Here is a 72,089-nt window from a genome sequence, read left to right on the forward strand (position 1 = left end):
GATTTCCCAAATGCCATATTTGCTGGGAGTTCACTCATCATGTACTCCATCCTAATTAAGTTTACTTTTTCACTGTCTGTAATAAATACTATATTCTTTCTTCTCAGCTGTAAGTTCTATACCACTAATATCTACCCTATTTTCATCTTTAACTCTATGATAAATCTTCCTGTTCTTTACTCCAACATATTCTGGCACATTCTTCCCTACAACCTTATCACTGGTTATCTCTGTATGCTCGTCATGACTTGATAAAGTCCCATATTTTTCTCAAGATGGATCACCCAGTCCTGACCAGCTCTTCACTTGATCTGAGAAGTCCCAAATCCAGCAAGCAGCTGCATGCACACAGCCACAGCCAAGCACACAGCCACAGGTGGGCTTGGCACAAAACTTCCCCAGCTAGACTTCAGACCACACATCATGGTTCATAGCACAGGCTGTTTCCCACAATCACACAGAGCAGATGAGACATTCACAGAGAAGAATCACCTTTCAGCCCTAGAAAATGAGGCAAATGAAGTTGGTATGGGTGCAAGAACAGAGGGACAGAAAGGCAATAGTCAGCAGACAGCAGGCAGGAGGGCACACCTTTGAGCCTCTGTGCTGGAAGCAGTACATCACAAACGTAGAGTTGTAGGGGGTGGAAGAGACCTCTAGAGATCATCTAGCCTAACCCCTCTGCTAAAGCTAGTTTCCTACAGCAGGTCATGCAGGTAGACATCCAGGCAGGTCTTGAATATCTCCATATTCTATATGAATAGACTGCGCAACCTCTATGGGCAGCTTGTTCCAGTGCTCTTTCACTCTCACAGTAATGATCAAAGTTGTAATCCCTTGGCAAGAAGGCAAAAGGGCTGAGAATTGGTTCCTAGAAAAGTATCCTAGTAGCACATCCCGTACCACCTCAGAAAACAGGAAGGCTTGGATATCACAGCCTATTTTGGTCAGAATAATTTGTGCTGTTTTCCTGATCTGCTACCACAACCTCTCCAAATTTAGAGCATGAATCAAAAGATATCAAAAAATTATCAAAGCAAATACCTGTGGTAAGCTATGACAAGAACCTACAAGTACATCTTTCACTTGGCAGCAATGTCCTGTCTACACAGAGGAGCCTGATCCTAGTGCAGGTCACTGCACCAACTGAGCTCTGCTGCTGCCACGAAACATCTTTGGAATAACAGCAGAACTATACAAGTGCCTTATGCTTATTCATTTGTCTTGTGGATGCTCAAACTGTGGCACCCTGTAATATCCCAGCAGTACAAAACTCAGGACAGAGCAGCCAAGCCTTCTTCATCCCAAGTGTTGACCCATAAAGGGCACAAAGAGAAGCAGTAGCATGTTCATGGGCTAGAGAGAGTGAGATGTATATGTTGTTTCCACCTGCTCAAACTTGGAAGACATCACCTCTCTTTAGCAGCTCATCTGGCTGCTTCAGGCTCTGGCTTCAGGCCACTTCATGACGGTACATGAGCACAATTATGTTATCATTTCAAATGACAATTCATGACAAGCTGCTAGTAGGGTGATAGTCCTTCTTGCATGGTCCACGTCTGCAGATTATTATAAACACTGACTGTGAGACAGGGCTTAATGCTTCCCTCAATCTTATCCATCCAAATATACTGACTTCACTGGTCTTTATTGGTTTAACTACCAGTATTTGACCAGTTGTTTTGAGCCATAAGAAATAAGATGATATGGGAGAATGTGTTTCAGTTAACATAAGCCTGTATGCTGCCTCATTCTAAACTGAATTAACTGAGCCAAGTGACTCTGGAAGAGCTATTTGCGAAATGTCTTCTAGCTTGTCATCCTATATAGACTAATTGAGCAATAGTGTTGCCAGTCATCACTACTTAATTGCGTGATCACTGAAGAGCACACAGCCCAACAGCACGCTCACCTCCAGGCATGCAGCCTGCACTAAAGAGGTTACAATGCCAGCCAGTGACACGGGATACCCCACACCTCCATAATGTCATCCTATCACAAATGAAGCGATCATTTTTAAACTGTTTTCATTCTGATTAATGTCTGTTGGTATAGCAACTCAAAGCAATTATTCACAGAAGAAATATATAAGATGAACTATATGGATTTTTAGTACAATTTCTGAAGCAAATTTTAACAGGCAAGGAGGACAAATTCCCTCCGTGTGACCAATATTTGAATGACACTGTTTGGAAAGAGCTGATCTGAGAAACGTGAAGAATCTTTCCATCAAAACCTTCAGTCCTCTGCTTTGTAGGCGCTCCTGTGGATTTGGCTCTCACACAGGTCAGATTCATTGGAAACAGAGCTGAGCCACATACAAACAGCAGTGGAGGATCCACAGAGGAGCACGACAAACAGAGCTCTGAAAAAATAAGTGTACATTATGTAATAAACATCAACATTTTCATTTTAAGTTCATTTCAGCAAGATCAGTAAGGGAAAAGGGTTTTCCAAAAGGATTTGCCAGGGGGAACACAAAGTAAGGGTAAATAGTTTATAGTATTATATGCAGTTATGTTTTGTTAAAGTTGATGGTGTTGCAGACGTTCCTTAATAACAGACATTTAAAATAATACATTTCCACGCAGCCCAGACATTCAGCCACAAACTCTGTGCTGGGAGTTGGTCATCCTAACTTTGTAGGCACAAAAAGCTAAGACATGGTTCTTTGGCTAGGGAAAATTCCATGAGAGTCAATAAAGGGAATAATAGCTTAACTGTTATCATTTTAGAGATAAAGACTCTCATCTTGGACCTCTAAGAGGCTATAACGTGCAGAAACTCCTCCGCTAGCATTCCTTTTTGAGGAGGAATAACACCGGGCTGTGACGCAAGACACTCTTTCCAGCAGCACGCTGCAAGCTCGATCAGTGCTAGGTACAGAAATTTTATTTCTCCGAAAATACCTCTCGCTCACTATTTTTGTTAACTCACGGGAAACAGCGGCTTTGCGGCACCTGCTCTCGCGGTGGGGCTGAAGGCTGGGAGGCGGCCGGCTCCCGGCCGGTCCCTGGTGCCACCTGGTGTCTGGAGCGCGCTGCTCGCGGCCCGCACCGCCTCGGGACGACGCAGGGCTCCATCCTCCCCATCCGGCACTCACCGGCTGCTGCGGGGCAGCTCTACACCACGGCCGCATTCTGTCCAGGGCTTCTAAAAGATGTATTTATTTCTTGATATCTTGTGCGAACTGACTAAAGAGGTATTTGTTTTGACCAAATTACCCTGAATCCCTTTCAACTCGGCACCGGTCAGCTGAATTCCTTGCATTGCCTTTTGAGGCTGTCTAGATGGAAAGATCGGAGAACTCGTCACTATTTAGTGAGACGACAACGGAGAAATACGTATCCCTTCAGTAACAAAAATGAACCACAGAATAAAGATCCAGGGCACACGCCTGCCACTCACTTGAAATTTGATGTATTTAAGCCAGCCACCTAATTTGCTTGCTTTTCAGAGGTGCTGAGCATTCAGCACGAGTGTTCTAAGTGCCTCAATGTTGAAAAAATAAATCCCAAGAACCTCATTTGAATATTGTTAATTTAGGTACCTAATTTTGGCCGCATGCTTTTTTAGGCATGGAGCTTTCCATGAAAAGGAGCCTCTGCCTGACCCATATAGGGAACAGGGAAAAGATAAAAGAATGTGTCTGGGTTTTCTTTGTGTACATGGGGTGAGTGTACCATACGCAGCACTGTTCTAAAGCATGAAAAGAAATGTGGCTTTATGTGATTATTTTATTTCTATATATTTTTGAAATCTGTATACTTTCTAGCTCTAACTAGGCTAGCAGGCAGCAATACTGTAGTGCCAGCAGAGCTGTTCTTCTTGTCCTTTAATCTGACCCAGACGAGAAACTACTAAAGATCTCACAAGGAAATCCAATCTTTGGAAATTACCAGCATGAATTCTCAATCAAATAGACCGAGGTAACTTCTGATAAGCTTCTGAACCCAGCCTTCAAGGCTTTTGATGTTCATTCCTAGTATATAGTACCATCTATAACATTTGCTACTTCTACTCCCTGCAAGCATGCTTCACCTCTCTCCCTGCATCAGTTATTAATCCTATTTTTCCTCTTTTTGAGCATGTAACCATGGTTCACCTCTAATTTTGTTACATTCCTTCATTTTTAATCACATTTGACGTTCGTGTAAGGTGTTAGATTGGTAGCGTAGGAAACCAGAGTCCTCCCTTTATCCAAAGGAAGAGTGCAATATATGCATCAATGGAATAAATGAGTCCTTAGGCTACCTCATCTGTAGACAGGTTAGTGTGAACCAGAGAAAGTACCTGATCAGACATGGGTGCTTTCGGTATAGAAAAACAGAGTTAAATAATACACTGAAAACTGACTATTTACACAAAATGTAACAAAAATTATTCAGATCCTAACTGCATGTGTGTCTTCCTCTAAAGCTGGGAGGAAGGGCAGGTGTTTAGCATTGTTTTTTGCGTACTCTGTTTCCACCATAAGCACCCAGATAGAAGGCCCCCAGCCCCATGCTTTGCCTCCGCTGAAGCACGCGCTTGCTCACTCATTTCTAGTGGCTGAAGGGAATGACTATATACTGCATCTGTCTAACATTACACTTAGGTTTTCTAGTGTTTTATTTTTGTGAGTATGCATCTAGCGAGTTTTGGCATATTAACCTAGGGAAGTTTCTTGAATTATTCCTCAGCTTTCCTGATTCTTTGCTACACTTCTTCTGAAGCTGTTTTGTACACGTACACGCATAAGTGCGGCTTGGATTGAATGTAAAGAGTCATTATGGTATTCTTCACAATCCCACTGCAGTGTGAGGCACTAAGTACACTCTTGTGGCTAGTGCATTCCAGTGCCCTGATTCTTCACTGCCTTACATGTGCAGGAGTTATTTAAACCACTCAAAAATGGGTGCAAATCACTACTGAGCCTGAATGGCAGAATTTCACACTCTACAGAGGCAATAATGATGAGATAAAAGGGCAAAGAGGTGGAAATATCAGAGTGGGCTTTTTCCTCCCTTCTGTTCCTGTCATTCAAATGCCCAATTCAGTGGAATTGCCCTGGTCTTCTGAAATACATGAGTGCACAGCCCCAAACCACCATGCAGACATGCACACGAAGTCATACACAGGTCCTGACACAATCGGCACCACAAACTTTTGGGAAAGCTCAACCATCATAGTGAAATATGTGTTATAGCAACACAGTGCTCTTGTTCCTGAGGAGCCTTTTAGGGACTGATCCAAAACAAACTGAAATCATTGTAATCAGTCTCTGAGGCTGTTAAGCAATAATTAACCTTTAGGTGAATCTTCTATATAATATGAAAGAACATTAGGGTTTATGTATAGGCAGATCTCTTGCTTTGTTCATAAACACATGCTCCTTTCCTTTATCCAAGCTAAGGAAACTTGACGTTTGGATCTTGTGAATAATAATGAGCATTTCATACTCTTAAGATGAATGGAAAGAATGCTTAATTATAATCAGCTATAAGATGTAACTCACCAAGTGTTTCTGTGTTTTTATTCATCTTTCATGCATGGCAAATAAGAAATTAATTACTAAAACTCTTTCACATATTCCAAGCTATACCTTAAATAAATTACTTTAAAGAATATAGCATCCATCTGATTTCAAATATATAATTTCTAGTGAAATACTGGAATAAGGACTGTGCTGGCCAGCGATGGAAGTCCTTCACTCTAAGCCAGCCACATCTAATTATAAAAGATGAAGGCTTTGAAAATTTACATAATTGCTGGCTCTGGTAGGGGTCGGTAACATATTTGCATTAGCTACTTATGCTTCATACCAACACTTTTAAGCACCACTTATCAAAAATAAGTCTACCAAGTCAGAGGTGCGTAGGTGGCTAAATAAAGCCTGCTAAATATGGGTTGCACCACCTCTTTACGTCATGAAGAGATATATGGGACACATGGGGTATTTTGTCCTGTTTGTCACTTACACATTAGAGTAATAGGTACATTAGAAATGCTCTTGATAGGAATTAATACCTTCTGCTCTCTTAGCATGCATCTGTTACAGCTATTTACCATGTTTTTATACATAACATTTGTTTGGTTTGATTTGCACTCAGAGTTATTCTCTTCTCTCCTGTCAGGCTCATTTCTCAAACGCTCACTCCAGACAGGAGGACTGCTCCTCAGTGCAACAGAGAAAAACTCTCTGGTCCAAATATTTCTCCCTAATCCATTCATGATTCTTCCAGTCTTCTTAACATGGTGTAAAAATTCTGCTGGATCCAAAGGTATATGAAGGGAGAACTGTGCAACAAAATGACAGTCCACTGTACACATTTCCAAAGACTCTGATTAGAAAAGAGTCGCATTATGTTACAACAGGTCTTATTCTTATGTTTGATGTCAGCAAGTGAGCTTTAAGGAGGCCGACACTGTTTGAACTTTTTTATATATATAATTTATTTTATTGTATACGGTGATTTAACGGTTTTTGAACTCTGGATCAATTTGATGACATTGTGGCTGATCCATTTTATCCTTGCTTTGCTGGGCCACTTTCGTTCTGAGGCTCCTGTCTCCCATGTTTCTTGAAAGGCTCATTAGGCCTGATCTCTTTTAGCCTTTTTGCTTTTTCTCCTTTCTTCCCCACACTGGACTCTGGTTTGCTTTATTCCTTAGGTCCCCCTACAGGTTAAGCCTAAGCTCTTACCCCCGTTCTCTTTAGCTCACAGCCAGCATTTGCTCCTGTTTTTTTAACCCTCTCCATGAATTACTAGGCCTGGGCACAACCCTATCATGCCAAAAGATCTGTCTAGGAGAGTCACAGTTTAATTTGCACAATGAAGTGTAAGGATTCTATCCAGAGATGCATGACACACAAAAAATTGAGCAACTTCCAGAGAGTCTGTTGAACAAAAAATAATCATCTGGGCTGATGCAGACTTCTGCACAGTGAATAAAATGCTTAAGGTCAAGAGTTTAAGTAGTTAAGTATTTTAAAGAATTATTTGTAGAAAGACTACAAATAAATCTCTCCTGCATGAATCTGGTAATGTAGATTTGGCTATTTGTTCTAGCATGTTGTCTTGTTTTCTAACTACATCTCACATGCAGAAGATGAGGTTCCTGCATCTTTTGTGCTCTATTGATGAATATACAGAAATAAGGCAATGCCTTTTAAAGCACATAGATGAAATAGAATCAATCACATGCTGTTCCTCAAGCACTGCCAAAAGACACATGGAAAGAGATCAATCCACTTACCTGATTCCATAGCAAAACAAAGCATTTTAAACTTCATTACTGCTTTGATGCAAAGACTAATACAAATTTAAATTTCAGGCCACCTGGTGTTCTGCTGTGTTTCTCTGCTAAATCTGTTTTAGCTTCTTTGCCACCTTTCCATCACCTCTATCTTCTCTACTGTCTTAATACTGTGGCCATACCTAGATTGAACTCTCACAATGACAGTTAAAGAAAAAGCTTTAAAAAATAAAAATTAGGAAACCCTTCAAATGTTCGGAAAAAAATCTAAACCTGATTTATATATAGAAATCTGAGGTGGCCATATATGCATCCAAATATTGTTAGAAAAAGCATCTCTGAAGATGCCCTTAAAAATCTCTTATTCCACTACTGTTACAATGCATTTCTGGTCAGCATCCAACATCACAAAGTTTGTGAAATAAAATGTAGGCTTGGGGAGTTTGCATAGCGTTGTCTTCCTAGAATACAGAACAGATTTATAAAAGGTTATCACAACAAAACACCTCCAGGACATCATCTTCATGCTGACCTGATTTCAGTTAAGTGATACAAGTTCAGATGAGCATAGAAACCAGTCTGAGTGATTTGAATAACTAGTCATGGGGAACTCAAATTAACCTAGTTAACTGTCTTTACTCGCATTAATCTTTTCTTTGAAAGCTTATTCTGCTTTACATTCCCTGAGCAACCAAAATGTACCTATATTTTTTATAAATAGAAGGAATTAACACAGGCATCATAAACATGAAATTGATGCAACACTGTCAAGGGAATTTCCTTGAATATAAGACCTTTCTCTATACTTCTACCACTCCCCAGCATAAGATAGGAACTCTCCTATCTCATTGTCCCTACTGTGGCCAAGTAGCAACTACTGAAACTAATTAAGTTTCTATTAACCGGATCACAAGATGAACCACACTCAGACAATCAGACATTTTTAGTCTGATTTTCCTCTGTATCTGTGTAAGTATTTGGAGTTTAGTCACTCTTATTTTATGAGAACTCTTTATTCACAGTAGATTTTTCTTTTCCTTACTATTGCCATTATTTCTATCATTCCAACAGGAAGTGACTTACTCAACATAGTTTCACAAAAGCATTCTTAAGACTTAACTATTGTTCTAAATTTTTCTTTGCATGTATTTTTAATATTGCTATTTATTTTGACTGCAGTTTCATTTGTCATGGTAAGCTTCTTACATGGAGAAGAATTTACAAAAGCGGCACCAACAGTTCCTACAAATAACAATTTTTTTATTCTGAATGTCTTAAGATGGATGAACTTCAGTACTAGAAAGTAAAAGATTGAATTTCAGATCAAATAAACACATTTGTGACTGTATGTAGACTGCACAACAGTCATCATAGTAAAAAAGCACATACTTCCTTTGCTTAATCCCTCAGCCTGCATCAGGGCAATGGGAAAACCTTCCACTCCCCCATCCAAAGAATCATAGAACAGCCTAGGTTGAAAAGGACCTCAAAGATCATCTAGTTTCAACCCTTCTGCTGTGGACAGACCTCCCACTAGCAGTAGGTGGAACCTTGCCTTCATATAAACGAGAAGAAAGCTTTGCTCACTTGTCATGTGTATAGGATTCTCCCCACTCTGGCTAAGTAGCTACTACTGAACCCCATTAACTGTCTATTAGCTGGGCAACCACTTCATTTTCCAGTCTTGAGGCTATGATGGATGAACACCATGGGTTGCTTCTGAGTGGGATAAAGACAAAGGAAAGAGGGAAAAGAGAGAAGATAGACAAAGTGCATGAACATTACATATCTGTGGTTCCAACTGAAGATTTAAATTATAACAGTAGTAACATCAACCTCACTCAAGTCTTAATAAATTGTTTACAAAGCTAATGGTGATTTCTGGATGAAAGACTTTTCCAAATGTTGAGATATTTATATGGACCACAGTGAGACAATCTCTTATTTCTCTAATGCTTAGAGGTCAGACATTTTATCTGGAATAACTATTTTACATTCATAACTGAACAGGAATATGTACCTTGGCAGAAACACACAGCCCAGTTCCCATTCTGCTGCCACCCTCATTTCTCTGTTAGGTTGTTCAGTGGCCCCAGCAGAGTTTCTCTGATTGACACCACCTAGACTGGGGGAAAACCGAGCCCTACAGTCAGACTTCTTTTGTGTGGGTGTTTTGTTCATTGGTATCAGTCTTAACCTGCCATTCAGGGCCAGTTGTGAATTGCATCGATCAAAACACCATCTCCTCCCTCTCCAGTATCTATTTCCAGCTGCTGTTTTGCAGTACAGGACTAGACAAAGTCTCCGGTACTTTAAATCTCCTTTATTGAATAAGTCTATGTTGCTATAATTTAGAAATCAGTGCAGTTCAAGGCTGTATTATTGTGTGTGAATGATAAACTGTAGTTCATGACCTGGGTCTAATGGTTACTTTATCAGTTGCAGTGGACAATTAAATGACTGAGTACTGCAACTGACGGTGAAGAACAGATTTTGCCTCCAAGCAGCTTTCAGGAGTTAGATTTCGCTGTATCATGTTCAGAAAGGTCAGAGCTCTGGCCAGATGACCAGTATAGAAGTGCAGATGGCACTGTATGTCACCTGGCCGCTCTGGGCCTCTGCAACCTGCTGCAGGGGGCTTGAGTTCAGGGAAAGGTTATGGGCATATGCAACTGTAGCGTATTACAGGCTCATGAACAAAATGTTTCTCTTCACAGTGAGGATTAGAAAAAAAAGATCAGTAGTTATGTCCAAGATTCAAACAGAGATTGCAGCCATTTTGAGTTGCTATATAAGAAAAAGAAAATGCTTTGAATCTTTAATTCTGATCACCATCATCACAATATGATAATGTTATATATATATATAATATATATATTATATATATATAATATAATAATAATAATATATAATATATATATATAATATATATTATATATATATAATGTTATATATATATATATATAAACAGTATCCTTTGCTCCATCCTGATACCTATGTAGTACTTTTTTACTTCTCTAAGCTCAAAGAAATTAAAGCTGAATTTTGAACGATCAAGTGAGGAAGCACGATAAGAAAATTATTAATACACAGTATAGACTTGCAAGTATAAAGCAGGAAACTCCATTTGCTGTCAGAGAGTTAGAATGATGCAAGTCATAGAAAAGTCTTGTTCATAAAACCGCAGCGTTTCTTCCTTAGAAATAACCTAATTTGTATAAATTAATTCATCAGAACTATTAATTAAGACTCAATTAGGTATAAGATTTGGAAACAGAAGTGTGCATGCTGACACTGAAGACAGGAAGTCTTTTATTTCTTGGGCTCCTTAAGGAACTATTACAGTATAGCTTATTTAATTCTAAAAATGGATTCAGGTGATCTATAACCAAAGCAAAAACTTTTTGTCAGCTAGGTCTGTTGTGTTTTCTATGAGGAACCTGAAAAAGGGATAAGACCATCGTCCAGACAATTTCTAAGCAGCAACTACTTAGAATGCTCATTGGCTGATTCCATATTGACTGAAGTTTCAATGCTTCACTGTAGAAAGCAATACCAATTAATAAAAATAAAACAGACTGTTTCTGCCAAAATAGATGATTTGAAGACAAGCTCTTGCTGCCACAGGTGTGTGGAACCAGTAGCATTTAAAAGCTGGTGCACAGGTTGAGCAGCGAAAAAAAGTCCTCTGAGTTGAATGAAGCTGAATATGATTTCTAATAGCAAAACAAACTCTTCTGAACTGCAACTCAGATTGACTTAAAATGTTTATGTTAACTCAGTGTGAAAAACCCAATTCTAAACTGTTGTTTTTTACATTTCCTAAAGTTTTGAGTAAGTACATTTTGGGTGAAACAAGCAAACAAACAAACAAATAAAAACACACACACAAAAAAAAACCTCAGAGCTATGTGTAAAATAAAAGTTAAATTAAGTGTTCTGAAAATGTCAGCATTAAGTCCTCCTGTTTAAGATTAAAATATTTTTGTAGAACTTTAGTAAATTTTTAATTCCTTGAACTGTCTGTTTTTTATTGTTTAGTTTTAAAGATCAGAAGATTCTATTCATCAAAATTACTTCCTCCTCCTCCAGTGAATAGACTATTTTCACAAGATTTTAGATTGGATATCAAAGAAGAAATGCAAATTATTAATAAGCATTCAGTACTATGTTCAAGTCAAGCAAAAAACCTATTGAAGATGTCAGGAGCTTTTGCTCGTAAAAGCATAGCTGAAGACTCCCCAGGTAAACCTTAGGATTGCTAATCACCTATATTTACAATTGTTGGGCTTTTGCGTTACTAGGTGCCATGTTCTGGTCCTCCAATTTGTGATGAAGATTAGTTTGCTCAAGGGTGAAATCCTGGATTCAACAATACTGCTTGCTCTCGGAGATACTAGCCATTCTCACGTGTAAGAAAATCAAGATCTCATGGCCTTTGTGTAACAATTTGACAATTGAAAACTAATTTTACACTTTAGTAGGTTTTGCTTTCAATTAAATGCATGGAGTGCAGTGACATCTATAGGAGATTCTATGTCTCTACAGTGAAGTCAGTATTTCATGCTATCATGTATACACCTCAGAGATTATTCTGATATAATTTGTATGAAATATCAGAAGGTAAATTAATCATCAACATTTTAACTTAGTTTACATCCCTCTGGAGAGAGAAAGAGAACTAGAATGCATTCTGTAAGATAAATGCTCTCAAATGCAGCTGAGAAAGCTTAAGGGAAAAGGAACAATTGCTATGGTAACCATGTAATGGGATTAAAAAAAAATCATGGAAAGTGGAAAGAGAGAAAGAGAACAAGAATGCAGTACCAAATCTGTGATAGTAAATGAATGTTGTCATCATTGGGGAAACTTCTGTATTAAATATTTTAATACAGTAAATAAGAAAGCCACAGGCAGAAAACAAAACACAGTAACATATCTGACAGTGTTTCAGAGAGATGCTACATTGCTCTCTTCTTTATCAGCTCTGCACAAGGCCACATAACTTGTCATGGTAGCAAATGCATTCCTTGCACAACAGAAGCCAAACGAGGGTATGTTTCAACTGCTTCTCTTCCATATTTCCTACAAGCTATTTTTGAGAAGTTGGCGAGGGCTTCAGACCCTACAGAACAGGAGATAAACTGGGAGATCCTGGCTCATTAACCGCAGTAATGCTGAAATGCTTTCAGGGTTTCTGGGAGCTAAAAGGGCTCCTGCACATGGAGATTGCCTCAAGAAATACTGTGCAATGTTCACCTAATTTTTTTTCCTGTATTTTTGGACATGTATGTGAATACAGAAACAATCTCCAGTTTGTTCTGATATAGGCAGAAACTTATGTTTTGTTTTATTTTATTTATTTATTTAATTTTACTGAGAATTCCTTTCATTTATGATCACATCTGCTAATTTAGTTAACTCCCTTCAACTTTTCAAATTTATATGGAATGTTTCTAAACAGTTGTAAAAATGTTTTAGTTATTTTGACTGTAAAAATTAAACTTGATACAAAACGAAAACTATTGGCAATGCTTTGAAGATCTGTCTAAAACTGCTTCAAGCAAATAAGAATTTTCACCACTTTAGAAAACTTTTTTTTTTTCTGGGAGTTTGGGAAAAGAGGAGAGTATGAACAACAATGAAACACAGTGTACCTAAAACATAACATAACTAGGCTAGAGTTCAATTTATTTTTGTTAAAATTACTGAGCCAAAAATTGGTTTGGTCTGAAAATGTCATTCTGCTTTCCACCTCCAATGCTATTCCTACATTGTCTGCTCCACAAAAAAAAACTGCAACCATTAAAAGAAGCACCAGTAGCAAAGGTTATGAGTACTACAGTATATGTGATTAGAATTAAAAGTTATATTGAGAAATTGAAGACATTATTTGAAATCCATGAGATAATTCAGTCAAGAATGTTGCAAAATGGTGCACTGAAAAAAAGTAGATGGGATAACTATGACCGACCACAAGCTGAATAGAAGCCAAGAGAGAAAATGTCATTTGCAGAAGTATTAGGTAGACTGACAGAAGCAAGACAGAGGAGGTGATTATTCAAGTCTATTCAGCATTAGGAGGTCTCAGCTGGAATCCTGTATCCAGTTTTGGACACTGCACTCAAGGCTAGTAGTTAGATAGTACTTACAATCTAAAAGAAATCAATACAAATAAGTTGTTTAGAGGAATGTTGAAAGAGATTAGCTTTGTTTACTCAAGATGTAACACTCAACCTCAGGTAAACAAAGTACTATGAAGATGAGGACAGTGGCTTAATCTGCAGTTCTGCTAGTTACTAGGAAACAAATATTTAGTTATATTTATGCTGAAATGAGCAAATAGTTTTCAACATTCCAGATATAGGAAGTTTTTAAGAAAGCTAGAAAAGCACCTGTGAGCTCTGAACCACAAGTGCATAATCTTTTCTCAAGCACAACATTAGATCAGCTAATATCTATTGTTCACTCTAAGCCAACTTTCTTTGCTTTCTATTCTATTTCTTTTCTTTCTTTTCCTATTTTCAGCCTGTTGCATTTCACTGGTAATTGCGTGGAATACTACATGCAATTGTACTCATATTACAACAGAAAAAGCAACCTCACTTAGAGCTACTTGTATAAAGAGGACTAGCCACTATAACTTTCCTGTCTGCAGGAAGACTAAAATTTAAAGTAAGGCTACCTAGATGAGAATTGAAGAATCTGGTCACAATAACATTTTTTATCCTCACTGTCAATACTCAAGCAATTCCATAAAACAAGGGATAAGCTGTTAATAACAAAAACATTTTTGTTCTGCATCATCATATGTAGTCATATCAAAATGCTTAAATTACTTTTTAACTATTCAAAACTTCTAATTCTTAAGCAAAACAACTTATTGCAGAAAGCTTACAAAGTAATTAGCCATTTCTTCAGGCCTTCAAACTGTTTCATCTTACAACTTAAGTAGGAACCATTCTAAAAAACTTACTTATCAAGCCTATAACAAAAAGAGTGTCTTGTAGCTCCAATCATACTGGAGTCACATTATTGCCATCAAGGAAGCAAACAGGAGTGGAGAAGAGGCATCAGTGCCCAAGTACCTCATGATCATTATTCTAATGCATTTGCACCCCTTGGGCATCTGATTTTCTTTTGTCCATTACTCACATGAACTATTTTTTTTATCAGAGTAATTACATTGCATCCCATATCTATACTCTGTTGAGATCTCTTGGAAAATGTGATTTAAAATGAAGACAACAAAATAAGTTTTAAGATATGAACCAGCTACTTGAAGAAAAATATTAAGGTACATAGTTTTCAGCTACAAAGTAACATGCAAAAAAATTGCACAATGTGTTACTGTTTTAAGGTACTTGATATTAAAAGGAAATGTAACTAATTCCCACTGCAATAAGTACCTTTTGAGTGATAGTTGCTATGGTAACTTATTAAGTAGAATAAAAAAAAATATTAAATATACACTGTTGATACCTAAGATAAGGATGCCTAAGGGCAGCCTAAAGAATGTCAATGGGACAGCCAAAAAAAATAAAATATATCTATATATATTCAAAACACAGAAAACAGTTGAAATGTAATGATATTAAGAATCCAAACACGTATATTTTAGATAAGCACTTTCAAATAAGAGAAAGGGTTATGGGATACAGTCACTGCTTAGGCCACTGTGGGTTTCAGTTATTAGGAAAGAAATCTGGGTTTAAGTCTCTTTAGAAGAGTAGAGAATGAACAAACTACAATATCTTGTTCTTCCCTGAAGCTAAACTGGCATTTAGATACCAGTAAAGTGGAATTGACTTCCTTACTGTAGGGCCTCATTAAGGCATGGGGACCTTTCATGCCCAACCTCCATCCCTCAAGTGCTCCCACCCCAAAATCCCCGCAGGTAAGTTTGAGAGAAAGAACTCCCAGCTATCATAAAGAGAAGACTCCAGAGGAATCTTACCATTGCCTAATAAACCAGCAGCAGATATGTATGTATTATTAAAGTGGCTAGCCACTGGATGTCATTGTTATTCCACAGAAATATAACAAAGAATATCTCCTTAACTGAAAAAAATCTTTAAAGCCACCCAAAATGAATGGCAACATGCACCCTTGTTTCAAACACATACAGTGTTAATGTTAGTCCCAGCATCCCACTTCCTGAACACAATTAAATTATTTTTAAATGAACAACTAAGCTCTGCCCTATATATGGGATTTAAAATAGCTGATTAAACACCACATGAAACAGTATCCTCAGCTGTTCTTGCATATTATCAGTGGCAAAGACACAAAGATTTATTTATTTGTTTAAAGCACTCTGTTTTGATGTGAACTAATTGCCTCGATTGCTACATCTGGTGCATTTCCATCCCTGGACCCGAGTCTGACAATACACATTCTAACCCCCTTTTCAGCAAGAAACCTCAGCTTGATCATACTGATTATTTCTGCTCATATGTCTCTTGTTACTGAGTACAAACCAAAATTGCAGCCCTCTATATTTACAGCTCTGTGCAGACCTGTTGTATTCTTGTTCAGCGTACAGTACCAGGGGTTTGCAGCAAATGCCTTCCACACTACAAGGGAGAAAGGTTAAGAACTCCTTGCCCTGATGAACTGGGATGCAGCCAGCCTGATTTCTGCACCATAATCCATTACTTCCAGGGTATAGCAGTACAATCTGCATGTGGCTCAGGAAGCCATCAGGACCAGACACAGAAGCATTCTGTTGGAAGGAGGTCCAGATCTGGGAACCAATGCTTAACTCCAGTGACTAGCATGGCAAGGAATATTTCCCATCTTACAACAGTTCATCTTGTAACACCTCACACTGTAGTTTGTAGCTACACACTACACTGAGAAAGGCACTTCTAAGTCACAGCAGTTATAGAATTCCTGTCAGGCTATTTTCCTAGTAGACCTAAGCTTAATTGTGTCCCATGTCTTGTTGCCAAGTCTGATGCTGTCACTCTGTCCAACAGCTACACTGGCCTCAGTGATGTGCTAGCCTGCTTAGAGTTACATGTGTGCTCAATTTATTGGAAACTGTACTGGAGAGAAAGAGAATTATACTGAGACAAGTAACCTTTTACTTCTCTGTTGAAGTCGTACTATGGGATCTTTGGATTTTTGTTTTCAGTTGTGCTTAGCAGGTACCAAGCACCTGCCTGACGCTTCTTTTAGACAAATAGCATCTCCTGCAGTCAGCTGAGGGCTGGATATAAGGAATCACCAGCTCTATCAGCTAAATAGATACCACTTGATCTCTGTAGCTGGGAGTGTAATCTCCTGCAGTAGGTGCAAAGAGAACAGTTGCTCATTAATCCTTCCATTTCCCTGTTTGCCCCAGCAGTGAGAGGTGTAAATTAGTGGCAGATGTGGAAACTGGGAAGTTTTCCAGTTTCCTATTTTAGAAGAAGCATTTTGTGTTTTAGGCACTCAGATCTCAGTCTCTCACAGCCACAGGCGCCATAACCAGAGACTCTGTGTGGTTAAGTACCATGGTTTACCAGGGCTCCTATCTCAGTCAGATAAAATAGATGTAACAGATAGATGTTCAGTTAAGTCCACTCCAATATTCTTGCAATAAACGAAGAGTTGTATTGGAGAAAAGACTGAATGTTAAGATACATCCAGAAGCTGACAGAAATGGTAAATTCCTGTGTTACTACTCAGCTGCAGGAGTACAAACAGGGAATAAGAACAGGTTTCTGCTTGGTAGGTAGAAGAGGAAGGAATTATGTTTTCAGAAATCAGAAAGAAAAATCTGTACCAGAAAAAGAAAACATTATGTTTTTATACTCGTGAAAGCAAGTCATGGGTCACTAAGTCCTAGTAATTCAACCAAATACAATTCATCTGAAATCACATCCAAATAGTAGTAAATCAGTAAGTTCCTGGCTAGTGACTTAGATTCAGACGCAAGGGAAGCATAGCAGGTTAGCTGCCCTTAGAGTCAATATAAGTTACCCTCAGGTAACAGTTCATGTTAATCAGCAGTAGTTACCTTTGAACTCATGTATCCAATTCTGTTGCTGATCAAACTTTTTTCCACTATTCTTATTTGATGTCACTACAGATCTGACCTGCAATCTCTAGTATATGGAATAAAGGTTTTGTTTCCCCTGATATGTATCGAGGGGAAGAGGGTTGTCTGACTGAAAAACAAATAAATCGCCTGACATATCATAGGCAACTGGAATGGAATGTAGTTTCTCTTTCAATTAATAGAAAACAGCACCTTGGGGAATTTCTTATACCACAGGAAAAAAATAAAAAAATAAAAAGCTATCACTGAAAGCATTAAAACAACAAGCACTACAATGTTATTATACAAGATGCTTCTAGAGAAAGCGAGAGAAAAAGGAGCTACTTTCATGATTTAAGACCTTTTAATTTCAGCTGCATTTTAGAATGATCAAGTCATTAAGGTTGGAAAAGTCTTCTGAGAACATCTAGTCTGACTCTTAACCCATCACCACCATGACCACTAAACCATGTCCTTAACTGCCACATCTCTACATTTGTTGAACACCTCCAGGAATTATGACTTCACCACTTCCCTGGGCAACTCATTCCAGTGCCTGACTACCGTTTCAGAGAAAAAAAAAAATTCTTAGTATCCATCTTGAATGTCCCCATGGCACAGCTTGAGGCCATTCCCTCTAGTCCTATCACTGTTACGCAGAAGAAGAGGCCAAACTCACCGCACCACAACCTCCTTTCAGGGAGTTGTAGAGAACAGTAATGTCTCTCCTGAGCCTCATCTTCTCCAGACTAAACAATCTCAGTTCCCTCAGCCTCTCCCCATTAAGACTTGCTCTCCAGGCCCTTCACAGCTTTGTTGCTGTTCTCCAAAAGCACTCCAGTGCCTTAATGTCTTTCTTGTGGTGCAGGGCCCAAAACTGAACACAGTACTTCAAGTGCAGCATCACCAGAGCTAAGTACAGGGGAACAATCACCTCTGTGCTCCTGTTGGAAACACTACTTCTGATACAAGCCAGGCTGTCATTGGCCTTCTTGGCTACCTGGGCGCAGTGCTGGCTCATATTCAGCTGATGTTGACTAACCTCCCAGATCATTTTCTGTGTGCAGCTTGCCAGCTGCTCTGCCTCAAGCCTGTAGCATTGCATGGGGTTGTTGTAATCAAAGTGGAGAACCTGGCTCTTGGTTCTGTTGAAACTCATGCAATTGGCCTCAGCCTAGCAATCCAGCCTGCTCAGATCCCTCTGTGGGGCTTTTCTACAGCCTTAGATGAACACTTCCCCCAGCTTGGTGTCATCTGCAGACTTACTCATGGTGCACACAATCCCCTCATCCAGATCATTAATACATATATTAAATAGGACTGATCCCAGTACTGACCCCTGAGGGAACCACACATAACTAGTCAACTGCTGGATTTAACAACATGCACCACCGCTCCCTGAGCCCTCCTGGCTTTGTACCTGTCCAGTCCAGGCCACAGACTACCAGCTTCTCTGGAAGAATACTGTAGGAGAGTGTTGCAAACTAGGTTCTAGGTATTATATTCTAGATTAGGTAGACTACATCCACAGTCTTTCCCTCATCCACCAGGCTGGTCACCCAGTCACAAAAGGAGATGAGCTTGGTAAAAGTGGAACCTGCCTTTCATGAACCCATGTTAGCTCAGCCTCATCTCCATGTCCTGCACATGCCACATGATTGTGCTCAAGCTGATCTGCTCCATGACCTGCCTCATTACGAAAGACGGGCTGACAGGACTATAATTCCCTCATTCCTCCTAACAGGAGAATCTGGGAATCCAAACAAACCTGGTTTATGCAATGAATCTATGGATTTGTTATCTCAAAAACAGATATGAAATTGTTTTGTTTTGTTTTTTTCCAAAAAATACACATGGCAGAAAAAAATAAAGAGCAGTGTAGAGCTTTATAAAGTATTGAGATGACAGTCAGAATTGATAAATGAAAATAATGGACCATTTCAGATTCATAATGAAATCTTGATACTGTAACCCATTGCCATTTGTCCCCACCCCACCTCTGGTAATTCAGGATATCAGTGAAGAATATACTGACCACTGAAATCAAATCCTTGCTAGTGGGGGCTTCCATATCACACACTGATCCTCAAAAGCTTATAGATCTTCATCAGAAAACCTTTTTTGGTTTTGTCCCCACATATGCTACTGCATATCTACATGCAACATCTTTATTTCTCTTCCAAGGGAGAATCAATTTCTAATTTCCAGGTTATATATGTGCTTGATGTCCATATATCCTCATCAGAACACACAGACACAGAATTTATCCAAACTGTGAAGTAGTATTAACCTTCAATGATGACTAAAATCCTAGTGCTAAATTCTACTGTTCCAGTAGGAGTAGCAGTAAATTTCTGTAAACAAGCAATAGATTAAACATAAATAAATGTGCCAGAAGTACCTATGACTGGACAAAACACAGTAATGTAGTAGAGGCTTTCATCCCGTACTATAAAATTCCAGGGCCAGTTCTCAGTTTTATAAGAGTTTTCCTATGCTGTCTTGAACCAGTCATTCATCTTGTTTTAACTCAGTTCTTCACCTTGTGAGTAAGCAACAGCTGGTTACCTAGTTCACATCTGTGCGTTGTGAATGTTTCAGGGCAGTGATATTTCAAGAAAAAGACATTAAAGGGCCAAAAAAAGCCAGAAACATCTCTGTCACCTGATGAACAAATAGTCTGCTTTTGGTAGAGAAGACAAATTTAGGTCTTCCACCTCCCCACTAACTTTTCCTACTTGAAATTAGTTGCTTGAATAAGCACTATCACTAACAGTGCAACAGCTGGAGTTCTTTTGAAACTAGTCTGTGCCACCTCAAAAAGACATTTCCATGCAAAAGCCCCTAAAATACCACAAAACAAACTATAATAATACTTATCCCAATTCAGCCTCTCTTACACACTTCCTTCTTCCCCTCTCCCAAAACAAATATGAGTAGTTTCTCAGGCAGCAGCATTCAGTGGATTGCATATGGTGCACTCACATTTGGCTGCAGGACAACCTACTGTTTATTTGCACAAGAAATTATGAAATGGGATGTTAACTTTTTATCCCCTAAGGAACATACATGATTTATGAGCATAAATTGTCAATAGGCTCATGTCTTATATATATAGATATTATTGGAAATGCAATCTTCTAGAACTATTATTTTAATATTTTATCCCAAATAGGATAATAATATGTGTTCAATAATTAATGAGTTTAATTTGTTTAAATGTAGTAGATTTAATCTTTCAACAAGTAAGGTTAGGATTAGAGAAGACATTTGCTGCCTCAAGACCTTTACCTTTCTGAGACTTTTATTTAAAATATCTGGCATCAGCCTAGAAACCTGCCAAAATCCCCAATTTAGATGTTGGTTTGTGACATTGGAAGTATTTCTGTTTGCAGCAAACCTGCAGTAATATGGTCAAGGGAATATAGGTACTGAAAAAAAAAAAGATTACAGGAAACTAACTCACAAAATTTACTAAACAATATTGTTTTATTTAGAATTTCAACATCTGTACCTGTGTTGTACTGAAGGTCTGAAGACACAGTATATTCTTGCAGTTTTAAAGGAGAGATCCCAGAAATTTGGGTTACCAGCTCCTTTCTACAACTGCCACAAGATGGCATTAGATATCCTTTTTTGTTGTATAAATGCTACACGCTTCCTCTGTGGTTATATTGTTTGTCTTCCTGCAGCGACAGTTTAAAGTTGTTTAATTTTATTTCCCATGTAGGCTGAATGCATTAACTGTGAGAGTCAGTCCCAAAAGTCTCTAGAAAAAGCGATGCAATTAATTGTTCATATAACCGATGGAGTTAGCTACTCCTATAAATGAGGAAGTTATAAATAATAATATAAATATAATTTAGTATAAATATAAATGCTGTATATTTCATACCAAGGAACACATTTGATAAAAGGCTCCTTCCCATCTCTTTAATCTAGATAGATGTGACCCTTGCCATACGAGTACTTAAGTGCTTCCCAGAATAAATTTTTAACTTTTAGTGGCAAATATAATCTCTGTCTCTTTTCTATTTTGTCAGAAAAGAAATAGCTTGGCTATTTTATGGAGTTTGAGACTTGTCTGGAGACTTCTTGATTAAGCCATAGAAGTCAGTGTAGTTGAAGCTCATTGAATCTAATTGGACTCCTAAAGGATCATCTGCAGGATATCTTTCAGAGCGTCTATGGTTTGAAAGCTGGTATGATCTTAATGACCATCTCTTAATGCCAAATGGCTGTGAATGTTTGAGGCAGGAAAACATCTAAGAGAAAAAATGGTTTGATAGTCCTACACCTTCCGTGATTATCCTATCCAAAACATTTTAATTAGAAAATACCATAGAAATCCCAGATGGAGGTGATTGGATACTTTTGTTGTTATCTGAGCACTACTACCATAACAAACAGAAATATTTTCCCTCCATTTAAATTTAGCACAGTTAGGGAAGGAGGTTAGACCTTAACTCCATTCAGTATGTTCCTTTTTTGCCCCAAGTCATTCCATGATTCTGTTTTTGCATTCCTTCCAGCTTGAGTTCATTTCTCTTGAAGTACACATGAGCTATATCTAGAGTTTTCAATGAAGTCTGTATTTTTATTTTTACATTGGCATCCACCATTTCCTGATAACAGCTTCTAATAACCAAGTATGCCTAAGTAACAGTTGTTCTACCTGTTATTGTCATTCTGCTATTGAAAAAAACATCTACTGTAAGTTGGTTCATAAATCATTTTAGTTATTACAATTTAATGTTGCATCTTAGAAAACCTTCAGTAACCTTCTGTTTTTCTGTTCCCTTTATATAGTAGGGTAACAAATTGATACGTCTATTCCCTGAAGTTCACTCTAAATTAATGATAAAATCTAAGAAGCCAGTGGAATTAGTTATCTAGCAATATACATTTAACATTACACACCACTATATTTTAGATGTGGCGTTCCATAAAACATAAAACCTCTGTACATTAAGTCAACAGGGAAGAAAACATTTTTCAGAATAGGAAATTAATGATTGTCTTCCTTTTTCAGCTTTAAAATACTTCATCAAAATCAGCTGGCAAGCTTCATTCTCTGCCTTACTGTCCAGAAAAAAAGAAAAAAAAAAAGGTTGTCAAGTAAATGTTGTTATATATAGATGTACAAACACCTTTTTTTGTTGTCTCATTTGATCCAATGTATATGATGACTGCATGTCCTGGAAACACTTACACTCTTAAAATCTTATCATTTGAGTACTTGTTACTTAAAAAAAATGCATCCTCCCTCTCCTGACATTTACCAATTCAACCATATTTTTGGCTCAGCTCACCTGCCCCTAGTATCCGGCTCAGTTTCCAGAATTTATACTTTCTGCCTGGCCTCATTTATTTACTTTTGCAGTTTCCTCTTTCACACACAAATATCATTGCCTCTTGAGTTTTACAGTCACGTTTCATCTTTTTTTTGTTTTGTTTGTTTGTTTTTTGTGTGTGTTTTGTTGGTTTTTTGTTTTTTTTTAACTTATTTTGCATTTTATCTGCTCTTTCTAATCAGTTTTCTTTCTTTGGAAGAGTGAATTTATTGTTATCTGCCTTAGGCAATCTGAGTTAGCCCTATTGCATCCTTATTCTTTCACAATTACAAATGAATTCATTATTTCCACTACGCTTTTGAAAGCCACACCAAGCAAACACAGAAGTAAGCCACAGAAATGTCAGAGGGAAAGCATACCATAGTTCACAGAACTGCACCTTAAAAGCTGAAATCAGTGTAGTTAAGGTACAATTAGACCTCATTACAAACCAGAATCCTGTAACTGCAGAGCAACAAATGTAGAAAACAGTTTAGAGCTTTAGCTGGATTTTAGTTTCTTCTTGAAAAAGGCCAACTGAAAACCAAACAGCAAATTTAGATGAGGTTTTAATGTGATTTTCATCCTTTTACTTTTTGAACTTACTGTCCACTTTATAGCCTTGACCAATGCAAAAGGAACAGAATGAGCCACAAAAATTTGCATTACAGGAGAAATCTTGGTTTGTTAGTTTGGTTTACACTGCTCTTCCTTTTTTTTTTTTTTTTTTGGAATGTTTTCTTTGGAAATATATGTAATATACAAGGGCTTAAGTATGTATTGCCACTATTGCCTGACTTAGAACATATAGGCTCTCTATGCTCCTTACAACCATGGTTTCCTTCCATTTCAGTTCTATCAGGAAAGGATGCATTAGTTCTTTTCCAGCATAAGTTCTGCCTTCAATGAACTAAAGATTCACTGACATTTACTGACATGAGTACAATGCCAAGTACATGCTGATCTCACCTATGGCCTCTAGTTCACTTAATAATAGTAGCAGCTCTGACAAGGCTGACATGTCCAAGCACAAAAGTGACTCAAAATGTGTGAGCCAAACTGCGACAACATTCTAAAGAAAAGAAGTGAGCAGCTAACTCAGAGCCATTTCATTAATTTGTTTTTTTCATCCAGATATCTCCAAAAATCAATATTTGCCAAACATACTGCTACAATTTACCTAAGATAGAAATATGAGGTACAGTAGGAATTTGGATGACTCATATGCTATGATATGACTGCTTAACGTGCCTTATTAAATCAGCTCTACAGAGTGTCCAGTACAATGTCTATCAAATATCAAAGCAGAGAAAATAGGCTCCTATTGCATGCATAAACAGAAGGCAGTGTACTGTAATTACGGAAACTCGCCCAAGTCCTGTTGCTTAGGGAAGCTCTACAGAGGATAACATGAAGTACAGTCCTCGGTTCAGTAATAATTCATTGCTGTGACATATTACTGAACCACTACCAGAGTCCAGCAAAGAGGCGGAATCTTCAGGAACAAAAATAAAACACCCAGTATAAAGTATTTAAAATTTTATATCTGTCTATCCAGCAGGCAGACCGAAAGGATTCCAGTGATTTGGACAATAGAATCAGCAAGAGGGACACTTACTACTGCATAAAATTGAAGATCCTTCGGACTTTCAATTAAACTAATATAAAACAAGTCAGAAATAAACGTTCTCTTTCAATTTGCATCTATTGGTTAAAGCATTCATATCCTTCATTATCTCAGTTCTTGTACAGACTGCAAATAACTGTGAACTTTGCTTTACTTCTAGGTTAGAGAACTACTATAATTCAATTTTATACTTGAGTTATACTATAACTCAATTTTATACTATAATATTCAGAGAGACTGAATATCTTCACACAGTAGTCTAACCAAGGCCTCACTATTCTTTTTCACTAAATGGTAATAGAAAAACAAGACAAAAATAGGGTATGGTAAACTATAAGCCCTCAAAGGAACAACTAGAACAAGTGAGCATAATGACCCAGCTAGAGGATATAAAAAGAAAATTTGGTCTTGTACAGATTGCACCTTTGGCAAAACTACATCAGATCAAAACTTCAGCTGACAATTTTGAACAGCAGGTCTATATGGCACAAAGGAAAAAAACATGAAAAAACTTAAGTAAAGGAGTGGCAATACCAAACAACTTCTCCACATCTCTGTTAACATGTACAGAAATAGAGTAAAGTGAGAATGGCTCCACAGTTAAGCTGAAGCCTGCTGTTTTTTAAAGTCAAAGTCCCAGGTATATGGATAGAGACCCTTTTAGGTCAAGTTGTGTTCAAAATATGTATCATTCAAATGATTTATATATATATATAGATATATATATAAATCATCTCAAAATACATATTTAAATTGATCTCATCAAATACAGTTTTCAAGGTAAGACTTAGACTTGACCTTGCATTCTGTCTGTTGGATCCTCTAGAGAACTAACACAGACCTCTTACCAATACACGCATGAAAACAGGAAAGCTACTACTGTTACTAAGTGGTAGTTTGCCATCTCAATAACTTGCAGTGGCACCACATCCCAGAGTAAGTTGTATCAGAGAATGTACAGCAGAATCAAGACCAACTCACTCTTGTGATGATAGTTAGGACTGGTTAGATAACTGAACAGGTCTATCATATGTGTTTTTGTGGTAGAAAAGAAAAGTTACATATGTAAATTCAAAACTTATTTATATCATATTTAATATTTTGCCCATTGTGGAACCTCTACATGAGGAAGTTGCAACAATAGTACTGAGTTGTCATCTGTAGTTCTATTATTTGAAGAGCTCCCTTTAAAAACATACTCAACAGATCCCCACATACCAAACAAAATATATATAACTGCGAAGATTATTCCTTTATCACTGGTATTCCAACATTATTTTCACAGCTCTTTCTCCTTGAACCAACAGCATTTAATCTAATAACATTCAGGTATAATATTAGGAAGAATTTTGGTAGGATGAATAATTTGTGTCCTGAACAATGCAGGAGAAGAACCTATAAAGCAGGTGAATTCAAAGTCTCAATAATACATCTCTTTAAAACATAGAGATTAGAATGCAGCTAAGCACTAGCACAGAAAACTTAAGGGCTCAGTATAAGCTCCAACTTTAATAATTTATTAATTAATAACATAAATTTCATTCCAAACTACATTCTTCAGAAAAGACAGAGGTAGATCAAATTCTAAAAGAGGAAAATCCAGTAATGAACTGTAACATCCATCCAAAAACTGATGTTCACATTAAAATAGGAAATCCCACTTTCATTGAACAAATCCTTGATAAATGACTATACATAGTGAGAGGGGAGCACGGGAGGAGTCTAATGTGAATAACATCTATCATTACAGTCTTTTCCAGAAAAGTGACTCATCTACACTGCCAGTCGGGGGCAGTGGTGGTTTTGTCTCAGATCCTGTTGCCTTGCTTTCCGGAGTGTTTATATGTCAACAGGAATCATTTCAATGATTTCCTCTTGATTTAGTTTTGACCCATCATTCAAAACAGCAATGACATCACAAATCTGCACAAAGAAGGCAAAGGAAGATTTCAACTGACAAATATAACATGAAACCAACTTGAAGACAATATTAATGTGAAATTCATGGGATTTGGTTCTGCTGTCAGGGCACCTGTGCAAGTCTGAGGGAATGTAAACAAATTTCTGGATCAAAAGTGAGTCTTTTGTTTCCCAGTTCTGCTTTACTTGAAGTGGAAGACTGTTTCATTATTTCAGATACCCAAAATAAACTAATTTATTTCATAATTCCTTTGCAAAATATAATAATACAACAGATATACCTCATCTTAAGAGTCTGTTCCTGCACCTCCTTTATCCAGAAGGGAGAAAGGAAAGACTGAGAAGATGGAAGAAGTGTTCAAAGCAGATATTCCCAAGTTTAATGCATTGGACAGAGAAATAAAGTATTTTCAAGCAGTGAAGAAATAAAATGAGGCTTGGCACAATTCTGTCGCTTGAGACAAAGCTGTGAGCTGAATCTCTGCAGTTTAGGCACACCCTGCCAAACAGGTTTGCCTGAGGATTAAGAAATCAGTGATAACTGCAGGTACCTTCAAGCTTCATCAGACTCCTACAGACACCCCAGTAAGAATGGATAACAACAGACAGTGCTCTGCAGGGCAAAAACATTTCAAGAAATGACACTGAGGAATAAATTCTCCACATGCTGAAAGCTAGGAGAGAGCAAAGAGCAAAAGGGAAAACATGGTTTCAAACGGCCTGAGCCTGAAAATAAAGCAAATGTGTATAGGAACAATTAGCTTTCTGCGAGTTGTGCTGGAAGCACAGCTCAGGGACAGCGCATCTCTACTCACAGCTGGGCATCTGGCCAGGGACTGAAGAAGTGACTTTCCTCCCATTATTTTCTCATTTTCATTAAACTGTAGTTTAGGGCACCACAAAACAACTCTATTTTCTCAGGCACATACCCTTTGCTCCCAGCATTAGAAAATCTCTCCTGGCAAATATAGCAGGTCCCCATTAATTATCTCTCTCTCTCTCCCCTTTTTGCAGCTTTACTTGTAGGAATACTGCCATGACTATGGGCTGTTTGCCAAGGGGCCTTACACATGCTTTTTTCATTATTGGACTACTATAAAATTTAACCATATAAGTCTCCAGCACTGCACCCTCCTGACAACGCCAACTGTCATTCCAAAATAGACTACTTAGGAAAGCACAGAGACCAGGCCTTTTTGCAACTGATTAAGCCATGGTGTATTTTTGCCTTGTTAGTAGATATGTTCCTGATCCCTTTTATTGGCGGGGTAGCAAACTCAGTTCTTAACGCAAATGTTTTAAAAACCATCAGACCTACTGCTTCAATTCTCAGCCCCTACCTAAAAATTCATTTAACTATCTGGTAAGATTACATAGCAGCACTGGGAGGATCTGGCTCCAACACAGGTAGACCTGGATTTTGCCATTTGGCATTACAAGGCTTTGGTTCTAAATTACTGCCAATAGAATCATGTATACGCATAGAACTTTCTCTTCACTTTCTACACAAGCCAAGGAGCTTTCCTAGATTTAAAAATGCAAAATTGTAAGAAAAATATGAAATTGTAAATTTCATCAACATCAGAGTGCTTTGTAAGTGAGTGCTACACCATTTTCCCCTTGTAAAAATGGTCTCCTAACATAACCTAACATAAGAAGGAGCAACATTCTGGTGACCATCCCAGGGCTCACAGCAGACTACAAGTATAGGAGTAAGAAACACGTAGGCTTTGATCATTTTACTTAATTTTAATAACATTTATCTTGCTATCATTAATTTCCCATCAATGGTAAAGAATCTGCCTCAAGAATGCAGTCTCTTTTTCCAGTGTGCAAAGACAACACACAAAGTAAGGACGTCGGAATTTATTCTCTTGGTGCAGCAGAAGATAGAGTAAATAACACTGTCCCTAATTCAACTTTCAGGAATGTCAGCCAGAGCAGCCAGGGAAGGGCAGCAGCTGCCTGTCCTTTCAGCGTGATCTATTGCAGTAGAGAGGCAATAGGATCAGATGGAAAGGGAACACTCAAAGCTCTCCAGCATGACTAAATCATGTTCCTTTCAATGATGATGCTTTACAATTTAAAGTTAAGAAGAGTCATATCCACAGCTCTTTCCTCTTACAGCAGATGTAATACAGAGCAGAAAACTCCATCAGGATTTGGATTTGAGCTTTGCACCCACTGTTAAAAAGCAACAGTAATGTCATAAAGATGACAAGATCAGAAGAAGAATGATGTTTTACATATGTTTGCTAACATGTCACCTCATTTATTTCAACATGTCACTTAATAACGAGGATATACTGAATTTAGCAGAGTATACTGAATTTAACAGCTTTAAAAATATGATTAAGAGTCACTGTCCTTGGCTAATGTGTTTTTAAAAGCTTATGTCTGTAGTAAGCCCTCAGTGCTGTTAGTGTACACAGAGCCATAGCTGCTGGGGAAGTAACAAACACATGCTGTTGCCCACTTAGCAAACCATCAGTGTCTACATCGTCTTAAGCATCATGCAGAAGTTGCATACAGGATCTTTCATTGAAGAAAAATATTTTCTCGTGGAATGAAGTCAAAGACATAAATAGCAATTAGTTCACTACTTGGCAATTGTAGGGAAAACCCAGAAACTTTAGAATGGGGAGAGAATTAAAACAAACAGACCATAATTGCACAAGGACACAGACACTGTGTGTCCACTGCCTGTGCTTCCCCATCATGCTCACATTGCCTAGGGATGTACATCCCTGCACAGATGGTCTTGCATGATTGTCTGAATACGCTGATGGAGTCATTTGTTCAATGTCACTGAGATTTACTTTCCTCTTATATCTCTGCTGCTTTCCCTCTCCAGAGATTTCCTCCCATTTCCCACTATCAGGATGTTGCCCACTGCTTCCTGCAAACTGCAGCCTGGCTGAGCAGAGCAGGACACAGCTTGGTCCTTGGAGACTGAGCAAGAGAGACAGGCAACCTCAGATTTCATGGAAAATAATGGAAAACTATTAGCTAATTCCAAGATGATGGCATTATTCTTTCATCCCAAGGGTTTGTTTAGGATTGTGTTTTCAAGTGTTCCCTCTCACTGGGCCAGGACCCACATTTACCATCGCACTTTGCAGGAAGCTTCAGCCACATCCCAGTGCCAGGCCATCCCATCTGCCATGTGATAGCAGCAATGCAGAGAGCAGCTTTGTGCAGCTCCTCCTAAGGTGGAAGGGACGAACCCCCAGCTATGAGCAGCTCTGATCTCACTCAGTGCTGCCCAGGAGGACAGTGCAAATTGTTTACACAGTGAAGAGCTAGGAAGGCAGGGGTCTGACTGTGATCTGGTTTTCTCCTAGGCTGTGCAATATTTTTTGGAAGGGTGTGTGGGAAAGCAATGGTTATCACAACAGAATGAAGCATAACAAAAAAGATTGCTGACAAATCTCCCCTCGACAGTGCTTTGAAGCTCCTAAGCCACAGAGGTACAGCCACTGCCTCTCTTTATCTGGCCCAACAGCTGGATAGGTGTTGGACTGACCTCTTCAACAAAATTTTGCAGTGTTTCTTAGGTTTAATGGGATTAGCATAGTCTTGATTTCTATCAGGCTTGGGAAAATCTCTGCAAAAGAATTAACTTGCGCATTAGCTCACTGTTTCCCCTAAACATACAAAATAAGACAACATGTTGGTTCATCATCTACAGATACTCAATTTACAGGTATATTTTATTAATATTAATTCAGCCACTATATCATGAGGAACATCTTTCCATCAGAATTTACAGAAAAGCAATATTTTTAGTCATGCATCCCTTGAGCCAAATCTGTTATGTGAGTACAACCATTAATGTCAACAGGAACATAAAGTTAGCAGGATTTGCTCAGTAATAAAATCTTCTCAAGGAGATGAAATTAGACACAGCATAATGTAACAGGAGTGGCTGGAAACCATACACATTCCATATGATACTATAATTCAGGAACTATAGAGTAGGCAGCCTTACAGCTCTGAAGTAGTATTTTACTGAAGGTTATGTTAACAAGTAGTGACTGTCAGGTACTAAGGTTACTTCAAGCTGTTATTTAATACAGCTCATACCAACAGAGGCTGAATACTGAGGAAGAAAAATGCTTAGGGAAGAATTGGAACCATTTTAATCATTGCGCAGTGATTTAACTCCAGTGTGTGATATATGTATGCAAACTCTGCATGTGACAGCATGAATACAGAAATTAGAATTTTGTTTTCTTGATTTTTGTATAGCAATGACCTCAATACACGCCACAGCATAGGGAGATCACTGCCACAAATGAGTCCCTCTATATTTGCAGGGAGCATAGACTTGATTTTGAGCACAGCATTAATTCATCTCCTCTCCCTCCCAACCAGGTTCTCATTATGATGTCTAAAGCCTTGATTTAGCCAAGCACTGCTGTATGTGCTTTGTTGGAACATGTAATTACTTCCCATTAAAGTCAACAGGACTAAGTAGCATGGTTAAGTGCTTTGCTGAATCAAAGCCTAAGTGTCATCAGCTGTTCCAGTAAGTTCCAGGTGCAAAAAACAAAACAAACCAAAAATAATTATATTAAAAAAACTGCTTTAAAAAAATCTGACCTTTTTTCAAGCTAAGTTTCCTAATAGAACTGTTTTTGATTTTGTTGTGGATTTTACTTAGCTGACAGATGACATTATGAGAGTTAAATTAGTTTCCATCTTTCATTTTTCAAATGTTGCCATACTAGTCTTCACAGAGACTTTAGAAAACAGGGTAATCTTTAAGGAAGTGAAAAAATGTAATACTGAAATGACATAATTCTGGTTTGTCAAAAGAAAACAGGGAAATGCACACAGTAGTTTGCCTTTGAAATTTTGTAATGTGACAGACTTAGTCAAGGGAAAATGTGCATTAGCATTTCGAGGAACAAAAACCAAAATAAGTAAATCAGTCCTGAAAAACTTTGAGGGTTTGCAACTCTCATTTACCAGTAGCAGGCCTAAGTAGCAGGAAAGTACAGGAGCCAGCAGCACCTAAACATTCATGTGCCTCAGTCACACAATTCAGATGCCTCATAAGTATTCCTTAGAAACATCCACCCAAACGACTCTCTCCCAGAGACAGATTCACAATATTGTGCTAACTGATGCAAAATTACCTTAACCTGCAACAGACACACAAGTAACAATGCTTTATACTCAATTAAAAACTTTTGGGCATCTTGCCACAGTACATATTTGTATTTGCAGCAAGAGTCCTAAAGCACAGTGAAGATGCTGTTGTACATTAATTCAGTGGAACACATACCAGATATACTGCATGTTTAACTGGGATAAATCAGAGGCACACCTGAAAGAGTATGAGAAGCAGTGGGAAAAGTCAAAAAAATAAAAATAAAAAAAATCAAGCATTTTTAACAGTCACCAAATACTAGTTTACTTTGTTCTGTTCAAGTCCTGATGCTGTGAACACAGCCTTGGTAACTGAATATTCAGAAAGTATACTCAGGAGTATACCATGGAAAATCTTATCTGTGTGAAAGCAACGTCATGAGATCCACATGACACAAAACTGATGGATGCACCCATGTCAGAGGTGACACAGAGGGCAAACTGAAACACAAAGGAGTGGATCAATGGGATCAAAACATGTTTCAATGTAGACAAATAGCTGTTGGTAAATAGCTAATAATGGCAGAACAAATAGGAACACCAATAAGAAATTAACTATCATCCCAAAATTTCATCCACAAGCCACATAAGCACAATGAGGAGGACATAAAGCTGATGCTATGGGTATAAGTGACTTAAAAATATCTGACCAAACTCTAGAGTAGAATTACAAGAGCTTAACTTTTATATCACTATTTCCAAACAAAAAGGTTTGGTAGCTTTTCAAAACCCTCAAGTTGAAGAACTTGTTATATTATTTGTTTCTTCAAATTTTAAAATGTCTCTCTCCAAAGATCTAGGGAAAATATACAGATCATTTAAAATTGCAGGCAGAATTCCAGCTAATCCAATGGTCACAATATAAAGCCTTCCCAGAACCCTGACCCTCACCCTTTCCAGAAAAGAATTCCACCTTTTGAACCCAGTCACCATCACTCAGTCTGCTCCCTAAGAAAAAGCTTGGGAAAATAGTTGGGTTCTTCCAATACTAGTCAAGAGGTTAGTGATTGGCCTGTGTCGAACATCCAAAGGCACAGTGTGCAGTGATAAATTATTCTTGACACTCTCTTCCCTTCTCATCCTTTCTTTGAAATTCCTGCTTTATCTGCAAGTTCATTTCAAAAAAATGATTTTTATCTGCTGTTTGCCTTCACTTTTCAATGCTCTCTGGTATCCCTAAACTATATCCCTGGAGGTATGAGGACCACCTTACAGAAAAATAATCAAAATAAAAATCTCCAGGCTTTTTTTTAAATTCTTTAATTCCCAGAGATGGCCACTCAACATGATGTGCTGAGCAGAAGTATCAAATGTTGGCATGTCTCAAATTTGTAATTAAATTGCTCAATTCCTTGCAGGTAGTAGTATATCCATTTTGTGGGTGCATATAAACAGAAAAGAGTCAGACAAAAACAGAATCAGTAGAAAAACTGGAAACAATGCAGGGCTCATTTCCCTTCTCCTTGGCAAACAGCTGATCTAAGCATTAGGGACATTCTATTTCAACCTATTTTCAGGTACAGTGTCTCTGAAAGAGCTATTTTCAAACAAGGTAAAACCAGGTCTCCAGATCTCATGAGATTCCCCCTCCCCTCACTTCAGTGGAAAAGAAACAGGAATACGTAAGCCATAACATAAAAACGAAGAGGGAGGGTCAGTTTGCTTCCTATGCTGAGTAGCAGATACATTGCTTTTGTTCTAAGATGAATTATCATACAACTGTCTGGATGACAGATTACAGATAATTAAAAAAAGAACCCCCAAAATGAATGCTTATAATGCCATTACTGAGTTTTAATTCATAATCTGCACCTTATTGAACTGAGCAGCCATGCTATAAATTTAATATGCACTGCATGACAGTCTGCTCTTTCCAAAACTTCATTTGTAATGAGATCTGCAGATGCCAGCTTCAGAGTTTTATAATAATCAGTAAATATTACATATAACGTATGTTATCTGCTGTTTGTGAAACAGGAGGTCAGACATCTCACACTTTAGACCTGAATTATTCCCAGTTTTAACAGGGAAGTATTTTTCCACATAAAGAACATTTGATAGTCAGGGAGAGACAGCAGAGCCTAAACTCAAAAGGCAGCAGACAGTTCTGTGCATCCAGTCAAGCTTTACTTTACTCCAGACTGCAGTTCATGGTCTGAACATTCTCCTGAGGAGGCAAATAGTAATTCAAAGCTTCCCTACTCTGATCTCTGAGATTAGATGCTTTTTCTATTACAGCAGAATTACCAAAACAAATTGCTAGCTGTTTGCACTTCTATACACTTTGTAGTTTTAGTCCAGTGTTGGATTGACACTGAACTCCATGGTGTGATTGACTGCTTCCTTCCAGATATCTTCTCTCATTTCTTGTTACTTTTCCTTTTTTATTTTCTATGAAGGACCTTTCCTGAAGCCCTTGGGTTTTGCCTCTGCTCTACCTCATTCTCCTATTGCCTCTTTAAGGAACCTCTGATTCACTCTACAGTAAATAATTAAAAAAACATATGTATCTGTACAACATCAGTCTGTAGAATAACTATCCATCTCTAGACAGTTATATGCACTTTTCAAACCAAATCCATTACCATTTCTTCTAAAACATAAGTGATGCCGATATTTTGAGCAAGGATATTTCAGCTCTTCAAGGTGAGCATGGGAAAAAAAGGAGGTTTAGGCTTGGCTGATCATTATCTCATTTCTACAGTGGTCTCCTGGGACTGCTTCCCTCTGTGTGCTAAGATTCAAATTCCACTAGTCACAGTTTTGCATGGTGCAGAATTCAGGACAGCCTCAGGCAGGACATCCCTCTGCATTGTGGACAGTGCACTGAAACTCATCAGCCAAGATGTCTGAGGCAGATTTGTCTCTGACAGTACTTGCTCAGGACAAGAGCTCTAGGACTGGCTTTTACTTTTGTTCCTCAGAAGCTGAACTGCATTGAAGGCAACAAACATTTGGAAAACCAGTGAACCAGTACACATAAAAGCTGCAGACAAGAAAATAGCATCACAGGGGACAGACGTGACAGTGCGTTCCCCACCACACGGTACTGATAGAACTCTAAGGCAGTTTATCAACCACAAATCTGTTTCAAACTAGGCAGTTGAAAGAATTGATAGCAGACAGCCGGTTCAACAGCTGAAAGCCAGTTGAGCACATGCCTAAAAGAAAAAACAAAGTCTGAGTATGAATCAGTTATCTTACCCCATAAATAGCGAGAAACCCAAGAGCCCCTGGAGCTCTCCTGAATGGCAGGTGGCTGCACAACAGGACGTCCCTTCAAGTAGGGACACCTCCTATGGATACACCTGCACGCAGATCCCTTACACTTCGACATCAGAACATTTTGCTGATACAGACAACTCAGGAAGTGACTGATGGTTTTAAGCTTTGCTAGCTTTACTAAGATTAAATCTTCGGTTGTGCATACACAGTTCCTTCAGCGTAAATTATTAACTAAGTCTGGGACTAGGAGTAGGCTCATCTGCACCTAGACTCCTAAATTCCTTGAACCACAGAGGTAAGAAAGCAAGGGAATCCACTCTGAACCTCATGACTCAACAGAAGGGTCTCCCATATTTGTGTTTAACCCTACTCACTATGCAGTAAATAATCAAGCATTTAGCAATCTCAAATCTTACTAAATCATTGTTAAATCACTACAAGATATTTGACAGTCTAAAAATACACTCCTGCTTCTCTTTTACAAGAGAAGTATATAGTATAGTTGTTTCTATCTGTGACAAATGTGCTCTGCTTTGTGCACCCATACTTCCCATTTCAACCCCAGAAGAGGTGGAGAGAAGCTGGAAGTAGACTTGTTTGAACACAGATAATACCTCCTGAAAATAAAATGCAAATTTCTCCCTCACAGTTTTCATGTGTTACAAGAGATGCAATTCAGTTTCTTTTGATTTATTCGCAAGAAAAACTACAAATGGGAATAATGGCAGTAATCCCCAACTAACTACTGTAGGTTTTGTTTCTGTAACAAACAGTGGATCATCAAGGAGCCAACAGCTAAATATTCTAAAGAAGTTATGGGAATCTATTTGAGGATGAAGACCGATTTTTTTTATGCATAGTTTTTTATGCATATGCAATGTTCTTGGCCATAAATAAAAAGTCTCCTGTTTCAGAAACAGCACGTTAGAATTGTTGGCTTGAACACTTTAAACCATTCTCTAATGTTCAGATTACGATGATAATAACAGTTTGTACACTGGTATAGGAGAGAGGAATTCTTCAGCACTCAGCACACGTTTTTGCCACAGTCTACTGAAAGAAAGCATATAAACTTATGGTCAAGTAGAGTACTACTCTGGCAAGCTGATCAAGGCAATACTTAGGGCAAAGTCCATTTCCATAAAAACAAGGATAAAAGTATGTGTTAGTGGCTTTTCTGGACACTAAAACTGTATCTTCCTAGAAATGGACAAACAAATCATATATGAATGAAATATGTCTCACAAATTGATGTCTACCTAGAAATGCATCCAGTCAAAAATAGGTCTGCCACAGCTCAGCTAGGAAATAGCTTCACTGTGTTTCAGCAATTCTGGCAGACTACTTGGTGCAAATTATTAACTATAATGATAACAGTTACCTTTCCAGCCTGGGTGAAGCCAGCTAGCAACAGCCTATACAATGAGCTGTACCTGTCTGCTTTAAACTGTTTCAAAATACATCAAAAATCATGTAAAGTATGGACTATAAACCTAGTTAATCCATTTCCATCATTCCCAGTTTTGCCTAAATTTTAGGAAGGTACAGTATGTGCAGCCAGCGAACTAGTCAAGAAGTCTGTTACTAACTCTTGCTGAAGTCTACAGATCCCTTTCCTACCTGTAAATTTAGAATGAAGGTCTTAAATAATTACCTATAAGGTCACATGTGTGTAACCCTTTATCTCGCTTGCACTCTTTCTCCTCACTGATACACTCAGATCATTTTGGCTATGTGCAGATTTCTAATTCTTGTTTCCTAGAAGTCAAGGGGGTCTGAGCTCTGGAATTACAAGTTGAGCTGATGCAACAGCAGTGCCTTGCGCTGAGTGGACTCTATGGTCATGTCTTAGACAAAAAAAGCTGTAATAGCTTGATTTAAGATTCTCTGAAGCAATTGCCATTCATATCAATATGTTCAAAACAAAACAGGTATTATATTATTCTCTGCATATACCTGCAGCAAATTATTTACTTTCTAGGTCAGAGGCACAGCCTGTAAAAGCACATTGAGTTCCCACAATTAAAAGAGCTACGTAAACACAAGGAGTATTCTTTTGATATTAACTCATAGAGGTCAGCTCTTCACATATGGAAGGGCTCTTGAAGTTCACGATTTAGACGCTTTTCATGAAAGTGGTTAATGTGTTTAGTAGAGGTATCCCAAAGGCTTCCCTTCTAAATTAACTGTGCATTTAAAGCTTTGTTGGTAAAGCACTCACCTTCTATCTGCCTGGGAATTCAGATCTCCAGGTTTCATAATTGAGACTGTGGGCACTTCATCTGAAAACTGACATTAAAAGAAAGGTCCAAATATGATTTTGTGGATCTAAGGAACTTCAGTGCACCTCTTAAAAATTGCTACATAAAGCATATTCATCTGCAGAACTCAAATATGGGATACCAGCAGCTGTTGTGCATGACAATGGGATTGCATTCTGACATATTAAATTTGTTGCATGTATGCTTTCCAGGTGAGCTGTTAAGATAAAGTTAACCTGAAATATTCTAAGCAAGTTTAACCTACTCCTTGGTGTCATGAGAGTAGCCGATGAGCATTAATACTTTGTTGAGCTCAGCCATAGATTTCTTTATGGACTAGGAGTCCTTATGCCTTTTTTGGGTCTTCGAAAAGAGATAGGAGCTGCTGCTGCCATCCTGCCTTGTATCCTGAGTGGAAAGTAAAAAGATTCTTTCCAAGTTCATAGATAAAGGTAACTGTCATGGGATCCTTCCCTCTGGTCTTCAGAATGTTGTACCTCAGCTGGAAGGTACAGCTGGATCTCAGACTTCCACGTGTACACAAAGATTTATACAGGGTAGTAATTACTCCTTGCCTCCCATGGCAAGGATTTTTCAGGCTTCATTTCTAAGTGTAGACTGATCATAGACAAAGTACAGCCAGAAGGTTATCTGAAATTCCCTGTCCTTACTAATTGGATGAAAGGCAGATGTGGACTATGCTTGAGATAATATAATCTGTCAGCAACAATATGGCCATAACTTGGACACAAGGTAATGCTTGATTTAGGAGGAAGCACAGCAGGAGAATGCTGTCTGGGCCAGACTGAACAGTTGTATCCCACTTCTCTCTACAGTACTGAAGTCTGCTAGAGTATACATCTTCTGCATTTAAATACTTCACTACATTTCTTCCTGTAAAAGTTTTTTCCATAAATATTTCCTCTTTAATATTTTGTCATGGGAATACTCACACCAATGAATTACAAAGCTACTTAAATTACTAGGAAGAAAATAAGTCTCTTATTAGTCATGGATGACTTTACCTAATTGAGTAACAAGCACAGAGAAAAAGATGATCATACATTAAATATCTCAACTCCAACTACAGCATGGAGCTCAGGTGGCCAAGAAGTCTATTGCTTTCTGGGCCATGCCATTTAAATTTGCAACATCACTGTCTCTGCATCAGCTGAAAGACATTGCAGACATCACAGATTACAGAAATATAAAGCCTGAAAATATTTTTATTCCTGAAAAACACAAGGGACTCATTAGTGCAAATGTTTTTTCTTCCTTCCCCCAAAATTTACTACTGCTGAAGCCTTTCTGGCACCTGTTCAGTGGCTAGGAAAGCTTTCAAGTACCTATCACACAGTGGGTAGTCTCTAGGGGAAATACTAGAGATATCTTTACAGTATGGGAGCATGAGAAAAGTAAGCATTTATTTCTCTTCACTACAGATAGAAGAAAATACAGTGCTAGAAGAGTATTACCATAAAATGGTTTCCTAAGGTTTCTTGACTGGTATGCCAGTCAAAAGCAAAATACAACAGTTGTGCCTAAAAGAAGAGGTTTTTATTCTGCCACATGGATACAGTAGTCAGTATAAAGAAAAAAAGAAAAGAAAAAAACGGGACAATGCATTGTGTCTGCTCTTGTTGGAATAAAAATATATACTAATTAAAGATCTACACCCTGCTGTAGTAGAGACATCTCAAAATCAGTTTCATTCTCACCCCATCCTATTTTATCATGTTCAGTGATTGTTTATTGATTGATTTGCATGTTGTTTTATCTCCTTATCAAAGGGTAGTGAAGGTAAAGGAGTGAAAAGAAATCACATTTAAAGAATGGAGTCTTCCAAGATTTGGCATCCCTGATATAAGACTGCAGGCTTTGAGACAGTAATCAAGCACTTTCAGAATTTGGGTCCACCTAGCTAATAATTTAATTGCTTGTAGGGCCAGTAGCTGATGTCAAAGGAGTGAAAAGCATGGAATTAGTTATGTTTCCCTTACACAGTCTCCTTATTTCTGTCAAATTCTGTTTCCATACACAGAAAGAGTACTGTGCCTAAACCTGAGTATTAATAGCCACTGACAGATTTATCTTTCATTAATTTATCCTGATTATTTTTGAATCCATTTACACTTTTGACAAAACCTCCTGCTAATGGATATTTCAATTTAATTATGTTGCATGATTTTTATTTTTATTTTGTAAAACTGCTCCTAGACATTCTTAAGCAGCTTGTCAAGTAAGAAAAACCAAACATCTCTCCCTCTTCATCTTCAGTACAACATTCACTGTTTTATGCACAATTCTGATATCCTCCTCAACCACCTCTTATCAAAGCCAAAATCCTTCTTCTTAGGAATGAAACAGGTAAGGTGAACCTATCTTTTATTAACCTTATATTATCTTTTATCCAGCTCTATTACAGCCTGCTCAGATAAGATGATCAGAGCTGTTTTGACTTGTCAAGATGTGGGAGCACCATAGGTTTACTCTGTTTCATAAAAAACTTTTCTATTTTCTTATCATGTTTTGTAATAATTATTAGCATTGGTCTTTTTTCTTTTATCATACCCCTGCTGTATGCAATGATCTAATGCTTACAGAGAAATATCCACAATGACACTAAAATCTTTTCTGTAACACTAGGTTAAAGTCCAGCACTTACAAAAACATTTACAAATGTTGTTTTTCAAGTCTATTGTTTCACATTTTATCAAAATTGATCTCCACCCACTAGCTTATCATCCAGTTATGGGAACTTTCAGTAATTTTTTTTTTACAGTCAATATTAAACTCAACAACTCTGCCTATTATTTTTGTATTGCAAAGGGAACTTACGAAAATATTGAACAGAACATAATCTGACACCATCAAATACATAATCTCTCTTCTAGAGCAAGAACAAATCTTTTATGCTGAATCTTTAGGTTTTAACTGGGTATTAATCCACAAAAGGATTACCTGGATCCCCCTTCTTGCTCTTTTTGAAGACCAGAGCAACACTGGCTATCCTCCAGTCTTCAGCATCTCTCCCATTCTCTAAGACCTCTCAAAGATGATAGTGTGTCAGCAATCACCTCTGCCAACCGCATCAGCAGAGTGAGGAAAAGCAATTTATCATATAAAGATGTTGTTAAAGGTGCAGTATGGAAACACACATCAGCAAACTTACTAATTTTATTGCAAATAAATTCTCAAGTAAAATACCATTGGTTGAGTTGGTGATTAGACTATATACCTCTCTCCTATAGCCTTAGGTTTGAGTGCATTAACACAGCAGTCTGACTGTGTGTTAACCAAAGCATACATAAGAGAAATCATTATGATACAAAACTAATTTAAAATTTGATGATGTTCAAGTGCATGCCATCAGAAACTGAAAGACATTTTAGTCCTTGGCCCACTTCCGCTGCACAGTATGTTAAGAAGACTGCATATAAAAAGTTGCAGTGGTTCACTCAGTAAAGTGCATTGTTTACACTTCTGGGCCCTAGTATCTACCTTTATTCTTTTAGTGACACATTTTAAAAATGAAAATAAGGCAGAAATCCACCTCCGAATCTTTAACCTTCCTTAATTGTAACGAGCAAGTAGTATTTTTAGTGGCTTTTCCCTTCCCAGCCGTATTGAACAGAACTCTAGCTATATACCAGTGTGGTAAATATAAACTGTTCTGTCATCACTCTGCAGTTATCCTTTTAAATAAAGCTTACATAAAGTACTGCCACTTTATAATTTTGTCAGATCAATAAAGTCAAGAAAACATCAGCCACATCTTTCTGTTAGCCATTACCAAGATTACATTAGTGGTATTTAGTGCATTTAGGCTATTAGAAGAGCAGTGCTTATATTTTACATAGGTGGGGCAGGTAATACCGGCTATTAGTAAGATTGCTTAACAGTTCCTATTTCAGGGTTCTGTTTTTAATTTTTTAGTTGCTTATAACTTTGAGAACTTTTTTAGAGTTCAGACTGGAATTTTCCATCCTAGCTATTTTTGCAGAGCTATCACAACAATTTGACAGGCTCCAAATTGAGATAGGCTCTTTTGTTTCTGTATTTTATTTTTTTGGGGGGTGGGGGGATAAATAATAATAAAACCACAACCCTCTCCTCCTCCTCCAGCTTAGTACACTTGCCTTTTGAAGTGCTTTAGCATTCCTAGTATTTTGACTGAAAACTTAAAACTCCACAAAAAAAGGTCTCAACCAGTTCTGCTACTAACTGCTGCACAGATTTCAGTAGGAGGTCAGGAAACACATTTAGAACACCAAAGCCAAGTATAGGAATTTAATAGTCAGCATTAAAAAATAAAAATAAAAAGTAAAAATTAATTTCAACCGGAAGTTATGATTTAGACTGCCTGACTTTTCAAGATCAAGGACAATACATCTGCGTTTCAGCCCATCATACAAAAAAACTTGGGAAAACATCTGGTTCTACATTATTTAAATTAGGAGATTTAACTAACAAAATTTAAAAAATTAAAAGAAAACAAAAGAAATTAACAAAAACAAGTTAAGCAAGAGACATTCTTTTAAAGTACTAAATTCTTGCTTTCTGGAGATAAATCTGAAATCTAAAGTTACCAAAAGGATTTGAGTTTCTGTTCACCCTCAGTATAGTGCCACTTATGTTACTGTGCTGCACAGAGTTGCACTATCTACACATAGACAATAAATCCAGGCAACACAGAAGCACAATTCAATCACAAAGGCCAATTTTAGATGTAGATATTTGCCTTTATCATTCAGATTTTAGCAGGTGCCAAATTCTCTATTTTCTGCCTGGGCAAAACTTCTGGTAGGAACAAGTGTTGCAGTAGACAGGAACAACAGGGACAACAGAACAAGACCCAAAAAGACATACTAGATTTACATTGGCCCTTCTACTCAAAAAACAACAAGAATGAGGCATTGACATCTGTTTACTAAGGTTTCATTTACTTATTTTGAGCCAGAAAGGGATGGAATTGAGTTGGTTGTGGGTTTGTTTGTTTTTAATACTCTCATCCCTGCAGGCAACCACTTTATAGTATATTCAGAGTCTTAGCATTTGCTACACAGAGACATTCACTAGCTTTATTTGGAGCCACTTTTAAGGAGAAATTAGGTTGTGATGGGAGGCGGAATGTGGTGAATTCAGGAAGTTTTTAGAGCAAGAAAGCTAGTTAAAGTTATGAGTTTCCTCAACTTTTTAGGCACTTCAAGTCCACCTGCATTGTGTTTCAAAGGTATGCATCTTGTATAGGTTATTGTACCATTGGGTACATATCACAGAATTGTAGGGGTTGGAATGGACCTCTAGAGATCATCGAGTCCAAACCCCCTGCCAAAGCAGGCTCCCTAAACCAGGTTGCACAAGTAGGCATCCAGGTTGGTTCTTGAATGTCTCCAGAGAAGGAAACTCCACAACCTCTCTGGGCAGCCTATGCCAGTGCTCCGTCAACCTTACTGTGAAGAAGTTACCACACACATTTGTTTAGAACTTCCTATACTTCATTTTGTCAGCACTAATAAAAGCTACTTTCAACCCCATCCATGAAGTTGTTTTAATGAATCTCTTAATCCTAACATAGATTTGGAAAATCCTCCTTGACTTACATCTTGGTCATTCTTAACAAATTTGTAGTACAATCATGATCCTGACTAGAAGCAGGCTCTTTTTGCTTGTGAAGACCATCTGGCTTTCCAGCATATCACTATTCTTATCCCAGATGGCAACCTCCCAGTGAGGCTAAAAGGTGTCTTATATTCAATTGTTTTATAATCATACAAACTTCAATTATTTACTGGTAATTAAGGTCTAATATCTTAATACTCTCAGTAATCTTTTCAATTGTTGCAGCATTGAGAGCAAACAAGTTTACCATACTGACAAAACACTGTACGAACACAGCTCATATCAGCTCAGGAAATAAAACTACTTTGTCACCTGAACATTAAGTAGTTTCACTACAGCGTTAGATACTTGATTGTGTATAACTTGGAACATAGCCAGAATTCTGTTTGAAAGTAGAGTTGTTCTCAGGAAAGTTGCAATGAAGATTACCAGAAATTTCTGAGGCTCACACAGAAGATGACAAGAAGCAGATCCAGTTGGGATTTAGAAGCAGTAAAACTCACACTATTCCTTCTGCAGTTTTTAATCCATGCTAGCATTACTCTCACACAGTCAGAGTATGCAGCTGTCAAACTAATTAGAACAGGGTACATTTATCTTCCTCCTATGTGCCCTGCCCCAACCCTCCTACCCCCTCCCCCTTCACAGCCAGCCCCTGTTGCCATTTACTCTTAAGTGAAGTTGGAAGCAGCTGCCAAACCCTTACTCAGGCCCATGGCACAGGAGCATGCAGGAGGACTTTTGAATTGGCAAAAAATTAAATATTCACGAGGAAAAGAAAACCTACAGAAATGTGTTACACATTGTTACAAGTGTGTAGTTCAGATGTATTCGTGTACTCTGCAACACTGCTAAAACAGAAGAGCATAGAAATACTTGAGGTTTATGAGGTTACAAATCCAGTGGGGACAGACCACATAGCCCTGGAGGTAACTTGGGCACAGAGTTAGCACTTGAAGTCTTTCAAATTGAAGAAGAGTATCCCTGTACAACCTGTAGTACCCTGTATTATCCCTGGTTGAGGATTACAATTTGTGGGGTAAATAACTCCCAAGGATAGTATTTCACAAAGAAATAGTATAGATGATGGTATATTTTGAGTAGTTCTATATAGATAGTATACAAATAATAAAAGATGGCTCACCTTCAGGATGACAAGGCTCGCAGGGGACTCCACATAGGAGGGATCTCCAAGAAGAGATCCTTCCCTGGTGGTGGTCAGCCCTTAAATGGGGTCTAGGGGAGGTGGAGCCAGGCTCCACCCCTTCCAATCACACAGGTATATCACCTCCACCTGTGCCCCCATGGCTGACTCGGTGCTCACCTCAGGTGACCAATCAGTGGTTCAGGCCATGATTCAGCAGTTCCCATACACCATTACACCACTGCAATAACTGATGTTATTCCTATTTTGAGGCTGTATATGCCCATCTATTTAAGTTCTGTAGCATAACAAACACTTCAACCTTAAGTGACTAATTAGGGTTCTTAACCCATTCAGCCTGCTCTCAGACAGACCTGCAGAGCCATAATGGCTTTTACCAAGGACTGCCTGGACATAACTGAGTATAAAAGCAGGCCATAAGATCAACAGGAACAGTAGTCTAGTATCACCTCACATAGATTTGCTGAGAGATGGGAGCAAAGACAGCTGAGCTTCTCCTGTCCTCAGACAGGCAGTATGTGGCTGCAGCAGGTGGTACAGCAGTTACCTCCTTTGCTCAGCCTGCAGCCAAATTTTCCCTGACAACTATGGAAGCTGTAATCATTTAATTTAACAAGTATCAGCCTTTTAAAAATAAATCAGTAACAAAATTTTTACTATATATTTTGCTGAACATTGATTTATAGAAAACTACAGGTGAATTTATAACTACACAGGTAATTATTCAAATGCTATGTGTAAAGAATATCAAGATAAAAGCTTATTGAGACTGAATCCCCCAGAGGAGAGATTGGTAAATCCCAAGTAGCTAATGTAACTAATTCAGGCTTCTTGCACTATTCTTGATGACAGTCTTCAACTGAACGACTGCTGTTTTTACTACATGAGGTACTTCCAGGTCATTGCTAGTCAGCATTTCTTAGTTTCACCACTGGATTTATGTACTGCTTTGTCTATTCTATCTAAGTACCAATTTGATTATAGAAATTGGTATTTTCCCCTGGCTTTCCACAGAGGATCTTATGTAAAATAATCTTCCTTAGATTTAAATTAAAACAAACAAAAAGCAACAAAATTCACTGACTACAATTACAAATCACACTAAAATTATGATCTTAAGTTTAAGTTTAAATCTCCATGATTTCTTTAAAGGCAACTGGCATGTTATAAATAAAATGAACAGAAGTTTCATTCCACAAGAAGAAAAATAAGTTATTCAAACTACAGGCATCAATCTCTACCTCAAAGTGACACATGTACAAATAGTGCATCTAGATTCAAAGCAGTGACTTTGTCTCAAAAGTCTCTATAGAGATCCATGGGACATACATTATAAAACCCAAACAATATTCCTTAGTACAATCTCAGTGGCTTAAATCAATAAACATTATGACTATTCTAAGGAATATTAATTTATGATGTCTCCTGTCAGTCTGTGCTCTTTGTTGCTAGTAGACAAAACTGGCAGAAGTTGCAGTCAGCTAAAACAGGATTTCTTTTTTACTCTTTATTGATACTGGATTACTCACACTTAAACAGTTCCGTAATGCGCTTTTAGCTACCAGTTTTAGCTGTGATCTAGACAGTCATTGGGACTGGTGTCACTTGTTCATTACTTCCAGGTCAGCCATTATTGTTAACTTGCACTGTCCCTTTGTTCTTTCAGAGAGCTTTTCCTGATGACTGTCAGGAGACAAGGTCTCTTACATCCTGATGTATTATTTCTGGCACAGGGGATACATGAAGCTAGAGCTTTAGGGAAAATCACCAGGGAAACTGCAAGGACAATTCACTGAATCCAAATCCCTTATCTAGCTGTTCAGGCTTAAGAGTTTCTGTGACCTAACTGGCTCTCATTAGTTGAGTTCTAGATTCTCTAGCCTATTGTATCTATATGATTTTGTCTGTGTAAACATGGGTTTCAGTTTAGAGGTACCCACTACCACACACCACTTGATGTGGCTCAGTATCCAGTATAATCAAACATATGCCAAGGGGATTCACTATAGCACTCAGTTCTTTGAGCCAGGTCTTACAAAGACAAGAAATACTCATGTAACCCGATTCACTGATCTCCTGGAAGAAGAGAGTATAGGTAATTCACAATTATATTTCCTATACTCAGGACTCAGCTCCACAAAGCTATGATAGAAGGCATTTCATCCTTCTATAGGATATAATATCAGAGGTAGTTTTTAAGACATTCAGCAGTGCTTAGGAACATGACCCAACAGTGCTATTCAGACAACAGTAATGAGTAGTCTGAATCAATGGCTGTCTTTAAAAATTATCTCGGTATCTTGACAGTAGCATCTCTAATATCTGAAGGCTTCTGAGGGCCATGACAATAATAATAGTAATGCATTAGTAATGACAATGATGTCTCCAATACAGTCTAAAACATACCAGAAAACTAAGGACACAAGAAAATATTCAGTTTCCTGAAACAGAGCCCAGCAAAATGTAGGGACTTCCTGGTGTGCTAATGGGGAGGAAAGAGAAGGTATTACCTGCCCTGTAGGCTTGGAAGTTGAACTGTAGGGAGCTGCCCTCTTGCTGAGCTCAGCCATAGCAGCATGCAAAAGTTGTTCTAAACAGGGTGCACTCAATTTCTTCCCTGCTAAATGCATTACTTTTTTGCTCTTTCATTTCTCCTTTCCACTATTCTTTTTGGATATTGGCCTTCACTATACCTGTGTTCCTGTATGATCTTCCTCACTTCTGTAAAGTGAGTGAGAAGTGTTAATCTCTGAAAAAGGCAGCCCTTATTTCTATGCACTGGAATAACAGAGTGCCACATAAAAGTTTTAGGCTTTTTTTTTAATCACAAAGACAGCAAAATGCAAAATTGAAACACAGACCAACTCTCATCACTGCCATCACATTGTTACTTTCTACAGGAGGTTATGGCATTGAGCTTGTCAGGTGTGAGGTGCCTTATGTTTCTTTCCTCTGCCATCAATCTTTAACAACCTGCACTATCGGAGCTTCTCCTCTTATTAAAACCCATATTAGAACCCAGTAAACCAGAATTAAGCTCTTCCTTTTACCAATAACCAAGGACCCATGATCTAGAGCTGAGACATAACCAGATTTAGACACCTGTTAGCAACTCACTCTGCAGAGCCTTCTCCATCAAAAGATCCTAGTAGAAATAAAAGTTCTAGTTTAAATAACAATGTTTCTTGATTTGTTTCCCTGCATAATTTTTTTTTCTTATTTTTTTCTTTAATAGACACTCCCTGGGTTGCAGCAGATAACTGTGAGTCTGAATACATTGTCTTTTTCAAATGTGCTTACTTTGCAAGGAAGCTTATTAGCCAGGAAGAGCTGTACCTTGCCCACCTACACCAGTTCTGTGTATTTATTTATCAAACTTCTGCCAAGAGCTTGTCTCCATAAGAAGCCCTTTTTGTTCTATATTTGTCTGCACTGAACCATCATTGTCTTCATTGATTGTTAACTGATCTAAGCCTCTGATGAGCTGGCAGTAGTGTTTTTCATTATTTACAGTGTTATCTATTTATGGCATCACTGATACATGATTTTCTTATTCTACCTTTTTCTATTTTCTTTGACTTCGGCAAATCAATTTTCTTTTCGCTACGTGAACTTAAAGAACTCTCCTTAAGTGAGAACTTGAAGCTGGAGTAGCTCCATCAAATTTAAACTTAGCCTAATGTGGGGTAAATGACACCAAAGGACGGTACTCCACAAAGAAACAGTAAAGGTGATATTTTGAGTAGTTCTATATAGATAGGATACAAATAATACAAAAGATGGCTCACCTTCAGGATGACAAGGCTCACAGGGGGCTCCACGTAGGAGGGATCTCCAAGAAGAGATCCTTCCCTTGTGGTGGTCAGCCCTTAAATGGGGTTTGGGAGAGGTGGAGCCAGGCTCCACCCCTTCCAATCACACAGGTATATCACCTTCACCTGTGGCCCCATGGCTGACTCAGTGCTCACCTCAGGTGACCAATCAGTGGTTCAGGCCGTGATTCAGCAGTTCCCATACACCTGTAAAGAATTCCTCGTACGTGCCACACTTACTAGAGCCTCAGAAAATGTGAAAGAAATTCCTCCAGTACGCACACAGTATTTGCTACTAAGCTGATTGGAGTAGCACATACAGTTCCCTTTAGCTCAAGCTACAAAACTGTAATCATCTGAAACAGGAAACAGAGTAGTTTATCTGAAGAATAGATTTAAACCTCAACTCCTACCTCATGCTGTTGTACAATGCAGTAAGTACTCAAAAGGAGGGAAAAAACAGCATCCAGCAGCAGCTTTTCACCTGTAAAACGTTAAAAAAAATTGGAATTTCAGCAGCTTTTAAAGCAAAAAATATATATACTTTCCAGTTACAGCTATACAAGAACCATACTTACTCCAAGATAAATTTTGTAGGCACACAAGAGGACCACAAACTGATTGCAAACATTATAGGGATCTGTCTTTGCCTCCTCTTTATGGACATCTCTAAACAAGGCCAACAGACTTAAATAAATCAAAATAAAATCAGGCCCTGCAGCTATTGAGCAATCAGCATTTGACCAACACCTGTCTCCCACTGCCCCACCAACAGCCCCATCTTGCTCCAGGAGTTCCTGGCAAAGGAGAGTTTGTTTCCTCCCTGAATTACTACCTTAAAGGCTCTCAGAAGGAAACCTAAACTAGGAGGGTGCAGAACGACTGATCTATCTGTTGATTACTCGACTGACAGAATAGAAATCCTGGCCCATGCTTTCTTTGGAGGTTGCCTTCTTCCTGAGGCCTTCTGCCTGAGATGCACACAGAAATACCTTCCCGTGGGGATGCAGCTAATAAGACTCATGTTCTTCACCTCCAATTCAATCCAGGTTGGCCTCATAGACCAACTTTTCACCTCCCTGCAATGTCTGGTACCTGAGCAGTAATAGAGCACTGAGCACAGCCCAGACCAGTTGACTAGAGGAGATAATCTGGTTTCAAAATCATGCAAAGAACAAGAGCTCAGACATGGTGCATGTGGTTTTTAGAAAAAAGATTTTCATTTTCAGGCACAGAAAATGCTAAAAAATGCTTATGTAGACTTGTTAAAAAGGTGCAGGTATGGATACCGAAGAAAGTAGTATGCTTTAGTAGAATATATTCCTTACGATAACAGAAAGTAGAGATACAGTAAATAAACCAATGCTTCTCACAGGATTAGTAAAAATGGAGAACAATGCCCACCAACTTCATGTCTCAGAATTACTTTGTTATCACAAACAAAGCAAGTTAATCTCTCCCATATATTGTATAAAGTCATACATTTTACTAAGCTTTCTCAGATGCTAGGGAACAACTTTTGGGGAACGGTGTCTGGAGGCAGGTACCTAATTTTGCTCTAAGCTAACAATCAGTATCCTAAACAGAAGAGGAATGGCCCATCAGGAATATGAGATAGAATTTCACTGCTGTGCTGTAACAGAAAGTTATTTTTGGAAGCCAGAATTTTGTTCCCTACCTTTACCTGAAATGAATTTTCACTGCTATGCTATAACAATAAGTTATTTTGGGAAGCCAGAATTTTTTTGCCTTATTTCTACATATTGGGTATAAGGACCATGTAACAAAGATTTATTATGTTTGTGCTGATCCCAATACAATCCCTGTTTAAAAAGAAACATATCTGTAGTAGTTATTTATTTGATAAATAAAGTGTCAGCATGCAGTTAAACTATAAATGAGATTTAATCATTAAAATTCACTCGATACATGGATCTGTACCTTGAGACTGTCATTATTTGGCCTTACACATTTATGTGGTATTTGTATATGATAAATCTTTATTAACTTCTGCAGATGAGGGCAGGATCTCAGCTGGCTCTATGGCCAGATGAAAGTATGGATGACAATGTAAATGTTAAGCACAGGTAGAATTTCTTGGTTACATACATCACTTGAAGTGCCTACTGATGTCATTTGAAATGTGCCAGTAACTATCTCGCAGAAAATTTAATCCCGATTACTTTTTATTTTCCAGAAATTAACTTTCTGTGTTTTTTCATACACAATTTAATAAAAGCACACAATTAACTTTTTGTGTTTTTTCATACACAATTTAATAAAAGCATAATAGACCCATACTTTTAATTATATTTCTTGCATCTGATTACATTCAAAGCACTACTGTCTGAATAAAATAACATTTCTCCTTTTCAAGTCATAGTTTACACACTGATGTCTACCTTTTTTTTCTTCTGCTGACATTCTATTAATGCTACATGAAATGAACACAATTGAAAAACAACATCAAGAGTTTTTCTTGACCTTTTAAAAATACTTCAAGTCAGTTGTGCAATAAATTTTTTTAACTTCCTATTCATCAACCTTGAAATTGCAAATGCATTGCAAGGACAGCAATATCAGAGGTATAAATAAGCTAAAAGGGGCACAGTAAATAAAAAAAAAATAACTGAAACCCAATATCTCCTGCCACTTTTCTGTTCAAACTCTGAAAGTCACAAAAAATCTCAAAAATCTGATGCTAGTATCAAAATTCAGAATGCTACCCAAGAGAGTAATGCCTTTCCCAATGCTTCTATTTGCACAGCCATTTTGTGAGCATAAAACAGTTTTCCATTTCTATGATTTTAGCATTACTTTTTAAACACATGAAAGGAAGTAAAAATAACTCTGCCTGCATTATGCAGTGAACACAGGCAGACCTTTAACTCCTGTATGACTCCTTAACAGAAGCTGTCCAGTTGTGTCCCCACACAGCCCTTTTTGCACAATCAGGCCTAAATTAGTAAAGGCATATGATGTACATTACACAGTACAGGCTTGAAAGTGCCTAATGTTAAGTAAAGTTTCCCACCAGCTGTTTTTATGTTGTTTGGTGCTCTCATTTGAACTATTACATAGTTTGTTGAATGAAGAACTGGCAAATAGATGTTCTTTTTCTTATCCTAAAGAAAAGGTTGTCTATCATTTGATTTCATAGAGATAGAATAAAACATATTTTTTTACTCAAATTGAAAAACAAAGGGGGGTATAGTAAATGAGGTTCTAGCACCATCACTTTCCAAAAGCATTATGCTGTGAAGACTTCTGCATCACAGCAGTGTGACTATTAATGGTATATCTAAATCAACATTTTTCTGCCTCGATTATCATAGCCTCAAGCACTGAATTACTGCACATAAGAAGGGAAGAAAAATGATAAATAACATTGTATATCATTTTTCAAGCCAAAGGTATTCAGTGAATGCTTCAAAATGTGTGTAATATTGAATCAGATAGATTGAATGCACACATACAGAGATTTTAGTTCTGAACTCCAGAGCTCATGAATTGCAACAGCACTAAAATTTTGCCTGTTGCAAATTTGTTCACATATTCTCCTCTGAGATGGAATGTGGAAGCAATACAATCAGCATGCATAATAAAAGACCCAGTCGTTAGGCTCTAAGCTGAGTAATTACAGAAACTGGCTGCAGTACCACCAGTTGGTTTTGCTGGTGCTTGGAATAACAGCCAAATGTCTCCTTCCAGAACACCTCAGGCTAAGTTAGGTCAGTAAGTCAACTAAGTCTCTGGGAAAGAGTTGAGACTTACCCCTCCTCTCCATGGACTGTCTCAGATGAGTCCTTACTTATTATGATCCACTATCTGCAGATTAGCTTATTTTACTTTGCACTGTAAAGGGAAAGTCAGTATCTAACTTGAGCATTGCAAAATTCACTAGTGGCTTCCCTTTATGGGGCAGTAGACCTTCACGTCAGAAAATGCCAGCTACAGAACTCAACCAAACCATAAACTGTGTAAATTCCACAATGGCCCACCATAGAAGATAGAAACACACTCTATTAATGGCTTACTTGAGGATTCCTTCAGGAAGACATGGGAGTTTTCATCTTTCTGTCACTGCAGTGGGTTTTCACCACCGTGTACTTAGATCATATAATCTCCACGGGAGACAGATTGCATGTAGGATGAAAATAATACCTATTTTTGATGAGGTAAACTGAAGAGCTACGACCTTTAATAAGTAGAAAGTTCCAAGGAGATGGAGCTACAAATGACTCTCACCATGTAGCAAGTGAAGAAATAAAATACTTCAGTTATTTCTTCATTTATGCTACCTAATCTTAGACTGTGTGTTTTTCTTTCCCTCTGAGTGGAAAATGGAAAAATGCAAAGCAATGCAAAGTCCTCTAGGGTACATAGTTCTTCTCTTCTGAGACAGATGTATGCAGAGTTATCGATGATCCACGGAGCTGGAGCATTAACTCTTTAACTCCCAGTGCACTACATGATGTTATGATGTGGAATCTAATAACAAAAATCATAAAACCATGACATCAGAGATAAATATGGTCTTAGTCTTGGAGTCTAACTCTCTCTTAATGCCCATATATAATACAGGCATTTTTTTAACAAGGAGAGGCAAAGAAGTGATTTAGAATTTACAGTGGGGCTTAACTCATGCACAAGAGTAAGTTGAATGAGACCTTCAGAGCTTCATATCTCTCTGGGAGCACATCTGAGAAAGGAAAATTGGATTCACTACCCACCCACATTCACCTGAGCACAGACTTTAGACTGAAAAAAATAAGCTGTTGTCTCATTTCCCTCCTTCCATGACAGATAAGGAGCCAAAATGACCTGTACAGTCCATCTCTGTGCTTAGTGGTACCGATCTTCAGTATATCTAGAAGTAGTAGCTAGTGGGAAGCATGACAGAAGCTCGAATGGAGAAACATTATCCGATGAAAGACTGTCTGTACCTATAGTTCCAAGGAGTTATATTTTGTTTTAAAAGTCAAGCACTGGTGGGGGTGAGAAAGCTCAGCGTGCAGATGACACTTTTTCAAAATAAAGAGGACAGAAATTCATCAGTATCAGTTTCTGTGTACTCAGCACCCTCTTTTCTATTTTTAAGCAGCAGCCAAGCAGGCGCATTTACTGGTAACACGTCCACACAGGTTCCCTTGGCATTCCTCAGTTCCTGGCAGCACTGCTATGTGTGAATGCTGCACTTTTCCATCAATGGACAAACTACTCCCCAAACTACTATTCCCTGTAATATTACACCCTCAGAAGATATCTTTGTGAACTGACAGGTGCCTCCTTCTCCTTCCTCTTTCTTTTACTACACTGGGGTTGGAAGCCCACACTTCATGAGGATTAATATTTTTGATTTTCCCATTTACACAATTAAAAAACAGCCCAGTGGAAGACTAACTTTATGCAACTTATGGCAACTTTAAAAATACAAAAACCCAGGGAAGGAAAAATGTGGAGAAGTACTCCAACACCTTAGTTTAAATTCAGCTCTGTAAAAGCTCACATGAAATATTCATACTTTAATGTCCACAAAGTAGCTTAATCTGATCTGCAGAATCACAACTCTGGCAGTATAATATGTCCCATGGCCATACAAAATGCTGAAGTGAGCAGAATAGGTCCTTATTCCTCTGCCAGAAAAATTCTGACCTGCAGGCTCTTGGTGCAAAGCACTCACTGAACACCCTGTATAACTATTTAATGTATGTGCCCTGTGGAAATGCTGAGGGCTTCTCTCTTGATGTGTTTGTCTCTTATCCTAGCAATGGACAATGTTTCTTTGTTCAGTCACCTTAGGAATATAAGTACTAAGATCTAGGAGAACTGTTATTGAAGGCCAGTGGTCATGGAGATTTCATCCTAGACATAATTATGTGGAGAAGTACAGCTACAGAACTTTTGGATTTCTCAAAACAATTTGTCTGTCATCACTCTGTTGGACCAACACTATTTATTTGCCTTCTACAGCAACTCTAATTGATTTATCTGTTGCTCAGAATAACACTATGATAAATAAATTATCACTTAAACACAATGGATTACTAACATTTCCTTTTCTAATTATATTTATGACATGTTACTTGGTCTTGCTTTGTTTAAAAGCTTACATATGTTTTCCTCATCCCTGTAATCTAATCTAAGGTGCAAAGCCTGGCTCTGTGCCAGCGGAGCCCTTTGTTAATATACTGCCACACTGACGGAGTCCATCTGGAGTTACTGTTCTGCTTGATGTCACACAGCAGATCCTACCTGCACAGAAGATGAAAGGACATTCAAGGCACGTATCTTGGGATGACAGTTTTCTTTGTGACAAAGCACAGAGTCACAGCTTGTTAAGTAAGACTGTGACAGTGATAAAAGACAAAGCCATCATTTTATAGCAGAATATGGCCTATCTGTACATGACTAGCCATACTATCTCTGCTCATAGATGCTGACATCTCATAATGCATTCTCCCAAGTGCCGGACAGAAATAGTCCCTGAAGACAGCACCACCAGAGAGTAACAGCACACTGCTTATCTAGGAGCAAACGACTGGAAAAAAAACTGAAGTGTACCATGTGTCCCTATTAACAACACAGATAAAAGGAGCTTGCAGTTTAAAGTATTTTCTATTCTGTGTCTGCTTCATTAGTATGATTAAACTCAAACAATAAGGACAATTAAGTTGCCAAAATGCTTTTAACTCTTTTTTTATGTTGAAGGTAAATTTGCAAAACTCTGTTGGGAGCCCTTACCCTCCTTTTTGAGGACTGTATGTCCATACTGTGTATGCAGGGTTTTTCACTGTACTTAACATTCTTCACACTTCACATCTTTCCAGACTGTCCAAACAACATTAACTTGTGCTTACAGGTTCCCAAGCTCCCCTGCAGAGTGACAACCCATGGGAATGTAGGTTATGCTGAGAGGTTAACTGCTGGGCACCTCCTGGAGTAAATGGCAGTAGGGAGGGGACACTGTCAGCAGAACAGCAGCTGGTTCCCTATTTGAGGGTGCTAAGTGAAAAGGTCTGATGGCTGCTAGGAAAAGAAAAACTGGGGTACAGCCATCAGGAAAGAAAAGATTTGACCTGAAAGAAGAGAGGAAGGACTTACGAAATAGGACTACTAATTAGCTGGGGAATATAAGGAATTAATGTCCACGTGAATCTAGGCAGAAATTAACTCATCTTGCTATAGTGATCCATATGAAAACCTATAGCTTCCTACATTCCCAAGAGGGAATATGTTCCCTTGCAATGCAATTCACAGAAGAAAAAAAATATATCAAAACAAAGCAAAAACAAACGAACAAACAAACAAAAAAAAAAACAGAAACAACCAACAACACAGTGTTACAGCATAAAAAATAAATAAATAAAGAGATATTCCCAGAAACAACCCTGGATTGCTGTGAAACTAGTGATGATGTCGTGACGCAAATACTGCTTACAAGTGAGATGCTGTAAGTGGAGTAAATGTAGGTGTTCAGTCTGAGTACCCATCACATGAGCTAACCTGAGAAGTATGCCTAGTGCCACTGTACATTTGAGATGCATTGGCCAGGGGTTGTAAGTCTTTAGAAGTGACAGTGAAAACCTGTCTGTCACTCTCCTCTCAAGTTGCATGGTATACGTGTCTTCCTTTCCTACTGCACATGCAATCACCCTCTTCCCTGAATCCTTCAACTCATGACCTAGCACTCCCAAACTTTCCATTCCCCCTTGCAGTGTAACCTACCAATAAATACATGCAAAAGCCATGGATTGCCTTTAAAATTATCCTCAGTGACACCTATGAAACGCTGACAAAAATTAAGTAGCTTGTGTCTCAAGTCTGCTGCCTGTCATACTGTCCAGCATTAGTTTTTCTGTTTGCCTGTACCCTTCTCACATATTGACTGAATGTCTCTTGTCTTCATACATAGATATCAAATTATTTGGCATGTGTAATGCAAGTAAATACAAAAATAACAGAAATGTTAATCAAAGTATGCAATAGTAAATTTCTTGATGGCCATTTTTATTCCTATTATAGTCAGCCTGGCATTTCTGAACTGTCATAACTTTTATCATATATTCAACTTTTTTCCTGTTATTGTTGACTTAATCAAACACATACTTCTTCAGATTTACCCTGTTCTAGGTTCTGGACTTCAAAACGTGCACTAGCATTCAGTTTTCAGTATGTTTATCTTCATTTATTTATTTCCAATACCTTTGTCATTTATTTTTCTGAACATTTCCTGAAGCATCATCCTTCCAAGTCTCATTTTTATGTCTTAATTTACGGGGATCCTTATATCTGAAATTCCTCTGTCCCTCTTATGATTTTGTTTTGCTGGAATAAAGAGCACAGCAACCTTATATTCAAAGATTAGAAGTTTCAGAAAGAAACAACCCCTCAAATATTTCAGGCACTTGATATTTGAATATTTGAATTTTAGTTACATGCAATGTATAAAAGGTATAAATGACATAATAGATGTGGAACACAGAATTGTCATGTTAACAGGATCAGAATGCACAGAAGGCACAGTATTGTTGCAGCTTGAGTCTCAGTGTGATACACCTGGGATACTAAATGTCAGCTTCACATTAGCTTGGGCAGACAGTTTCCAGTTCCAGACCTACAACAGTTGTAAACAATTTGAGACATCCATTCTTTTACTGATGCAGTACAGATACAGGCACAGTTACTCTGCTGAAGAGTTCCACCTCATAAAATCTCTGCTGTGTGTTTACCTGGCAATCAGGAATATGCAATGTCTTAATTCTCCTCATTTTGCTTATGGCGATGGCCATGCTTTTCAGAGCTCTCAATCCTGATACAATGTGATTATGTGAGAGCTGGAGACTGCATCTGAAGTGAACTTCAGTGAGCTTTTAGAGAATAATGTTCAAAAATATAGATTTATATAGAGACAAATGCTTTTTCTTCCATTTTTTCCTGATTTTGCATTCATTTCATTTTTGCATACTTCATTCTTGATGTGTTATAGTTAAAGCTAGCTCCACTAAAGTACTTTGTTGATGTGAAGCAGACAAAACTTCTAGCTTGTAAATTCTTTACAAGTATTGTTTTTTCTTGATGCAAGAATCCCACTAAGTAACAAATTGTAAGCATAGACATACACTGCAAAAATGTCTTCCATATTTTAAATCCTTAAGATACAAGCATTTTGATAATTCATTTTGAACTGTTATAGCTTATCTGTTTTCTTTCTAACCACAATCATCATATGATTTTGAAATTAAGACAGGCTAAGTGTTCCATGAAGAAAATCATCACTTCCCCTGAAATAATTCTTTTAAGAGATTCATAAAGTATAGCTAGATTTTCCCCAGAGTTTTTAAGCTATCTGCTCATCCTGGTTCCAGTCCGGACTACAAGTGCCATAACATCATTTAAAAAAAAAAAAAAAAAAAAAAAGACTGTTTTCACAGCACTTTTGGCTATGAGGGACAGAATATCCTGAAATCTTTGTAAGGAAAAATGGTACAGTGAGAATTCCAGCTTAGCTCTGAAAGAACTTTTAGCTCAGAAATGTTGATTAAGCACTGAAGATTTGGAGAAGTTTTATAAAATGAACTTTTAGCCTGCCTTGACAAGGGGGAGGGGGGATGGACTCGATGATCTCCAGAGGTCCCTTCCATCCCCTACAATTCTGTGATGCCATGAACTGAGACCCTTGCTATGGCTATTAGTGAGGGAGGAGTTTGTACAGAAGCAGCAGAGGATTAGGACTGGATACTCAAATCAAGCTAACATTTCTCACTTTTCTGTTGTTTCTCAGCATAAAGTGTTTCAGATGTACTGCAGACTTGGAGCAGAAGCAATGCTGAAACTCAGGAAGACTTACTGCATGTCTCAAGAACAGCCACTGGAATATGTTTAAGGTGATGTTGGTCATTCCTTTGTCTTGAACTTGGTTATATAGGTTTTCTTTCCAAAACATATCTTAATATTGCAAAATACACACAGGAGATTTTTTTTTATACAACAACGACTGGAGTTTGTGAATTTGCAGCATGCTATTAACTCCTGGAGATGCTTAGTGAATTAAGATAACTCTGTCCATTTCAAAAGCGAAGCTGTGAACTTAACAAGCTTTTCAAAATGGAATAAATTACTTCACACTTATTGCTTGCTAAGAAAATACGCAAAAGGACTTAGCAGAGAGTAACATACGCACTTTAAATTCACCCTCTGAGATTTTACTTTGGGATAACTTCTCATTTGGAGAAACATTGAGACATTTTATTTCTGAGAGTCTTAAGTTAAAAAATATATATATTAAGTTTAAAAATATATATGCAATTTTCCACTACTTTTTTCAATAAAATGCATTTCAGAATTTTCAGATAGTTATAATACAAAATAAAAGATACAAATAATATGCTGTTTCAGAGGTCATAAGAGGAGGCAGTTATCTTGAAATATAACTACTCTGTTAACATGTATCACTGGTATACTGCACATTCAAAATACAATTTTGGCTTTGGTATATAATAATGCTGAAATTTTATGCAACTTCTTACAGTTTATGTCTTGCATATTGCCTTAAATTATCTAAAAAATGAAAAAAATCTTGCTTCTTGAAAAGCGGGAGCTCCTAAAGCCAGCCCTCCTTGGCACACAGGGAAGAATGTAGCAAGAGAAGCAGTTTTTACAGAACCGTGCTGTCATTCCAGATGCACAAGAATTTTTAAAAGCAAGAATCCCAAACTACAGAATCACACAGTAATTCAGGTCAGTAGAGACCTCAGGAGGTAGAGCCTCTTGCCCAAAGCAGGGTCAGTTGTGAGATCAGACCAGGTTGCTCTGGGCTTTATCCAGTCTGGTCTTGACAGACCCCAAGGATGAAGACTGCATGACATCATCCACAAAGAAGCAGGCTTGTAGCCATATACCTATTTTAAATTGCTTTGTTCAAATTCACCCTTTATTTAAAGTGTTCAAGGAGATGAACTTACCAACCCCTTTAGCATGGGATGTGTTGAGTTGAAGGAGAGGTAGGGATGGCTTATTAAGAGAAGGTGTCTTCCTATGATAGAAAGCACCAGTCTTAGGAAGGCAGGTAAAACAAGGCTCTTTCAGTCTTCAGTTGATAAACAAGAAGATAGTTTCACCACTTTCCCAAGGTCCTAATACAAAGTGTTTTTTACGCAGAATTCCAGCATTTTCAGCTAGCAGTAGGTTTCATAGAATCATAAGAATCATACAATGACCTGGGTTGAAAAGGTCCTCAGTGATCATCTAGTTTCAACTATCCTGCCATGGGCAGTCACCAGCCACTAGACCAGGCTGCCCAGAGGCACATCCAGCATTACCTTGAATGTCTCCAGGGATGGGGCTCCCTCAACCTTCCTGGGCAACCTGTTCCAGTCCATCCCCACCCTCTGAGTGAAAAACTCCCTCCCAAAATCTAACTTAAATCTTCCCTGTCTTATTTAAAAACCATTCCCCTGTGTCCTATAATTTCCCCCTATCTTATCACTATCCACCCATATAAACAGGCATTCCCCCTTCCTGTTTATATGCCCCCGTCAAGTATTGCAAGGCCACAATGAGGTCTCCTCAGAGCCTTTTCTTCTCCAAGTTGTTTCCTGTGAACACTAAACTCTGTAGACAGAGACTTCGATTAAAAAGAAAAAATGAGTCAATCAGATAGACTGAAATGATTTGAGCAGAAAATAGGAAATAAGTAAAAAAATACCCTCAATTTTTTTGAACCCTTCCTTTCAACTGCATTGCCACATTAGGTTGCTATTGTTATGAATTCCTTAAAACATCACTAAGTAGAGCACATCTGAAATGCTTATCTGAGCACAGGTCAATTGGCATTCTTTTTATATACATTCTTTGCAAGTTCAGCTTCTTTCCTTGATACCTGGTTTTCCAAAGTGCTTAGCACCTGCAGCTCCTGCTGACTGCATTTGAAGCACTGCAGTTACCCAGGAAATCCAGGACAGATTGTGCTTTCACTTACACAGGCAAGCCATAGCTTTCAGTGGAAGCCTCACTTTTCTGTTTCTCTGCACCTTCTGCTATTTATCCATGGTGGATGCTGGAGCTGTCTTTTTAACCTACCAACATCACAGGTCAGTTCCTGAGCTCATCTAGTGAGAGACAAATGAGGGCTGCTGTGCTGGATAATGCCCTAAGGACTGGGGTCTGGAGCAAGGCCTAACCTCAGTTCTTGGTTCTTCACGTCTGCAAACTCATAGCGAGGTAAAGTGAACTATGAAGAGATGCTTGTTTCTGCTCTGCTCTGATGCCTGACCAGTCAGACTATCAAAGCAGAGTGATAAAAGAAGCCAATCCTTTCTAGGGGTACAAGCATTTATTCACAGGAACAGTGGGAACAAAGGGGAAAAAGGAAAAGAATTAGGACTATGAAACCATTTTTCTAAGAACCATCTAAAAGGTAACACAAGTTTTCACCTATCCATGCACAGAGGTGCAGGCTAAAAATCCATAATTGTGCTATGTAATCGCAGGTACTTGTGCAAATCAGGGTAAAGCAGAAAGGTCCTTGTTTCACTGACTCTGTAGAGTGTAACTGGAGATTAGGAAAATAATTATACATTGTTAAAAGTGTGTATATCATTAATTGAGATTATAAAGGGCTATCTATGTCTGGGGCTAAAAAATGGTGTTATCCCAAAATCTCATTAATAGCATCCAATTACTGTATGTGGTTATATAACTGTTCATCTCACTATGTGGCCATTTATTGCTGAAGTCTGTTGCTGCTAAACATAAATTGCATAGAGCACAGTGTGTAAAGGCACTAATAGCATTTACTTTGCATTTTGCTGTACAAGAATAAACATAACCACATTCTGAAACAGAATTAATCTTGAGGGGGAGGGGTATTTCAAGCAAATGTTGCCTATTTCACATGCTGTAAAATTAGTTCGATTTTGTTTTTGCATCAAAAACATATTACTGTCATGGGATATAAAAGAAAGTAAATGTTTTCTGGTTTAAATATGTAGTAAAACCAGTACACTACCATATAAAACTTATCATTAATCTTAAGATATTTTCCCCGAAATGCTATACAAACCACATGCCTTACAGAGATCAAAGTGCCCTTCGTTAGAATATGGTAGGTTTTACTGAAAGGTCTGCTTGTGGGCACTGGACAAAGAAAATGTCAGTGAACCTCTACTCACAACAATGAGTAAAGTAGGCAGAAAAAGATCTGTGAGTCAGTAAATACTACAAACTGCAATCATAGCAGGTCAGGCAATTACCAGAAGAAGAAAACACTGATAAATCCAGCAAATAACATGTGATCCCCTCATAAGCCACAGACATGAGAGTGGATGATGGTAGGCTAAAGCTGCAGTTTGCAGGATATTAACCTTACTGAATGGAAGGTTGATGATTACTGTTGTATCAAATTCAACAGCTAAGTTGTTTGCATAGCAAAATGCTTATTTCCTTTTGTGAAAGGAAAACAGAGTTTTTGAATAGTAAAGCTACTGTGAGAAGGAAGCAAATTCAATGAGCTGCAGCATAAGGGAACCGTTGCAAACTGAAATAATAAACAGAGGAGTTATGAAAGGTCAAAACTATAGACTGAAGCAGCAGGAGAATAAAGAAAGAATAGCCTATAATGATTTCTGAGAGGATTGTTTTTCATTTACTTAACAGTTAATAGTGAGATTTAATTGACCTCTGCTGGAGGAGGATCATCTTCCTAAGAAGGAAACAAAAATAGCTGAAGGACAAATACTACAGCACATAGTGAAAGATCTCCATATGAAAAAAAGACCCAACAAACAACACTAATTCTTTCCCCATTACAGACAGGATTTCATGCTATGTAGGTATGGAGATTTCAATTCAGTGTTATCTAATGAAAAATAATTATTTAACAAAAAGTCACCACAGAAGTTTTTGTTGTAAAGAACAAAACACTCATTCCCATAATAATAACAGTTCATAATCCATATCATTGCTGATCCTCAGCTCTTTTGGTAGAGTTATGAAAGACAAACTCTTTCCCACACTGTAGTATAGATTGGTAATCCTAAGGAAAGATAGATTTGCTTATATTTGCTGGTGACTTATGAAAATAATCATATATCAATGAGTAACATAAGTCAGTCAAACTGTGCTTTCTGGAATCAGCCCAGATACTCAGTTCTATTCCAAACACTTGTTTGATGAGGCCTGACAAAGTAATAACACAGGTTACTGGGGGAAAAGCTGTATTTTGAATTAAGCTTTGTAAACTAGCTAGTCTTCTCTTTTACACAACATTCTCACTGCAGAAGTTCATTGTTTTTCATCCAATACTCAACAGTGTCTTTGATAACACAATTGTCTTAACAAGGATATTGTGTTATAAGTTATGTTCCGCATATGCTTGCAAACAGGAACTTTTATCAAAGTTAATTATTTTCCTGATGGAATTAAAAAGTAAATGGAGGAAAGCGAGGGAGTTGACACAATATAATTAAATTTTTAAAGACCCTTTAAAAAGCAACAATCTATTAATAAAAAAATATGATTAAACTTAGGAAAAGGAAAAGAGAAAGAAAGAGGAAGAAAGAAAGAGAAAGAGAAAGAGAAAGAGAAAGAAAGAGAAAGAGAAAGAGAAAGAGAAAGAGAAAGAGAAAGAGAAAGAGAAAGAGAAAGAGAAAGAGAAAGAGAAAGAGAAAGAGAAAAAGAGAAAGAGAAGGAGAAAGAGAAAGAGAAAGAGAAGGAGAAAGAGAAAAAGAAAGAGAAAGAAGGAATTAGGAAGGAAGGAAGGAAGGAAGCAAGGAAGGAAGGAAGGAAGGAAGGAAGGATGCTGACTTGCATAAGTTGACTAGATAAGACTTCAGCTAGTCTGAGCAACCACGGAAGCAGAAGTCTCAGTGCTTGAGGATTTTAGTGTGGAACAGGGAGTTCCTTACTGAGTACAAGCTTTCCAAAGGTTAAATAGTGACAGAATGGCTTAGATAATTTGTGTCTACCCAAGTGTTGTCTTAGGTGCCTAAATCCTCACTGGATCTGGCCCAGGAGAGAGAAGAGTATTGTGCAGCTAAGTGCTGTGCTTTTACAGAAAATCAATGCCTAGTTCCCATTTTGCATTTAAAAGATCCTCCCCCAGCATTTGTATAGCTTGCCATTATACAACTAATTGGACACATTATAAATGCTTAAAAATATCAAAGGGCATTAACAAGGAGGAAAATGTGATCATCTAGTCTAGTACAAAGGAATGTGAAAATCAGAAGAAAATGTATCAGAAAAGAGTGATGTGTTCAGGTGAGGAAGAGTCTCCTCTCTAAAACATCTGAAGCTCCTGCACTTTAATTATTCAAAACAAGAATAAACATGGCATCGGCAAATGGAAGCAGCCAAGGTAGGGTGATGTAGTGTCAGCTCTTCCTCTAAGTGATGCCACACTGTGGAATCAGATCTTTCTTCTATTTTGAATTTATGTTTTTGAATCAACTGATGATTATCAGAGAAGCCTGCGAGAACACAGTGTGGCATAGGGATGGTGTTTGCTTGCCAGTATTTCTGAATTTGTCAGTGTTTTTCCTCATTTGATTCAGGGTAATATATCACTGCTTGGGATCTGCTGGAGTTCATAATTTTCTCCTATGGAATATAAAAATGAATGTAGAACTACATATGGAAACAGCTTTTTTTGTTGTTTGTTTTGTTTTGTAAAATAATGATAAAGCCACAGCTGACAACTAGGCAGTCAACAGCACACATGATTTAAAAGGGAACGTCCATTCTTTTGCATGTTAGATCCAAAGGAAAAGTAATATAGTGCTATAGCGTTTTTCAGGGGTGCCCACTAAGGAGAAAAGAAGCACTGGGCACAAACTGGAATATAGCAGTTTCCATCTGAACATAAAGAAACACATGTTTGATGTGAGGATGATGGAGTGCTGGAACAGGTTGTCTAGAAAGTTTGTGGAGTCTGCATCCTTGAAGATATTCAAAAGCTCTTATGACATATTTCTGAGCAACCTACTCTAGGTGACCCTGCTTGAGCAGTGTGCTTGGACATTCTGAACTCCACTGGTCTCTTCCAACCTCAGCTGTGTTCTGTAATTTAGAAACAGTTCTTAATACCTTAGAAAGATTTTACAGTATTTCTGGTTGACTACCACCCATTGAACATTATTTGCTTGGAAGTTCAGATTACACAGTTCAGGAATCTCAGTCCTTTTTGCAGAGAAAGTGCTTAAAGCTGTGGAAAGCAAATTACTGCAGTCTGTCTTACTGTGCCATTTCATTTTCCTTATTTCTCTTTGAGGTGAAGAAGTAGAAGGTATCTGGATTGAAGGTTCTGATGCGAGAAAAGAGGCACCATGAATAAACACAGGACAGAAAAATCATTGTGAAAATGACGAAAGCTACTCATTTCTGGAGATACATCTTGTTTCCAAGAGAGTAATTTCTCCAGTTGCGGAAGTCATCTCATTGCTGTTTTCCAGCAAAACAACAAATTTTAGAAGAACACATTCATACATTTAAAAGCAAGGATCCTCAGGAATGCAAGGAAACAATTTGCAGGCATAAGCCACAATGACCAGTTCAGTCATAATGGCATGACTAACAAGTAACACTTTTATAAAAACAAAAAAGTTATTCATGTTACTAAGATTTTTTCACTCTCTTTTTCCTACAATTTCTTAAACACATTCTACTTATTTTAAAAATCCTCATTCATTAAATGGAAAGCAAAATTGAAAAATCTGTATTGATAAAATAGCAAACAGGAAAAAAAAGGGAAGAGGGTCAACCTTGAACTCTATGTGATACGGAAAGAATTTTAAAATATCAGAGTGTTGGATACATTATGACAGCTAAACACAGTTAAGCATATTAGAGTGAAAAGTTGTCATATAGAATGCCAGAAAGGTAACTTGTTTCTTTCTCTCTCTTTTTTTCTTTTTTTTTTCTTTAAGACAAACTTACTTTTTTAGATATTAATTCATCCTTTTGAATGCTTGGAGATGGGCAGGATGTAATTAATTTGCATTTCACATATAAAGTTCACAGTAACCTTAATGATAAATTATTTAAATTAAAATTACTACCTTTTCCAAGAGCTTAGAAAACCAGAGAGTACAAGCCTATACAGGAGCATATGACATTTTCTCATCACAATAAAGGCTTTAAAAAACACTGAATAATGGTAAAAAATGTTGATTCTATGTTCTTGTGGATAAATTATATTAATACTTTATTATGAAGTATAAAATCTGGTATCTCCTTTGTAGAACATTCACTTTTAGGCAGGGAACATTTAGCTTCAAAGACACTGCTTTAATTTTCCAGATGATTACCAAGCATTTAGCAAAACATAATTAAACAATAAAAAAACTCCCAAGACTTCCATAGACTACTACCTGGGTGTCTGAATCCCTCTTCATTTTTAGATACCTTCATTTTCCTAATATGAAAAACAAGTGCACAGAAACATAACTGGCATGAGGTTTCACTGGCTGCAGACAGCTGAGTGCAGATCTGTCAGATCCAAACCCAGTGTCTTAAGAGACTCAGACGCATCAGGAATATGGATGGGACTGTGCACATCAGCACAGCCATTTTCCCCACATTCTTATTGCATGTGCTATATCGAAAAAAGCTAGGATGTGAATTTTCTTTACCCACTCTACTCCACCTGTTTTCTTCTAAAAGCAATGGTTATACTAAGTAGTCTCCTTTTTCCTTAGAGGCAGGGAAGCATTTGACAGAGAGGTGAACTGGCAGACCACAGTAAGTCATAACAACTCATAAATGGAGATAAGTTATATATAAAGGAGTGGACATAGAATGTTTCTTCACACAATCATGTTTCTATTTCACTGTTAATTGGAGGATAACTGAGGTCTGAGCATACAAATGCTTTCTGCTCTCCCATGCCACTAAGGAATAAAAATATCACTACAAAAGTCTAGACTGGTAAATACCTGGTGTAGCTTAATTTTCATTATCCCTCATTCATTTTTAAAACACAATATAAAAGAAAGAAATCCAAGCTGGATATGAGGGACAAGGGCAGGTATGGTTGCCAAAGCTCATATAAGATGCTCCGATACCAAGAGAGCTGGTGAACTTTGAGTTGGAGAAATCTCAAGACAATGGAAACATTAATTTTCATCTGGAGGACACCTATATCTTCAGGGTCAAAAGTGTGTGACACATCCATATTTCTTTATTACTAAATAAATATATTTCTGAACAAGTTTCAAATATAATAGATTAGTTCACATGAATTCTCGCAATTCTTAGAGCTTTAAGTGTTTGCTGTCATGTCCAGGGACAGATACAATCTTCCATGGATAAAGAACATTATCTGAACTAGAACCCAATAAAGAAAGAGAAAAGGAAAAAAATTATACAGACTGTTTTGTATTTGAAACCAAGTTTTATAGCTATACACACAAATTTTTTTTCCATCTTTCTGGTTACAAATAGTTTATACTTTGTTAGTGATAACCACTACTGTTGGAGACTTTTCATTCTGTCAGAACTAGTCAAATAATAATGTCAATTTATATCATCAGTAATTATTCTTCCATCAATCACTGAGCAAATTATTAGTAATTTTCACAGTTCCAGAAATTAGGTTTATGTAATATTCATCAAATAGAAGAGTCAATACGTCCTTTGTCTGACAATCTCTGAAAAATTATCTACAAATACTTATTAAATTAACCAACTCAACTACCTCTCATGTCTACAGAGCAGACATTAAGTATTCCCCCAGCTCTTTTCCAAAGAAAATTAATATCCAGTTACACAATTTTTCTATGTACCACAGTTACATGTTAATCTGACTTTCTTACATGAAGTCAGTCAATGGTTCAGAGCAGCTGGCAGTCATATTTTTTTATTTTTATCCAAATAAATATTCTAAAGTCACTCCTATTTTAGTACTCTTCAGCCCCACAAAAAAATACTGGTTGTAGGCATACCTTGCCAGGCAAAAGAAACCATAAATCTGTTTGTTGTTTTTATTTTAAACTAATTTCTGTTCGATGCATTATTCACTTTTTCTGCGTAAAATCATTTTCCAATAAAATCACTAACTTATTTGCAGATATTTAAAGAATATATCATAAAAACTGTTTGTGGAATTAGTTCAGGGTGCTCTGTGCTCTATTTTAAATTCAAATATAACAGAGATTCTTGGTTCTAATGATGTGATAAAGACAGAAGGACTTCATATCATGCATAAATGCATACAGAACAATCTTTCTTTCAAGGAATTGGGGGAAGAAACAAGCCTTTCTGGTTCTAGTGCTTTCCACAAGAAGCTACAGCAACTCAGCATGTCAGGGAAACAAGACAGGTGAGGAGGCTTGTCCTGATCTTGTAACACAGCAGTATCTTCTGTTGGGTTGGTGAGAATTTCCCAGTGTCTTACTCATACTTTTTAAGTAGCATGGTTATTTTAAGTATATGTAACCTGGCATTCCTTCTAAAAGAGAAAGCTTTGTTCTCCAGCACCTATTCTTTCTAGGTTGATTTCAACCTGGATTGATTATGCAAACACTTCTGCTAACATAAGGGAGTAGGCGGCATAGGAGCAAAACAAGGAGACAAAGGTGGGAAAGGTGAGGTTTTCTGGAAGTTATTAGTGCCAGCCTCTGAAACCATGATGTCAAAGTTAACACCCCAAAGCAGTGGTGTCCTGGAATCTTCTCTCTTAGAGCTAGTAAATTAAGTTGTTTTTCAAACAGAACATTTCATCTTTTCTTTGTTTTCAGAAGAAAGAAATATTTGTGCTGATTTAATGAAGGACTTTAGTACAGTTAAATAGTTCCTATTTCTGGTGACCTGTCAAAAAGTGAAAATTGCTTTGCCTTAATCCAAAACTGGATATTATAAAGACATGATGGTAAAGATCTGTTTGGAGTCATGTTTTAGTGTGAAAGGTAACACAGAGCTATAGTCCTGAAATTCTTGAATTTCTGTCTTCTAATGATTCATATGTGGGAGTATGCTTACGCATCTTAGGTCACATACTTGTTTCATTCTCTTTGTTAGAGTTAACACTACATAAGTTTTCATGTGGCTGGGTTTCCAAAGTTTTATTTTTCAATAAACATTGTAGGATTGGGTCATGTATCTGAATAATGTAAACTGACACAGCCTTGTTGAACATCAACATTTCAGTGATCTTTTATTCCAGACAAAGATGCACTTTAAAAAACGATTCTTTAAATATCTTTTCAATTTTTAGAGTTTCAAACAGTAAGAAATTGATGTTCTGACAAATTGGGTGGCCACAGAAGAAAGAAGAGCATGAATAATGCTTATAATCCCTTTAATCCTTTATCAGTCACAGTTTGCAATTGATTGCTATGGTCTTGGACATGTCAGCAGTATCTGACATCACAGAACAGAACTAAATTCCTTACAGCTTACATCAGACAGTAAAATTCATTTAATTTTTTACCTGCCTTTGTGCATGGTCCTCATTCTGGCAATTCTTCCTTTTATTCTTTTCCTCATATTCTTTTCATGTACCTAGGGAATTCCCATTTGTCTATTTTTATCCAGTGTTTGTACATCTCCTTTTTGTGATGTATTCTAACTGCACAGCTTAACTTTAACTTATTCAGTTGCTACACGCACATTCAGTTGCTACTACAGACAGATTAAACTTTCTTCTTCAATGATGCATAACCATAAAAAAATAATAACCAGGAGTACATGCATGTATAAGGAGTAGGATTGCCCTGTTCATATTCCAGTATGCTATTTACTGTATTTTTATAGCATGACTTAGCAGAAATCTCCTTTTAAATTCTTAGTGTTCATATAGAAAATCAAGTATTTGAACCTCTTCTTTAAGAATGTTCAGATTTCAAAATGAAAACAATGCCACAGAAGGCTTTCAGTGGTCCAAATAATGGTACTCTTTGCATGGTAATGTGTTAACAATATCTCACAAATAATTTTCAAATTCTTGCTTTGTTAACTAACAAATGATTTGTCTACTTAGAAAAAAAAAAAAAAAGAAAGAAAGGAAAAATAGAGAAAAAGTTGTTTTCCAGTCTGCAGTAGTCTATGCTAAGAACCATGGCTGTACTGGCACCAAGAAGAAAGGAAATCTGGGTCACACATAAACACTTATCAGCAAGTACCCTTAAGATTTAATTTATTCTGGTCCAGGTAAGTGATAGAAATAACCTTGCTAGACCTATCAGCTTGTTTATTTTTCTTGACAACTTAAGTAATAAGAATAATATCATGAAAACTAAAATATTCACACACTCCACAGCAGTACAATTATTTTTGCTCTGATTATTTTAGTGAACTGAGTCTGTTCACAAGGAAGTTTAATATAAAAATAAAATTCTTCATATATTCTATTTATTCCTTCCCATTTATTTTTCATGCTTTTAGTCAGTGACTGAATGCCTTGCATTTAAGAACAGATCATATGCACTGCATTTCAAAATGGTACATTATCACTGCTTGATTTCTTTTAGGTTTCTGGGTACATGCCATTTAACAGTGTAAACATCCAGCAGATGTGATATAAACATGAAAGGATTTTAGTCAACATGCTCTTTGGGATTGCCTTCACATTAGTAAGGACAGCACTGACAACTGGCAGCTCCAAAACACACTTGTACTCTAGATTTTTTTTCAATCTGTTACACATGCAGGAAAATTACATTTGTCTTTAAATAAACATTTCCTATTAGAGCTTTCTTACCAAGACTTGCATAGCACATTCATTTCCCTGGGTCATTTTCCATTTTACAGTAAATAGATTATACAGACAGCATAGCAATCTGATAGCAGCTTTTCCCTCCATCAATAGGATTTCTATTTAAAGATGAGGATTCAAAATCAGCGTTGAAGGAACATCCTCTCTCATGTCAGGGGAGCCAGTGTACCTGGACATAACTCAAGTTACATGGTTGTAATAAGACCAAGTTTATAAGTCAAAGAAATCCTGGCACTAAATCTTTTACACTAAATCTCTACTGCTATGCAGGTGTGGTTCCAAAGCTAGGCTTAAAGCCAGCTACACTGACTGCATTATTTGTGTACAGGAATGCTTTTAGTGCCAGTATTGTGGGTCCAACTGGTACACATGGAAAGAGGACAGAATCTAAGATATTTACAGTACATTAATGTGCTCTGATGGAAAATCTACCATCCATGTGAACAACCTGTATGTATCAATGCACCTCTGGGTGCAATACTAAATAATCAACTTCACACAGAAATTATGGCTTGGCCCTCTTCTTAAGGTCTCCTATTGCCATTTTCAAGACCAAATGAGATCTGAAGAAAGACTTAGATTTAGCTAATGAATTATTGATGTCAGGATGAGACTTCACCCTTTCTCTAGGTAGGCCTGATCAGGTACAGCATAGGTACTAACACAAACACTAAAGAGGTCTTCTCGAAAAGATGAAGATTTTTGTGTAACCAAATCAAGAGATAAAGAGAACATTTATTGAATGCATGTTTTATGTAAGGTTTTAATTGCAAATTGTCCACAAGCATTTGCACTTCAAACTATGGTTCTAGAACTATAGAATATAGTCATTCCATGATTCTGTAGTTTCAGTCAAGGTTACTAAAATTAAATATGGGCAGGAGACAACAAATGTATACACTCAGGCACACACAATATAAATTGGAGTTCATAAACTGTATTTGAAGATAAATCATTTTTTGTCAGTAGAACACATCAGGGCCTGTTGACTTAGGCAAAGGTTTAAAAGGGGGATAGTAATCTTTACTGTTGCCAAGTGTATGATGCTTGACATACAACTGTATTCAAAAGGTGAGGAGAGAACATACAAAGCCGGCCAAAGTTAAATGGATAGCCTGACTGAGCTATGATCCGTGACTTTCAGTAGCTGCCACAGGCTTTCATGGATGATTTTTGATTAACACAGCCTAGAGTAGTTATGTTCTTGTAGATTACTTGTTCCTGTGATCATTATTATTGTTACCCTGTCATTCAAGGATTGATTACTGTGTAATTTGTAGGGTTTTTTTTATGTAGTATGGTTGGCTGGAAAGCAAATACAAATATAACAGCGACATAGTGATCAAAGGGACACTGAAAAAAATACTTGATTATATGTCAAAAAGTAGGGTGAATTTACACAGTAAATACTGTTCTTGAGGCAGAAATCTGAATCTAATTCTAATGTCCTGTGTTTGAGTAATGGAAGCAAAGGATTTTAATTGTTCTTAGTAAACTGCTGATTTCTATCAAGAAATAGAAAAATGAATATCACAAGCAAGTTGAAAATTAGATGAAATATAAAAACTAAATGAAACAGAACTTAAAGGTCTTATTAGGCATTGTCTTCATTCTCTCACTGCCATCTAAGATAGGCTCTTCCATCAGATAAAAGACACATCATTTCATGCTATTTGCGTCATTTTAAAGACAGATATTCCCTAAAAACAGAGAATGATTATTATACTTATGCTGAACTTAACAAATGGGTATCTAAATATTGCTACCAAGATCCTCAGTAAAACTGGTAAGCAAACTGGCTAGATGTCATAAATCTTAGGTAGATGTCTCATTACTGCTGTAAGCTAAAAAACATTTTTGGTCTCTTTTTATTAACTTGAGTATATATACACCAGTTAATCTCTAATCTTACTTCACATGACGCTGTTCATTTCAACAGGGGATTGGTCAACAACTTTTAGAATTTATGGCCCTAATTCTTCTATATTTTATGATAGTATAGACGTCAATAAAATTATTCTTAATTCACAGTTATTGAGAAAGAAAGAATATAATTGGGTCAATTAGAAATCACTAGCAAGGGAAGAGTAATCTGAGCTTTAAAGTTGTTGATTTGCTGTGTGGAGATGTTTTAGCAGCAGCAGATTACAGGAAACATTACTGTGGACTTAATATATTTTTTGCATTATTCTGCAAAAAGCATGCTTGCTGAGAAATTTGTTAGTAGAGAAGTATATCTACAGTATGAATGCATATATACAAGCACCATCCTGTTTAAGAAAAAAAGTATCAGAAAAAAATGATATAAATAAAATCTAAAACTAAACACAGCCTACAAGAGGTTACATGAGTACAGGCTAGTCAAAAAGGTGAATATCTCTTGTTAGAATCTGACTGATATATCAAGCCCAGGGAAAGTGGTTGAGAAGGGGGATATTTATTTATCCATGGGAATTTGATAGCTTCTAAAAAATAATATTTTTAAATTTATATTTAATATTTAAAATTTATATTTAATATAAATTTAATCGTTTAAGATTCCCCCCCAAAAAACATGTATTTCCTCATTCATAGAAAAAAAAAAAAAGTAACAACAAAAAAACAGCTCTATAATTTTTCTTTCTCTTCCTGAACTAATCTTACAAGAATTTAGCTAGTGGAAGTAAAGAAAAAATTATGAACATAAAAAGACCAAATCCTTTGATCTTTCAAAAATTTTCTACTATTGAAGAATATCATAAAAGTATCCAAATCCTATTTATCACATCAACTGTGATTTACACAGAAAACATACAGGCAATAGAAAGGCATTGAATACCATAAAGCAAAAAAAGAAGGTAAAACTAAATTCTCTGCCTAGTAAGTGCTAAAGATAGCAGACGTTACAAATGTCTTTTAATCACTAAACAAAGAACTGATTGCTAGTTTGTTTTTATTTATCTGAAGATTTAAAAGATCTAAAAACATATAAGAAATAAAATATAATCAT

Source organism: Cyrtonyx montezumae, unplaced genomic scaffold (genome assembly GCF_038088225.1).
Source record: "Cyrtonyx montezumae isolate F1298 unplaced genomic scaffold, pur_monq_1.0 scaffold_7, whole genome shotgun sequence".
Classification (NCBI taxonomy): domain Eukaryota; kingdom Metazoa; phylum Chordata; class Aves; order Galliformes; family Odontophoridae; genus Cyrtonyx; species Cyrtonyx montezumae.